Source organism: Vigna umbellata, chromosome 1 (genome assembly GCF_029865625.1).
Source record: "Vigna umbellata cultivar VRB3 chromosome 1, Vumbellata_1.0, whole genome shotgun sequence".
Lineage (NCBI taxonomy): Eukaryota > Viridiplantae > Streptophyta > Magnoliopsida > Fabales > Fabaceae > Vigna > Vigna umbellata.
In genome coordinates, this window is record NC_142165.1 from 89,554,137 (window position 1) to 89,612,594 (window position 58,458).

The 58,458-nt window shown below is 31.8% G+C and overlaps 3 protein-coding genes and 2 pseudogenes across 5 annotated transcripts; 3 read left to right on the forward strand and 2 right to left on the reverse strand.

The window, feature by feature from the left end:
* Positions 1–12,173: 12,173 nt before the first annotated feature.
* Positions 12,174–14,473, forward strand: LOC124826584 (myb family transcription factor EFM-like). Its single transcript, XM_047299435.2, has 5 exons — positions 12,174–12,598; positions 12,723–12,910; positions 13,191–13,554; positions 13,782–13,858; positions 13,992–14,473. Exons 1-5 carry the CDS (start codon positions 12,397–12,399, stop codon positions 14,247–14,249), a joined length of 1,089 nt encoding a protein of 362 aa, XP_047155391.2. The 5' UTR covers positions 12,174–12,396; the 3' UTR covers positions 14,250–14,473.
* Positions 14,474–19,884: 5,411 nt separating this feature from the next.
* LOC124826572 (LOB domain-containing protein 23 pseudogene) lies at positions 19,885–21,098 on the reverse strand (annotated as a pseudogene). The gene is made up of 2 exons (XR_015786379.1): positions 21,055–21,098; positions 19,885–20,755 (listed from the first exon to the last, which is right to left on the reverse strand). The product of XR_015786379.1 is annotated as an LOB domain-containing protein 23 pseudogene (transcript).
* Positions 21,099–27,911: 6,813 nt separating this feature from the next.
* On the reverse strand, positions 27,912–29,686 carry LOC124826583 (protein LATERAL ORGAN BOUNDARIES pseudogene; annotated as a pseudogene). The gene is made up of 2 exons (XR_015786383.1): positions 29,592–29,686; positions 27,912–29,017 (listed from the first exon to the last, which is right to left on the reverse strand). The product of XR_015786383.1 is annotated as a protein LATERAL ORGAN BOUNDARIES pseudogene (transcript).
* Positions 29,687–36,754: 7,068 nt separating this feature from the next.
* On the forward strand, positions 36,755–40,914 carry LOC124826581 (Ribosomal protein L25/Gln-tRNA synthetase, anti-codon-binding domain-containing protein). Its single transcript, XM_047299431.2, has 3 exons — positions 36,755–37,201; positions 37,278–37,407; positions 40,504–40,914. Exons 1-3 carry the CDS (start codon positions 36,821–36,823, stop codon positions 40,728–40,730), a joined length of 738 nt encoding a protein of 245 aa, XP_047155387.2. The 5' UTR covers positions 36,755–36,820; the 3' UTR covers positions 40,731–40,914.
* A 3,080-nt stretch (positions 40,915–43,994) lies between these two features.
* Positions 43,995–49,312, forward strand: LOC124826580 (mitogen-activated protein kinase kinase kinase 5-like). Its single transcript, XM_047299429.2, has 10 exons — positions 43,995–44,572; positions 45,107–45,766; positions 45,845–45,932; positions 46,572–46,634; positions 46,734–46,897; positions 47,062–47,137; positions 47,560–47,619; positions 47,694–47,819; positions 48,186–48,395; positions 48,472–49,312. Exons 1-10 carry the CDS (start codon positions 44,259–44,261, stop codon positions 48,619–48,621), a joined length of 1,911 nt encoding a protein of 636 aa, XP_047155385.2. The 5' UTR covers positions 43,995–44,258; the 3' UTR covers positions 48,622–49,312.
* Positions 49,313–58,458: the final 9,146 nt, after the last annotated feature.

Below are 58,458 nucleotides of genomic sequence, written 5' to 3' on the forward strand. Positions count from 1 at the left end.
AAAAAAGGTGGGACCACATTGAACTTTGGCCCCCTTTCTAGGGACCAAAAGAGGTATTAAACCTTGAAATTAATAGTCTCGTAAGACTTTATGGTAGTTGTTAGGTAGAAAATCGAGGTCATAAATCATATCCAAAAAGTTGTTAATTGAAAAGTCTAAAATTAACAATTTCGTACAACCCTTGTTAAAACAACTAATGTCATAAATCATGTTCTGACATTAAATTTGAAAAGTTATGTTAATATACATCTTTTAGGTTTTAGTTTCTTTCTAACCGATATGAAAAAGTAATTAATAACTTTGATTTTAAACCAAAATTATAAGTTCGCACAAATTGTAAAAATGTTAATTTATCTTTTTGTTTTAGTTTCTTAAAAATCGAAACGTAATAAGATATTTTTGACTAATGTGTTATTTTATAGTCGTAAATTCTCAAAGAAAAACAATGTTATAAGTTTCACTGATATTGTTTATCACCAGAAAAGTTTATATATGTTTTTTCTATTTATTTATATAAAAAAATTAATTTACTTTTCTCGAAATTTGGTACTTTGGTGTGTGTTTTGCGAATTACTATTTCGGTAAAAAAAACACTCTAGTATATAATTTTATTATAAAAATGATATGCTACAGATTTTAAAAAATAGATTAATATAGATATGGTTTTATAAGTAATACTTAAATATTTTATTATTAAAATTTCAAACTATAAATATTATTTAATTAAAACGAGTTTTATTTTATAATTTTTTTTATCTTTTTAAACTTTTTCTCTAAATCTTCTTCTTCTTTTTTACGATTTTGACCACGTTTTTTATTTTTTAAAGATCCAACTCTACTATAGTACTATTGGTGTAGAAGAGAACACAATCAACAAACAAAATTTGTAAATATAGTAGAATTACATGTGAAGATTGACTTGTGTGAAGTCTCTGTAGTGTTAACTATGCTTTTCAGATAAGCAAAACAAATTTGATTATAGAATTTGGCTTTTGTTTGATAAGAAATTGAATGCAAATTTTCTGAAGTATATGATGATATTTTGTATTGAAATGATGAAAATGAGTGTTTTAGTTGAACTGAAAATGGTTATCTGTGACACACATTAGTTATAATAAAATTGTTCATTTTGCTCCATTAGAAATATATTTTTAACTAAGGTGCTTTTGAATTAAAAAAAAAAAAAGAGTTGTCTAGATAAATAAATTGGATGATTGATAAGCTGTATCTCAGAACTGTGGAACATCAGTGATCCATGACACTATACTCCATTTGAAGTTATAAACGCTAATGAAAATTAAAAATCCAAAGAATATAAGAGGACTATATGACACATCTAAATAAGGAACTACAAGACACTTCTAAATATTATATATTATTGTAAACATTTTTTATTTTAGTATACAATAGATTTTATGTATCAAATTTAAATTGAAAACATTGTTAAAAATAAACAACATCATAATCTCATCATTAAATTTTATATAAAAATATAAAAAAGAATAACTAATAATTTTCTATTTAAAATTTGCACTCAACATTTTATCTTTAAATGTTGATAATGAAAATGACTAACCATTCATAAAAGAATAGGAATCAATCCACGGAAAATGTGAGAAATAGATACGGATTAAAAGTGTTTAATAAAAAGGAAATTGGAGATTTGATTGAAAATATTTGAATTATAGGATTCTCAGAGTATCTCGTCCTCTCATTGAATTGACTGTAAACATTAAATATTTTCTTAATATTTTCTGAACCAATTGAAAACTTTAAAATAATTGAGCTTTTACATATTTATTTTTATATTATAAATGGAATATATAAGATAAAGTGGAGATTCTTACTTATTTTGTCACTCATTTAGCTAGATATTTTTAATATTGTTTCCTTTTCGTTGAATGTTTCATACACTATTTTTCTTTTTGATAAAAAAAATTCAATTATTTAAGCTATTGTTTTTTATTATCTTTGTAATTTGTTCTCTTCTATTTATATTTCTATATTGTATTTCAATAAATTTTTGCTAATATTTATTTGTGATGAGCTTTATATTTCTATATTGTATTTCAATAAATTTTTGCTAATATTTATTTGTGACAAGATTTAAAGCTAATTTAATTCTACAAGGTTAAGATTTACACGAAGTTGAATTAGGCTTAAAACCACTTTTTAATAATATTTAAAATGAAACTTTATTGTAATTTAAATTATTAATTTCAAAATACAGTTTATATATTTAAATATATGTATTAACTTAGAGTTTTAATTATGATGTAATTCACATTTTAAAATATTACTTTGTTTCAAAAATTGTTATTATATAAAATAAATATATATTTTTCTGTAACTAATAACAAAATTAAAATACTAATTGGTAGTGAACATTATACATTTAATCAGTTCCTCCATCACAGTTTTTTAAATTGAACTACAATTGCTTATTATCAGAGTATGAAATGCTTTAAACATCAGTTATTTCATAACAAATAATTCACTATATTAAGATGTAAAAATATATCTTATTTATTTTTTAGTTTTAAAATTTCTTAATTTATTTTAAAATTTTAAAAATTACTTTACAAATGATTACTAAATCATATTTAATCAAATAAATTATTATTTTTTATATAATTAAACTAAAAATGGATAAGTACATAATATCATATATTCTCAATATTATCCATTGAACATATATTATAAAAAAGAAAAACTTATATTATATAATAGAAAATATACGAAAATTGATAAGACAATGTTTCTAGTTTATTTTATTTAACTAACATATATTGTTCAATCAAGATATATGCAAGTAAGAACTTAAATACTGTTAGATTTGATAGGTATTTAAAATAATGAGACCAAGTGTTTTAAAGTTAAAATAATTCAATAAAATAAATAAAAACTTTTAACTCGTCTCATTACTTAGAACACATAATCTCTTTAAACGTCTTTCTCCTAGTTTCCTTACACTTCTCTCTAAGATATCTAACTTCTCGATCATCTGTTTGATGATCAGTAATCCTAGGAGACCACGATTGAGTAATCTTTACTTCTATCCAATCAATTTCTGGTATAGAGGAAGTAAGTTTTGACTTCTTTTTCACTTTCGTTCTTAGTTTGAGATCACGTGAAGTGATTCTTCATCGCATGCATTTTATGACTTCATCTCCTAGTTCTTTGGTAATATAAGGTTTTAAGGACTCATTTCGTTTCCAATTCGGTGTTTCGTAGGTGTTTTCATAGTTTCTTATGCTTCAAGCAATATATGAGGCGTTTTTAGAGCTGTGGAAGATTTCTCTTAAGGTAAGGATCTCTAGAAGTCTAATTTTTAATTTATGTTTGTTAAGTAAGTTTCATGCTTGTATGATTGTTAAATTAATTGATTTATAATTTCACTAATTATGTTATGTTAATTCATGTAAGTGGGTATGTTTAGTTATATGATGATATATTTTTTTATGTGATTAAATGTGAATGTTATTGTTATCATGAATCATATATTATAAAGTTGTTGTGATGACTGAAATTGACTACAATATTAGTGGATTATTGAGTGCTCAAAAATATGGATTTTGTAGTTAAAAATGGAAGTTTTAATAGGCAAGTCAGTGAGATAAGGGTTGGTTTAAGCAATCTGATTTTCCAGGGTTGGTATGGTGTTATTTGAGACTTGTTAGAGTGGAAAGCTAACTAGAATCTAATATAGGAATAGGTGGTAGTCTTTTGGTCGTGCTGAGTGGTTTTAAGTGCAAATTGAGGGTTAGAGTAGTGAAAATTTTGAAGGGGTTAGGACTGAATTGGGGAGTTTGAGGTTTGTGTTTGAGTCATTTATGACTTGTTTTAACTTCTGGTTCACTGAAATTGGTGTTATAAGTAGTAGATTTGAGTTTAGGTAAATTTAAAGTGGTCAAGTTGGGTTTAAGGTAGCTATTTGGAGTTAAAAATGTGTTTTCAGATATCTCTTAGTGCCTAGAAGGTCTTAGGAGTTAGTTAAACTTGTATAGAGGGTAGCAAAGGTCAGATTAGAGGCATTTTAATTTTAGTGTGACGTTGAGCGCCCCCTCAACGCTTTTTATGCGCAAGGTTTGATGCTAAGCGCCCCCTGGGAGCCCCTTTCCAATAGCTTTTGGCGCTTGGGCACCCTTTTTCATGCTTTTGGGTTTTCTAGTTTTAGATGGTCCTGTGATTTTTGATGCACTATTTTGGATCTTTTAATGTACGTGTAATGGTTTCATATGGGTTCTATTGTGATACATTAAAGTTGTATGTGTATGTACATATATTGAATGGAAAGTTATGGAAATGAGTTCTAAGGAGGAACTTGTTGTTGGAGGTTTCGAGTATTGTTAGCATGAATGCAGGGAGCTTAATCTTGAGGGTTATCCTGATACCCTAATGATCATTCATTCTCAAATATAGAGGATTGATACATGTGGTGAGAGTAGCATGAGGTCTTAGTCTAGGTGCTTCCAGTATGGTCTAAGACGCAGTACAGACTAACCTTGTGAGCGTGGTAGGGTGAAACCCAATGACAATGGCTTTGCAAAGTAGTAGAGGCCACCACAAGTGCATAACCCGCCATAGCTCGACATTCATACTAAATTTGGATACTCTAATATAGGTCTTGTCATGTTTAGGATGTTTGGATTGTAATATGTGAATTATGTTTCATGCGTAAAATGTTAATGTATTATATGAAGTGTTTTTGTATCTCTAACTTACCCTTTTTGTTTGGTCATTGTCTATATGTTCTTTTGATTCTTTCTTGACTATGATCATCTAGTGGGTGTGATCAAAGGGTGATGAGGTGATTGTAGTACAGGCTTTGGAGAGAGGATCTGCAAACGTGTAGTTTTCTATAGACTATATATAGTTTTGTTTCTTTTAACCGGTATAAAATTACATTTTGTAATTATGTTTTATATAATTATAATGAAACTTTTACTCCTTGTCTTAACTCTTCTATTTTTTTAAACATGTGATAGCTCCTTTATAGTTTAATATTATATTTTTGGAATGTTACAGTTATTTTTTAATACTTTACTTAAAATAACACATCAAATTATATATATATATATATATAATTTTATTTCTAACATTTTAATAAAATTTTGTAACATGTATGAACATTACATTCTTTTCATAAATTTTATGTTAGTTTTCTTATCAATAATTATCCATGGTTAATATTTTGTTATTGAAAAGTTAAACTCATGTGTTTTTCATCTTCTTTTTCAATTTTTACCACTTACTTTTAACATTATTTTCTGTAAAAACACATGAAAGTTTAAAATTAAATTAAAACATAATTAATTATCATAACATATGTTACACTAACACAATTAATATATAAAATTACATAAGATGTATGTGATTATAATTTGATAATTTTAAAATAATTCATTACTAAAACAAAATTCAAACAAATGCATCTTCCAATAACTGGTAAAATCTGATGAGCATCGTATCTGTTTGTAAATGTTTTCCACCGTTAATAATCTGACATGCATTCACTAATCTGTCAGAAGGAGAAAGGAATCTTCCAATTACTTCCCAATGTAAGGTAAGCATTACATAACGAACAAAATATTATTCTTTTTAAAATTACTAATGTCCTAGTTTATATAAATGAATGAAAATAAAGAAAATTGTACGAAAATAAAATTGGTATTTAATTTAGTGATAAAAATAATAATAAATAAGGAATGAAATATATCCTTTTTGCATGTAGAAGGAAAAGTAAAGGCAGAAGCAAAGCAATGGCTGGTAATAGTTGTCCTTTTTGAAATGAATGTATGAAAAGAAGAAGCATCTTCTTATTGTATATAATATATTCATGGTATTTGTGATCGTACAAAAAATAAACAAAACCTGCCAAAAGTCTTATCCCTAAGGAATCCTTATCTCTAACTTCAAACACACCATGAAATACAAGTACTAGGCCCCACCTTTATATAATATCCCTGTTACCATATCATGGACTATTTCATTTATTTAAATAACATTCTAAAAAAAGGAATACAATTATTTTCATAATTAATATTATAAAAAATAAAACAGTTATTTTAAAAAATATAATAAATAAATAAATATATAATATTTTTTACAAATATACTACAAATGTGAACATTATTTTGATTATTTTAATATTAAAAATATATTATACATATTGTTAAGAAGTGAATTTTAAGCTTAGTTCAATTCCACAAATCGGTTTTAAGGTGATGTTTGTACCCACTAATATACTATAAATTGACATAATCTTTAGTTGATGTGAGACTTTCAACACATCCTTTCACGTCAAGGTATGTATATCTCAAGAGCGTGAGACTAGACATTAATATGTGGTCTGATAACAACCTGATAGCGGATGGAACAATATGTTCAACAAACAACAAATATCGCTAGTTAAGAAGTGAACTTTAAGTCTAACTCAACCCATGAAACCAACTTTTAAGGTGATATTTGTACCCACTAATATACTATAAATTGACTTTATCTCTAGTGGACGTGAGACTTTCAACCCATATAAAAATATTATATATATTTTTAATCTTTTAATTTTAAGTAAAAATCGAAATTAGTTGTTTAAAACTTTTGATTGATTTAGTCTTTCATTTTTAGAATTATGTATATTTAGTCCTTTTAATTAAATTTTATTAAGTTTATTTAATATTTTAAATGTGTTTTTCAATTAACATGAAAATGTGTTAAGCGGTAAATAAATCAAATATTATTATAAAATATGTTTGAAACATTAAATAAACTTAATATAATTTAGTTAAAAAGCTAAATTTATATTTTTTAAAATTAAGTGAATAAATTAGATTAAAATTTTGAGAAGAGAGTATTTTCAATTTTATAAGAGATTACAAATATATTTCATTTTATAAAAAAAACAACTAGAGTTAGAAGATAGTAGAGTACTTCCACCACTTATGATAGCATGTTTGATTTTAAAAATTGAAATAGAAAATAAGATAAGTTTGTAGGTTATTTGATAAAATATAAAAGACTAAGTTCGCGTAAAGTTGCATAACTATTTTTAATAAAAATGAAAAATATAAAATATTTTATCATTCAATACATATTGAACAATTTTTTATTTTATTTTAGAAAGAAGGCTAAATATGTCTATCTCACTATATCTTGATTAATATTCCTCCACCTTATGTGTAAAGAAAATATTTAAGATGAGTTTTAAATATGCAAATGTGAATATATTTTTTGTAGTTTTAATAGAAAAATAGTTATATAGCTGACAATGTAGAAACTTTTAAATTTTTATTTTATCATAAAAAATCTATTAACCTTTATAATAATAACTTTATAAATATTTCCAATAATTCTTGTAATTGACTGAATGAATACTTTTTTATATTACATTTCATGGAAGTTAAACTCATATTTTAACAACCCAAACTATGTTTCTAATTGTGCAACCTTTGAATTGAAAGTGTACAAGTTGTCTTCATGATAAATTATTATTAGATTATATAGCACCACTTATTGTAATAGGTTAAAGAGCCTCAGACGATTCATGTATGACTCTGGAACAATACAAATTTTCAGACAGTGAACATAATTAATGGTACATCATCCTCAAAGCTTGATATACATACATGACCAAACAACTTATATTTGAGCAAGACAAGAAGCTTATGTTATTCTGGTAACAAAAAAAAGTGCCGTAGGAATAACTTAGCTGATTAAACTATTCTGCTTTTTATTTTGAACCTCTCTCCAAAATTAAATGTAATATATATTTAAATTTGTTAATAATTCGAAATACTTTTATATTATAATATATTGTATCATTATTAAAAATAACCTTTCTTCTATTTCCAAATTTTATAACAATTACTCAAAATTTAATAATTATATTAAAAAATAAACTTTAAATCTAATTTAATTTCATAAAATTAATTTATAAAATCAAATTTATAATATATATATTCTAAATTAGACTTATTTCTAATTGATATTAAACTTTAATTTATTTTCTCACAATAAAATATATACATATTACACTTTTGAAACATAAATTTTAAATTTAATTCAAACATCTGACTTATAAGATAAGATTTATATATTTATATGTATATATTTTAAATTAGTTTTATTTTTAATTAATATTAACTTTCGACCAAATATAATAATTAAAATAATAATAATAAATATGATAAGTTATTTAATAACGAGGAGTAAAATTTAACTCTTAGACACGAAGGAATCTGTTGGTTTTATTTATTTATTTTTCTGCTTTAACAAACAAACTTTTGATCCACTATTTTTTGTGGAATGACAAACAACATAAAAAACAAAAGGAGGAATAGAATCCAACAAGTGGAGTGGTTTGCTAGTCGCGTTACAAAGAAAAGAGAGTGTTTCTTTGTGAAGTGTTTGGTTTCATCATTGAAACAGAGAAATAAATTCTGGAAGACGGGATTCGGTGGTAGCGGTAGCAACAAGGGACCCAGAAGCATAGAAGAATCCCACCGTTTACACGAGGTCTCACTAGCCACGTGTTGTTATGGCATTCAAGCGACAGGATTTTTCTTGGAGCAATTGCAGGAATCTTATATTTTATTTGAAAAAAAAAAACAAATACGCTGGTTGAAGAAGGACCACCAGAATGAATGGGTTATGGGTTCCCAACAGAACAAAATGTACAACGTCAAAAGAAGCTGGTCACGCTCTCGTTTTAACCTTATTGGAAAATTACTTTAGAATATGAGTCTAAGATAACCATACGGATCCCTCCATTTGTTGTTGCTTTACATATTCATATTCCATTCTAATATTTTAATATTCCATCCTTCTTATTACTTTCCACTTCGAATTTGAGGGACTAGGTTCTTCCATCGATGTAATATCTTTTGCAACTCATTTTTAATTACGCACCAATCAGTGATCAGCTCATTAATTCAAGATAAATCAAAATTATAAAGGCACGTAAGAGGAGTTAACCAACAACTGTTATAAATAACCAAATCACTTAATTTTTTATAATGTTTTAATTTATATATTCTCGAAACTTTCTTTAGAACAAATGTAACTTTTTTATCTATTACTCTAACACTTCTAAATTATTGACAAAAAGTATAAAAAGTTTAATATGCTTTATAAATTCATGATATAAAAAGTAAAATATTTTTTACAAAGAGTAGAAAGTGTTTTTTTTCATAAATAACAACAAATTAGGTGAAAATAAATATTGTTGGATTCTTTCCAAGAATATAATATATAGAAAGATTAAATATTAATTAGTATTTCATATAAGATATTAGTAGGGATGACAATGGGTCAGACACAGATAATGCCTACCCACAACCAGACCCATAAAAAAAATTGATTCGCAATCTGTCTGCTACCCACATGGGTATCCGTTTAGAAAATATCCGTCGGTATCCTCGTATACTCGCAAAAAATTAAAAATATATATTTTATACATTTTTAAATAAAATTTAAATAAAATTACAAAAAATATATATAATATAATATAAAATAAACTAAATATAAATTAAAATTTAATTTTAATTAAATTTAACATAATAAAATATAAATTAATTTTATTTTTAATTAAATTCAATTTAAAAAAATTAATATTTTTTTACGGGTAGTAGGTACCCCGGGATTGATAGTTTAATACCTGCACCTGACCTGTTTAGAAACGGGTGTTGAAATATTCGCTACCCGTTACCCGCGAGTAATAAATATACGTAGGTACTAATTATCCGTCGCGGATTTTATCCGCAAATACCGAGCAGATTTTTTTGTCATCCCTGAATATTTGTACAGTGTTTTTTATTTTAAAAATTAAAAAATGGATTTTTTTTGTAAGACTTTAAGGTAAGACTAAATTCATAGATCTAATTATATTATATGTCAATTATTATAAAAAAAATTAAATATAGATTTTATTTTTTAAATAAGGATGTGAAATTAAAATTTACTCATATTCAAAATTTTAATATATTTTAATTTTCAAACTTAAAGTTAAAATAATAATAATAGATATAATCTTTTTTAACTTAACTATACAACTTATTTTTTATATATTAAACAATCCTGGATTGCATTTGATCAAATAATTGATGAATTAAATATAAATAATTCAAATATTAATACGAAATATTGTTTAATACGTATTTTTATTATATAATTAAATTAAAAAATATATTTATTATTAAAGTTTGACGACCAAACTTGAATATAAAAATAAATTTTAATTTTATATTTAAATTTAAGAATTAAAAATATATTTAATTCTTATAAAATTATATAATGTCGATTAGGCGAAGATAGAATAATCATATCAGTGCAGAGAGAATAATCATATCATTAGGCATAGAGGTTCATTATTTATTTATTTATGAAGCATTTTTACATTTGGAATACTATCATATCTTACCCTTGAATGAGGGAAAGAAAATTCAAACCTTTGGGTTTAAGCAGATATCACTTAGTGAGGTGGGATAACATGATTTTTGCCATCATCCAATCATCTCAATGTTGTTATATAAGATTAATGAACTTTCAACATTTGTATAGATTTTCATAAGTTTAAGTGTCGATCATTAGCAGCAGGACTCCATCGCTATCAAATGCTAAAGGTTACATTTCTTTCATTGCTTAGCAAACTTAGAATCATCGGATGTTACATTCCAAGTTTGAATTTATTTTACCTCTCTTGTATTTACCCAATGTTACTAACTATTACATGATTTCTTAAATTATTTATGTATTGATGTATCTCATTTTGTTGAAAATCTAAATGAATTTAAGTCTCATATTAAATAAAAATAAAAAATAAAGTATCATATGACATATAAATTTATTATTTGAAAGTTTAAGTTAGGATAATATCCATTCTTTATGTGTAGATTACATTCATATCTTATTGACATGGCGTATTTCTAATCATTTTTCTTTGAAAAATCATCATTAGTGGTATGAAAATAAAATGTTATGAATGATTTAAATAAGTGTAAAAGAAAGTGAAAATTCTAATTATTTAAATTAATCAAAATCCTTGACTTGGTCTAACAAAATACATTTGCTTAGAAAAGGTCGTAATGTCAAATTAGACAGAGTAGACTACAAAATGTTTTATAGAAAACTTTTTCAAAATTGTCCTTCTTTTAATATGTGGATTTAATCGAAATTCAATTTGAGATTATAATATGATACTCAAAAGTGTGCACTTAACCTATAATACAATGTTGCAATGCAATCTTATTGAAAATATGAAATAAATTTGATAAACGAAAATTATGAGAATACCCGTAGTTGAAATCATAGGCAGATCTATCTACTTCAGTACTTCTTTCCGCACTCATCATTATTTTTTACCTACGACGATGGTTATGGTTCACCTTGCATTTTCTACAAGGATGGTTTCACCAAATATGTCGTTGAGGGCCTATCTTCCTTCTACAATTTTGCACAAGTAATAAATTCAATTAAAATTCACTATTTACATAAATATTGTTACACAGTCATTCTCATTAAATTTCATAATAATATTTTATAGGTATTATTATAAGATGAAGACAAAGTCATAATTAAAAATCCCTTGCTAACATTTCTCATCAAATACAAGACCGGGTGAAAGAAAAAAACCGTGGTCGGTTCTCGAAGTATTCCAAAAACATATAGTTAAAAGAACAGCGGGAAGGAAAATAACATGCCAAACACGAGAGAGAAAGTTGCGTGATGCGTTTTTCAAACACTTTCTCACGAAATTCAACTTGACGGTGATAATACAAAGTGTTATTATACTACTATATAAACAATACATGAAATTAGAGCTTTGAATTAAAGACACATAAATTATAAAAAATGTAAAAAGAAATATTTAAAAACTTTGGCTCGACTATTATTCAACGGCATTCTACATGTGGGTCAAACGTTTGCTCAACTTATACATATAGGTTACAAGCCTATAGTAAGTAAAGAATCTCCCAGAAACCACACCCATTCAAAACTATTTAATTTCATCCAACCAATTGATGTAACACAACCATATTGCATAAGCCGTGATATTGTGGAATCAAAAGATTCTCATCTCAACCACACCATTTGTTTTTCTTGTTATTCTTTTCCAAAAAGAAAAGAAAAAAATTATTGTTCGCAAATTATTAACAACCGTTGGGCTTTGTTTTGAGTCACATTACACATTTACACTAATGGGGTTACGCGACGACACGAATGCGATCACTGAATCTTTCTGTCCGGAATCACGATAATATAAATAAATGAATCTCTATCCCCTTCTCCCTCTCCCTTTGTAATAACAATGGTCTGGCACCTGAAGCTTCAGCACGCCACGCCACGCTGAAACTGTGAAATTAGTTAACATTTTTCTTTGTTTTCTACCTACTCCCCAAGATGGAACTGAGCTTGGATTTGAGCTTGGCCTTTGTCCCCGGAAGAACCGTTCGTCAGATTCTTGGCGAGGTTGCTCAGAACGAAGGTGGGTCTCGGAGAATGGCCACGCTTGAGGATTTTCTCCTAAAGTTGGAAGATGAGAAGAGAAAGATCGAGTCTTTCAAACGTGAACTTCCTCTTTGCATGGTCCTCGTGAACGATGGTGGGTTAAGAACTTGTCCTTTTATATAGAATTTTCCAAGTTAACATTTTTTATGTGATTATTGCGCATGTTTTGGTGTGTTGATGATTAATATATTCTTTGGGGGTCTGCAATCTGCGTGAAGCTGTTACTAAATTAAAAGAGGAGATAAACGGAGGTGTGAGAATGCAAGAAGCACCCGTGGTTGAAGAATATATGCCACTTTTGAAAACCAAATCTGAAGGAAGTGAGACTTTAAACATGGGTAAGGAACGCAGTAACATGAAGAATTGGATGAACTCTGTTCGGCTATGGAACGTTGAATCCAAACCGGTAAATTTTTATTTCAGAAATCATTATATATTTCACATGTTCATGGTCACAATCAATTACCGCATGATATACGATTAAGATTTTTTGTTTATAAAGGCATTCATAATATTCAATTACGTTTTGAAGATTGAGATGCTGTGTTATCCTATCCTATGCTATGATAGCTTTTAGACCGTAGTTATCCTATACTATAGTTTTTCAGGTAAAAGGATTGTATTTTATAGCAGTTTCTACAGAATTAAGAACAAAAGTTTAATTATTTTTATTTGGTAACGTACAGAGGACTGAAGAGGACGATCGATGTGTCCCCCACAATCCAAATCAACCACAGAATGAGACCAACAAGAGTAGAGGAGCAGCAGCAGCATTAAATGGAAACAATTGTGTCTTAAAAACAGTGATGAGTGAAGACAAGAGGGTGTCACAGGCTCCTAGCCATGGTTTGATGAGACCAGTGTTTGAATCGAATGATAGAAAAGCGGAAAGTAGTAATGAACATGGGTCGTCCTTGATGACAACAAGCTCATTAGAGATAAAGGGTCAAGCACAACCTCAGCAGAATCCGAGGAAACAAAGGCGATGCTGGTCACCAGAACTTCATAGGCGATTCGTCGATGCCCTTCAACAATTAGGGGGACCACAAGGTAGATTAAAGTTAGCATTTAAGCATAATTAAGAGGGAGAAGGTTTGTTAGAGTGAATGATTCCTTCTTTTGCAAATTAGGGTGGGCTCACAAATTCTTGACCTTATCTGCATAATCAATGGTGGATGATTTTTTTTTTCTTTTTTATTTCTCTATTGAATTCAGAATCTTCCATCAGGAATTGAGAAAAGTTAGTCTTATCTCTATGATTGGTTTGCTTACTGTAGTGGCCACTCCAAAGCAGATCAGAGAACTGATGCAGGTGGTAGGCCTCACAAATGATGAAGTGAAAAGCCATTTGCAGGTGAGTGTTTTATTTAGATTATGTCTGATAAACTTTTGTCAGTGTCAGTGTATGTTAATGAATCAAATTGTTTTCTCTAATTACTAACATGTTTTTGAGCCTAAGTTAATTTTGTGAATTGTGGTTGAATCAGAAGTACAGACTTCATTTTAGAAGACCTCAAGTTTGTTCGGTTGAGGTAGCTAATGGTGGGTTATGCCTTATGGTAAAGGATAAACATGGAGATAATAATAAATCAAAAGGGAACTTATCACAATCTGGCTCTCCACAAGGTCCTCTTTTCTTAGGAGGGTCTGGACGCAACAGCATGGACACAGAAGAAGATGAACAATCAGATTGCCATAATTGGAAAGGTGCTCTTCACCACCAACCAGAAGCTGAACTTCTATGAGCTTCTAAATGAAGAATCAAAGTTTGACAGCATGAAAATAACAGACCTAACACATACAAGGGACCCATCCAATCGATGTTAGAATTATGAGACTTGTAGAGTGAGAGTCAGAGATTTTACACTGTTTCAGAGTTCTCTGCCTTCTGCTTTATGAAGTTATTGTTATGACTACTATAAATTGTTATTAGGAGTAATTTTATTGAATAAATTTCCTCAGTTTACTACCTTCCAAACTTCCTGCATTAGGTGTAAAAACAAAACGCATACACAAACAACTCAGATTTACCTCTTTGTATTGAATCATGTCATATTTTACTTGATCTGTCAATTATGAAAAGATGGAATTGAAATTCTAATTTAAGAATAGTAATGAATAAAAGAATTTACCTGAATTTCAAGATATTTTGTTACGATTATCGAACAGAGAATTCATAGCATTTCCATTTATGCATTAACTACACATATGTGTAGAAAAGCCATTGGCTGAATCCTAATCCGGCAGTTGGGTGGCTCAGCCTTTTTTTTCTCCGCCTTTATTTGTAGGGTTTTCATTGTCGAATTTTACACAAATGTAATATAATAGTGTTATTTTTATTTCATATTTTTCACTCTTTTTTTTATTATAACATTTATTTATTCTCATTTCTCTTCTATTATAAAATTTGTCTGAAAAAGTGAAGTTACAAATATAATTGAATACCATTTGAAATATTCTTTTGAATTAGTATTATTATTATTTTCTCACGTGATAGTATGATATATAAAAAATGCTATAAACACGTGGTAAAAACTTAAATAAAAAATCATGTGACAAAAAAATATTTATATTAAAACTGTAAATAATTCAATATACATAATTTTAAGTAACTGTAAAAATATGTCTAGTTCTTTCGATGACAAAAATTCCAGGTGTTCAGACGTATTTGTTCCGTGTTTAATTTGTAGATGAGATTGGAGGGGAAGACTTTGTCTGTTTGACTAATCATAGAGATTTAACCGTATGTTTCTGTCGTCGTGTCGTGTATTGCGAAAAAAACGCGTCATTATCGACTCACAAACCTCAAAGTCATATGTAGACACGTGGTTTTCAGCACTTGGTTGTAGTTGGGCATTTTGTCACCACATCAGTTTTAACAGAATAATTTTAAATTTTCATATAATGTTGTTTCTCTAGATAAATTTTCTTGTTTTGTAAAGAAAACTATATTTTCTGATGAAATAAATTAACATCGGTGTAAATTTGTAGTTGATGTGATTGGAAAAAGAAATTTATGTAATTTAATTAATTATTAAAATATTTTTGTAATTATTTTGTTAAAGTTAAGTTCCAAAAAAGATTATTTACGGGAGATTTGAAATTTGAAATATTTGATTTAAGTTCAGTAAATATACCTTGAAAAATATTTTACAGTGCATCCTAAATTATCTTTTATTTTCTAATTGAGATGTTTGAAATACTTGTTTCTTCTAGTTAAAAGGAGAAATATATCTATAGAAGACAGAGTGAAGTTCAAGTTAATCAAATAACAATAAATGCGATAATAATAACTAATTAATTACTTCCTAAACAATTTTATTTATAGTAAATATTAGCTTTGTAGGTCTCTTACATGATTAAGTATGATCTATAGAGATAATTATTGTGATTAAATTACTTAATCATACTGGTAAAAATGGTTTAGCTTTCTTTAATTTTGTTCATGAAAGATAATTAAGTCGAGATGATCTCGACTAAGACGAGACTAACATGATATCGTTCTTTGTAAGCTAACATGATGTCAGCCTTTAGACCGTCATGTTAGGATCGAGATTATCTCAGAACACTTAGCCACCATGGTTTTAGAACACCATTGTATGGTTATATTGTTATTATGTGAAGGTTGATATGGTTTTAGATGCACCATTTTATATGAAAATCGAGATGATCTTAGATATAAATATTACACTAACCCCACACTATCGATATGATATGAATGAGAACCTTAGCAAGATGTGATGTTTGGGAAAGAAAATTTCATGTTTTTTGGATACCTCTAGGTATAATTATTTCAAAATCATAATAAATTATGTGAAAGAAAAATTAAATTTAGACTTTTTATCACTTTTTGTTAAATGGTTTAATACCCAATTTAGTCCCCACTTTGGTTGAAAAATCTCAATTTAGTCCCTCGTTATAAAAGTGTTTTACATTAGTCCTAACTTTTAAAATAATGGGTCAGATTGGTCCCTTTCGTTAAATATAAGTTAACGAAATTAATGGATGATGATGTGACACAGCTTAAAGCTGATGTGTTAGATTGGTCCCTCGTTAGCTTTAAGTTGTGTCACATCATCATCCATTAATTTTGTTAACTTATATTTAACAGAAAGGACCAATCTGACCCACTATTTTAAAAGTTAGGACTAATTCAAAACACTTTTATAACGAGGGACTAAATTGAGATTTTTCAACCAAAGTGAGGACTAAATTGGCTATTAAACCTTGTTAAATTTGTTGAATATTGTTCTAAACATAATCATTTCCTGGTAAATGCTCTCACGCACAGGTACATAAGTTTCAAGTTGTATATAGGAGTAATGGGATAAAATACTAATACTGTATTCCATATTTTCTTCACCTCTTTCTTTCACACGTCTCGTCACTTTTTTCTTTTCAATCCTTTTGTGTTAGAACAAAAAGTGAGGAAGAACAAAATTAAAAGGGGAAAATTGATTTCAAGTTTAAAGATTTAATTTTTAAAACTTTTTTGGCTTTTCAAAAAATAATTTTAATAAACCTTAACATTTATTTTAAGCCTTGATTGCAAATATTAGGATATTATAACTTTTTCAGTTAGTAGAAAAGATTAACTTGCAAACTATAACAAAATAAAGAGAATAAGAAATAGGAAAAGTAACATGAAATTTTTATAATGATTCAAACCAACAAAGGTCTTACATCTAGTTAATCATATCAAAGAAAATGATTACAAATTACTATCTTATAAATAATATTACAACTATAATTACAAAGTGAAACATGCAAAATCACAGTTAAAATAATAAACAAATACACTTCCTTTGCAAAAACCTATAAAGAATGTCAAAACATCTCTCTTAAGACCATAAGAGATGACAAACCACAATAAATAAAAAACACCTATATCTAAAACACAAGATAGGAGAAATATCTTTATTAAAACACAAGAAATGAAAAACACCTCTCTTGAAATCACAAAAGATGAAAAACGCATTTTTTAACAAATCTTAAGGGATGAAACAAGCTTACACTAGCAGCAACAACACCTTACCATACAATAATACTCTTAAAGAAACTTAAAAGTCATTACTTGAAAACTAGGTTAAACCAAAACTTATTCAAAATAATATCTAATTTGAACTCTTCGTGCACTTTGAAACTCAGACTTATGCTCAATTTATATAAGACACATGTTTTTGGCCCATTTGAGAAAAATCTCATTTCATAAAACATTCAAAATAATTTATTATATTATTTATGATAATCAATTATTTCAAAGAGATTTTGAAAAAATGACTTTAATTGGGATAATCGATTATCTTAGTTTAAAAAAATGCTTTTAATCAATTATTAAAAGTTCTTATCAATTATCACATAAAAAAAACTTTTTTATGAGAAGTTCAAAAGTCTCCAAGATGATAATGATGTTTTTGTACAACAAAAGTCTTCCACCTACCATTCAACCTTTTTCTTACTTTAGAAACATATAAATTTCATTCACATGACTTTAAAAGATTTTTCATAAGTGTTTAGTAAGATTTTTGGTTACAAGCTATTTTTATGACTCCATCTTTTTTTATAAACTATCATCATCAGAACTTTCTTTTCTTTTTTATTTAAACCAAGATATTCTTATTCTTAAATCAACTTTTTACTAAATACCCTACATCCAAGTGTGAACAGTGGATGACCTTTCTCATTCCCTGTTCTTTTTTCATATTACATTTGTGGAAATAATGTGAAAGCCTCTCACCCTTCTTTTCCATAACCATAGCTCCCTTGTTTCCTTTTTTGCACACATGACTAATGTTGCACTTTCCATCAATGGTTATCACTATTTCGCTCTCTAAATCACATTTCCATATTTCAATACCTAAAGACTCCTTCCTCCACAAGTTTGATAAGTTCATAGTGTAGCATGATTGTTTAGAAACCTTTCTTTGTATATAGCCTCAACTTTCTTAGCAAAGCATACAATTTTGCATGCACTGTGAATACAACCTTCATCTTGCAAATTAATTTTTTTGAGGTTGAGTTTGATTTAAATTTCACTTAAAATTTTCAAATTAGATAGTAAGAATCATAAGAGTTGTAAGTAGGAAGTTGAGATTTGAGATTAAGACTTTTTCTTTTTGTATAAAGGAGGACCAAATTCTTTTGTACCATAAATTTTATTTGACATTTTCTTTTTATTTGTTCTTATCTTTTTTTTTGTTAGATGGAGAGTAAGTGATTTTGGTTCCTTTTATTTTTTTATCCTAGTAACAAAAGATGGTTTGTGACGAGCAAGAATGAAAATTTAAAAGAGAAGATAACAAAATGATTCATTAAGAGAGGAGATGAGAACAAGATGTTTCGCAACAGAGAAGGACTTCACGAAAAGACCAACAATAGAGAGTGTTAGTTTTTGTAATTACAATGGAAACTACAACGGTACAATATTGCGACAAAAGAAATATTTTTTCTAGAAATTTAACTCTAGTAAAAGAATAAGCTTCAATTATTTTATATCCAAAGTCTATAATTATACGATTTTAAAATGAAATTTATTAAACCAACTTAAATCATGTTTTTGAATTAGTGTGCCAAATGACACCCTTTCCATATAGATAGCTAAATGTTGGCTAGATCTTCGAATTCATATCATATCTAGCATCTTAAAGCTTCCTTTCATTAATCAATTATATGCAAATATGGAAGTGCATACACAGTTTGTATTTGGCATCTCTACAACTTATTGTGATAGCCTAGTATACAAGTCTTCACATGGCATCTTCCTCTAGCAAGTCATTATTGTAAACAAGTCTTTCAACAACGATTTAAAAGGGATTTTAAAAATGGTTTTTTCTCGTTGTTGATAAAGACATTGTTATAAGTTATATAGTTCAACAATGGTTCACCGGATGTTGTCAAAAGAGGTTTCGAAGACAATTTTATCCACAACCGTGGTAACTTCATTTAATAACAATGTGATGGTGTGATGTCTTCGTCATGAAACAATCTTAATAACGGTGGTAGGAAGGCAGGAACAAGACGCAACGATGGTAGACGTGGTGGTGGGAGCGGCGGCAAGCACAAATGGGCGGTGGCAAGCATGACGAGGGGTAGTAGGTGGATTGACAAAGCAAGGGTTATAGCACAAGACGTGAGCAAAGACAACACAAACAGTGAGCATGACTATCAAACAGCGAGCTTAGAGTTATAGCCTCAATCCTTTTCAATTTTGCTACCATTCCACATTAAAGAAACATTTGTTTTAGGAACTGAGAGAATAACAAGACTAATTACGTTTTCAGGAAACTCAAGCATCCAGAGCGTTTTCTTAAGAAAATTCTACTCTACTCTGGCTTCACTTTGAATTCCCCTTCTTACTTTTCTATTTCTCCTGTAAATGTTTATGCATTCAATAGACCGATGAGCCAAATATCTAAAACTGTTTTATTCATCACCTTTGCATTCAGTTTCTCATCAAACATTCATGTTGCAAATGCCTTTTCCACTAACTTCTAAACCCCCAATATTCCAATACATTTTGAAGAAGAACTACAAATTAATCTTAAAAATATATTATAATGACAAAATAGACCGTTACTAATTATCTCTGTCTACTTCTTCTTCTTGGATCAATAACAACTGAAGAATGAAAAAGGAGGATGTTGCAGATCGAATAAAAACCTAAAATCCAGCCGAAACGACATAATGGCTTTGTTCAAGAAGGAGGAGCAATGGTCTTACCCTTAGCGTCAGCTTGAGATGGTGGCAGGCGGCGTGAGGAAGAAGATTCCCAAGCCGGAAAAGGATCCCATGAAGAAAGATCAAAATCAACGGGGGCAGAGAGAGGAGCCTTAAGGTCCACCGTCTTCGCATGCGGATCGGAGGAACACTGCCCAATCATCTTTTGCATAACATGGGGGCCCACGTATTGGGCCAGTTCCCTTTTCGCTTTCTCCAGCTTCTCTTTCAGGATTCCCAGAGTCTCCTCCTGCTCCCATATCAACCCCACGCACCCGTGCACCGGGTCTCTCACACGCGCCTCCGCTTGGTACGCCAGCGCCCTCGCCACCCACTTCCTCAAATCCGGCGACGTCGACCTCAAAATGTTACTGACGTTTCCCCCGCCGAACACATGGTGCACGTACGCGAACCGCTGAATGCTCTCAGCCGGGAAATACGACACCATCACGCAATCCGATCCGCACCTCCGCCGTTGGTACTTGCATGCGCCGCATGGGGTCATGCTTTGTTCTTCTTCTACAACAGCGCTGCTCTAAGAAGAAATAAACAAATCTCATATAAAATTATTAATTTACATTCATATATTTATTTTAGAAAAAGTAAATTATAAATTAAATGTATTTTAAAAACTTTATATTATAAGTTTTGAAGTTATTCTTCTTCTAAAAAGAACTGAAGGTAGCAAATGTCATAAAATAATCGATAACAGCTACAGATTGTATGTACTTTAACATCATTTTGTATATATTTTTTATAATCGGATAAACAGTAAAGGGTTGAAGAAAAAAGAAAAATGTAAAATAAAGACACGCTGTATGAGAGAGAACTTACTGTAGTGTGAAATGGAGGTTGGGCTAGAGCAAGAGGAAGAGGATTCTTACGTGATGTATATAGACTGTCAGTTTTGTCATTATTAGAATATACAAATATTGAATATGGAATTAAATAAGCAATTAATATTCAAAAGGTATAAATAAATATTTATTGCATTATTGAATTTAATAATTTTCATTCATTTTAAGTGTTGAGTTTTTAAACAGTCCATTAATTATAATTTATCTTATACATTTGAAAATAAATATTATAAATTCAACGTCTCAAAGGTAATTTAATAAGCTACAACGAATGAATGCTTACATAATTTAGATATTAAAATCAAATTCCACACAACATTTCTCCATATGGTGTACCTGACTTTAATTTGGAACCTATTAATAAATTATTTATTTAATATCCATGCAAGTATTTGTCATTAAATATTTAAAGAAAGGAAAAAAGAATTGATTAGTCTTAAATAAATTTTCAATACTTCCTTTATTTGATAACTGGTTATTAAAAATAAATTTAGCTTATGTAATATTTATTGTTATCTTATATATCAAGTTTTGAATAAATTAGACATTTTGATATTATGTAATCTTAATGTACTATTCCATTTATATTTTTGAAAAGAATACTAAATATTGAAATAAAAATAATTGGAAAATTATAAAATTTAAATATTATCAATTAGTTCATTGTAATTGTTATACATCCACTTTTTTATTCTTTTCAAATATCACTATTAAAAAAATATGGATTTTACCTCATAGATTTGACATCGATTCTGTTACAACCGAGACATAAAATGACGCGGTGACATTTTTACAATTATCGCAAACATATATGTCTCGGTTCATAGAAAACTGATGTTTAAAGGGTTTATGACCTTGGTTGTTTAGAGAATCGAGGTCATAAAGACATAAAATAACTGAAATATATTTTTTTTTAGTTTTTTTGAGAGGCTTTAGGCAGTGATTCCTAAAAGAACCAAGGCCGTAGAGCCTTATCGTCTCGGTTAATATTACAATCGAGGTAATAACATGTTTTTAGGGTTAAATTTCGCAAAGACGTCTCTTGCACATTTGTAATCTCCTTTGTGCTACTACTCTCTCTCAATGCCTTCCAGACCATCATCTTCCATTTCTTTCATTTTTTTTTCTTTCGTTTTTCGTTGATTAATTGTTTCTCTACCATTGTCTTTCATTTTTACCGATTAATTTTGTGCACAAGTGCTCTTTGGATGTTTATTTTGTTTTGTTTCAGCATAGAAGTCGCCTTCAACCTTTAATGTTAGTTTCATTTTAAGTTTTTGATGTTTTCGTTTTGAAAAGTTTGAAAAAATATAATTTTTTTTCATAAAAATAGAAAACAGCATTTTCTGGGAGATTTGGAAGGATTAGCTGGCTACGCTCGCTACCACGGTATCAAAAAAAGGTTAACCAGAGTGAAAGTTAGAGTCTTTTTAAGTTTTGCAATGCAAATATTTTTTAAACTTCAGATTACAGGTTGTTATGGAATGTTTGCATAACCAAGCAATTATTTTTTAAAAAAAATCATACTTTAGACAACAGTTATGGTAAGAACCGAGGCAAAAAATGGTATATTGCCTTGGTTCTGGACTCCAACCGAGGTCATAGACCCTTAAATTAATTGTTTTTAAGGGTTACGGCCTCGGTTCAAACTAGAACCAAGGCAATAGACCTATTTTTTTTTTTGCTTTACTACTTCGGATTTTTGAACCGAGGTCAAAAGTTCTTTTTACCTCGTTTGAATATACCTCGGTTTTGTAACCGCGGCATAAACCCAAAGCAACCGAAGCAATATCCCTTTGTTGCACTAGTGTATTGATTATAATAATGTAACAAGTTTGAGACCGTAATATTATGTCCTAAAATGAAGTATAATTAGCATATGCTCAATAGTGTCGTATTATTTATGAGTCAAGATTAAAGGTAATTTAAATGTTATAAACTAAAGTATTATTTAAAATCTAAGTATAAGTTAAAAGTCTTACATCAAGTAAAAATGAGATGGTATATAAGAAAAATATGACCCATAAAAATCAAGCCTTAAGATTTTAGATTTTATGTTGAAAGTATTGTCATAGTGTTTATATGAACAACTTATACCTCATAGATGGTTAATTTCCTTAGTCTATTCCATATAAAAAATTTGGTTTAAATTCTCGGATGATCCTTATATTCGTTGAGGAATCTCAAATGAGTTCTCTTGTTGAAAACTGTCTCAATTGGATTCTAAATTTTGTAAAATTGTAATAATTAAGTCATTTCCATTAAGTGGTCAGAAACGATGTCAAGAGATGCTGTGTTGCATAGTAAATATGCTGATATTAATGATTTTATTATGTGAAATTAATATTTAAATTAAGATGGTGTATTATTTTTTGACATGGCAAAATGTAATTTATCTTGGTATTCAACTCAAACATAAATAAATATCTCTTGTTGTGGTAAGACCCAACTAAAGTTAGGGTCAACGGAAGTGTATTGAGATAAATGGATGGACAAATATGTCCTATTGTGGTAGAGATTAATTATATAAACCCAAGTCACAAATGTGGGAGAGAATGTTAGGAATTTAAGTATGAGTTAATATTTTTAGTTTATTCTAGATTAAAAATTTCAACATTAATCTTGATGGAACTTTGAATTCCAAACTAAACAATACATTAAACGTAGTAATTAATCTTAATGGATTTGAAGTCAAATTATATTGACGAGATATTTGAGATGGAAAAGTGGTGCTAAAGACAATCCATCACTAGTACAATTTTAGTTTTTTGGATTACGTGATATGTTAAAACAAGAGGAGAATATATTAGCAAATCAACTAATAATATTCTATCTTGGTTGTTTTGTTATTTATAAAGAAAGTAGATATTTCATTTTTTGGGGACTAATATTTATTTTATACATAATTGTACTGATAGTTCTCCCGGCATAAGACACGCCCGCCCAGTAATCCGGACGTCCGCCAAATAGTCTGGACCGTCCGTCCTTAGAAACCGGACGACCGTCCAAGGACGTCCGCCCAGGAATCAGGACCGAGCGAGCGGCCAACCATCTGAGAGGTGGACGTCCGCCCAAGGTTGGCATGTCCGCCCAAGAAGAAGGACGTTCGCCAATGTGGAGCGTCCGTCCAATGTGGAGCGTCCGCCCAACGTGGAGCGTCCGCCCAATATGGAACGTCCGCCCAAGAAGGACGTTCGCCCAAGCAGTGGACGTCCGCCCAAGCACTGGACGTTCGCCCAAGGAGAGGACGTCCGCCCAAGAGCTGGACGTCCGCCCAAGGAGTGGACATCCGCCCAAAATAGGACGTTCGCCCAAGAATAGGACGTTCGCCCAAGGAGTGGACGTCCGCCCAAGAGCTGGACGTTCGCCCTAGAGCTAGACGTCCGCCCAAGGAGTGGACGTCCGCCCAAGAGCTGGACGCCCACCTAGGGTAACATCCCTAACCGACCATCATTCCCAACCGACGCACTTTGCTGATTACACGGTTAAATGCTAATGACGCGTTAAAGTCCTTAATGAAGATTAAGGTATTATTGGGCCGTTCCGAGGCCCCCAAAAGGTAAAAGCCCATTACAACTCACTATAAATAAAGGTCTCAGGTATGAACTCTGGACTAACTGGATAACGATGCATACACGCATCACAATCGCTCTGTCATATTACTGACTTGAGCGTCGGAGTGCCTTTAGCAGGTACCCGGCCCCTCCCCAACTGGGAGGCTGGAGCTGAAAGCAAGGATCATCCGCCAGGAGTGGAGGACGCCCGTCCAGCGTGGTGCAGAGAGCGAGCGTCCGGATTGGAGGACGTCCGCCCGGTTTGGAGCACAAAGTAATCGTCCATATTAATGCCGCCCGCCAGTGAAGCTTGCTTCGGTTCGTGGGATCCAGCTGAAAGTGTCCGCCCGTTTCCGACGTTCGTGATCGCTCGTCCGCCCGGCGTTCGAGACCATTCATCCGTTCGGCCTCAGTATTCGTCGTCCGCCTTCAACAGTAAGCTCGTGTGTTTTTGCAGGGTCCGCCCGGACACAGTCGAAACAATAATTAAAATAATAAATATACAAGGGCTTTTAATATTTGCAAACTTGTTACGGTATATATTCTTATCTCAATCTTTCTTAAAGGAATATCAATGAAGTAATTTCAAGTTTTTTAAATAGTGCATTACAGGAGACGAAGATAATAGAATGAATAAGAGGAAGCTAAGGTGAATAAACGAATTGGATGAACATCATAAAAGCTTAGCTAATAAAAAAAATCATAAAGCCTTAATTGAAAGCTATATATATAAATTCAGAGTTACAATTTTGTTTATGAAAAAAATAGATGGATAATATATACTATTGCTTCTAAAAGGGAGAAAAGAAATGAGCTTCCGAATATCTTTAAAATCATATTTTTATTTTTATTTTTTAAAATGGGCAGCTTAAAACCTTCGTGTAGACAAAAATTATACGAGGTACTATGAATCTTTCACATACGCTTTAGACATGCCAGAAACTGCAGCCAAAAACAAGAACAGCAGAAGATGGCCTAACACAATCTCATTGATTTCAATATAAAGAAATTAAAAGCCGCTGAAATTTGCGAAACCCTAATGTGATTCAGCAATTTCACCCATCTTTATTCTTTATATATTCTAATTGGATAGCCACTTACATAATTAATTCAACATTATTGACCTTGAACTAGATTATTATTTTTATTAATAATGACTCATGAGCCAACGTATAAAATAATTTAACATAATTTTTAGTCAGTAGATTTATAAAGTTATCACACACACACACACATATGTATGTATATATACATATTTTTTCAAACTTAATTATTTTTACACCATTAAACTCGATTTATACATTAGTATATTTTGAGTGCAACCCCATCCCAAAAAAATCTGTTACCAACAACGACAAAACCATCTTAATAAGGCAAAAAAAAAATTATTTAACAGTCTTACAAAAATACTTAACAATCATAATATAACTATTATTATTTTTGTCACCAATGAAAAACATATAGATGAGGTACCAGGGCACCTTTCCCTATACAAAAGTTCAAGAGGAAGATCAACAATACAGAGGAGAAGGTTATATCTTATTTGCAGTGTCACTAGTAAATAGTGAAAATTAAAAAACCTTCCTACTTAATCAGATAACAGCCCATAAAGTAGCTACAAAGGAAAAAAGTCACTGTATATATACATTCGTGTGTACCTGCCATCTATCTGAATTAATTATCTTGAAAATCATGTTATCTAATTAGATGTCCAGCATAAACCTGTTTTATTGAACATACAAAAGGAGTATACGTTGAGAGTCAAATCTATGGATGCCACAGAAGCAGACAAAACCTGTCGAACCGACATGGGTTTTTGCATTTTATTTCATCTTTCGGTTGGCAAGCCATTTTCTCATACTCTCTTTGATACAACTCAAAGCATATAGTAATTTGATTAGGTGAGGAGGACTATCATATCACCATTGACGCTGAAATATTGATAAAAATAAAACTTAAATTTTAGTTACCTCTCCTCTTTTATCATAGGAAAACATAGTATAAATGAAAAACCTTCATTGAAATGTTCACACTGCTTGGTAACACATTTAATTTTTATTTTTTGGGTAGGATGTTTGATATCTTTTGTTTTTCTTTCTGTCATAAATTCTTTACAAAAATTTGTTTCTTTTTATTTATTGAAGTTTAAGATAGACTTAATTATGTTTTGCCAATTCTGCAATAACTTTAATTTTTAAAATTTATTTATTTTTTATGAAAAGGTCTATATTTGATTTTTTTTTGCCACTAAAAAGTATTATTATAGAGGAAAGTTAATGAATTAACTATATTAAGGCGAACCAGTCAGTCATATATTGAGGACAGTGATGATATAGTATTAAATAAGGTAATTTTTTCTTATTAGCTAAATGTGGAGCTACAAACTACTCTCATCCCTTCTTGCAATGCACTTTATAACTAATAAATGATTTAAATTAATACACAATATAGATAAATAACATAATCGGTCGTGTACACACTTTTAATAAAATCAAGAGCATTTATTAAATATATTCCTTAATATTTTTTTAGCTGTCAATTAGTAGACGATCTCTTAACTCAACAATATTCATTATCTATATATTTTATATATAGTTGATCTAGCTTGTATTTCATTTTCTATATCTTTTTGTTAATGAAATTTGGTATAGTATCTTTAAATGAACTTCTCCTAAAGTTATTTTAAGGAAGAAGAAAATACTTAAATATCTTCACAAACTAAAATTAAGTTATACAAAATAAAAAATAAAAAATAAAAAATAATATCAATTACATAAGAGATTTCTGTATATTAGTTCATTTATAAATTACTGATAGCTTGTGAAAAACTTCAATCCTTCCTTTTCTCGAGGAAGTTCTCACAAGCATACCTACATTCATTAAGTGGAAACATATATCAAGACCATTAAAAGGATGTCTGTCACTTAATTTGCCTCTCAAAGAACATTCAATCCAATACCAGTGTTTTCTAAATGTATTTTAACTTATTATCGGTTATGGTATGAGTTATAAGTAAGACTCTCACTTCAAAAAATCCCACAAGTTATAATAACTTTTTAATTATAATAACAAACAATATATTAAAAATGGTATAGCTTTGGTAGCATTCTTCTTGGCGTGGAAGGAAGGGGAAGCCAAAGAAGACGTGAAAATAAAGAAAAATTAGGATTAAAACTTGGAAAGAAAGAAGAAGATTAAAAAACGATGTGTGATTAAGATGATTAATATGTAATGATGTATTGCGATACAAAGAGACAAACATTAAAAAGGGTTTAGATATGAGAGTTGCCATAGTACAAGAAATCTAAGGATTTTTTATTAAGTTAATTATTCTACCAATCATAAAAGAGAGGGAGGGAGAGAAAGAAATTTGTTAATGAAAACTCGTACTAACACATTTAAATTTGTGTTCATTCTGAGGTGAGAGATAAGTAAACCCAAAATCTAAGGAGAAAACCAAATACCTTGTTTGAACTTCGTTGAACCTTAAGAAAGTGAGAAATGGACACCATAACTACTTGACTGAAAAATCAAGCACATTCTTTGTATCCTCACTTTCACACTGTTGCTGCTGATGGGGCTGTCCCTGCTGTGGCGAGAGGAGCAACTGTGATTCAATGAGATGTTGTTCCCCTAGCTGCTGCATTTGGTAAGCGCCAACATTACCAAAATTTCCAAGAGCCAAAGGAGACAACAATTCTCCTTGAGTCCCAAATCCACCATTACTAGGTTCAAAACCACCGAACACTTTCTGCTCATAGTTTCTAAACATCTGTTGTTGCTGCTCCCTAGTTGCAAGGGCTATCTGCTGAGCTTCTTGAAAATCCTGCTGCTGAGGGTCGCGAACCATCGTCTGGCCACCGCCATGGCCAACCAAAATCTGCTGCGGCGCCATGTTGTTGCCAACATGATTGAACAGAGGTTGATGCGAGGGAGGCACGACAATATCAGCTGATGGCACCATCCCAGGATTGGCCAAGAGAATCTGCATAGTCTGAGGACTCACATAAGTGGACAATTCCTTCTTCGCGCTCTGAAGCTCCATCTGGATTTGGCGGAGCCGTTGCTGTAGTAACGAAATTATTCCCACACAGCCATACACGGGGTCACGCAATCGCGCCTCCGCCTCATACGCCAGCGACTTAACGGCGTCGTCGCGCTGCGCCACGCTGAGCTCGTTCAGCAGCTTCGACACGTTGCTGGCGCCGAACACGCGGTGCACGCACTCGAACCGTTGCGGGTTGTCCGGCGGAAAGTACGGCGCGAACACGCACTCCTGCGTGCACTTCCGGCGCAGAAGCTTGCACGCAGCGCACGGCGAATTCAGCGACGACATCTTCCCTAACCTCCCTTCCTAAATTCACCGTCTATTAGTGTTTCTGAGTCCTAATAAAAGAACCCATGGAAGAAAACACTGAAAAACTTTATTGATCAACTCAACTCGAAAGATCAAGATACAAATGTATATAAACAACAGAAATAGAGAAACCGAAAAGAAACTGCTTTAACAGAAACAGTTTTACACATAAACAAATATCTCCTAATACCGTCACCTGAATAAACCACGTCAATTCATGATTATGGTCATTGGTTTCATAATGGTAATAAGGACAATAGTTTCTGAGATTGTTCTTAATTATCACTCAAAATAGGAATCATTAACGATTATTCATTTCTTCATAATAGATTTCTCAAAGGAAAAGAGAAGATCAAAAAGCAAACGGTTATATAAATAGTTACCCTATAACAAGATTAGGTTATTAAAAAGATAGCGTGCAGGCAGTTAAATTGATGAACAGCACAATAAACGACGATGAATTGAGATTGATAGGTTTTTCATTTCAGATTCAAGAAATTATTAAAATAATCAGGTGATGAAAATAAAATATGATGACATTTGGGATTTAAAAATTTTCTTGATGAACGATAAAGGCGATGGAGAAAGGAGAATAGAACTTACGGAGCGTGGAAAGAGGATGAAAAGGAGGAATGTGAAGAAGATGAAAGAGGAAGAGATGATTGTAGTTTCTTTAATTTTCAGCGCTACTGCCACAAGCAATCCTTCTTCGACGATGCTATATCATTCCTCATCTCGTCGTTTTGTTGTTTATATATACAACATATACTTTCTTCACAAGATTTCCCTCTCTCTTTAGGGTACGTAACTATTTTCACAACTTTTCACTATTAATTATAAATTAATTTGTTGTAGATTAGAACGGAAAAGATTAATTTTCAGGTCCTTAAATAATATCTATAAAAATTTTCTATCAATTTCTCCCTATCACCTTAAACTCTCTCTCGCATTGTGAGTGAAATCGTTCAACAATATGCTATTTAATCGACTAAATTCATTATATAATCGACTAAGTCATCAACTATTGATTATATAATGTAAATAATCTATTAAGGAAATGTTTTAGGCGTTGAAGTTATTATCTAATCGATTCAAACTTTTGGTAATTTATTGAATTTCTTTTTTTAACAATTGGTAACTCTATAAATCTCTTAACCAATTTTTCAAATAATCAATTACTCATTTTTCTTTGGATCCTATATATACCTGTATAAAAACCCGAATGGTCCAAGAGACTCAACCAAAACTAAATTATCAAACTTTTTTGCAAGTCATGAAAACATTTTACAAACCCTCGTACGAATACTTTTCCGATACTTGGGCTCAAGGGTCAGTGTACATTCTACCCCTCGATTCGAGGATACAATCCAGAATTCCTAGACCTTAACACCACAAAAAAAAATATATATTATAAATAGTCAAAATTTATTAATTAAAAACGTAAAATAAATTGTCAAAAACGACATTTTTTACACAAATTTTTGATAGATCAAAATTTGTCAATAATACTGCACTAAGTAACATTTATCGACAAAATTTCATATTTTTCAATAAAAACGGAGAAAAAATTATGTCCATAAATTTATCAGTAATTATCAAAGAAAAAATTCGACGATAAATTTTTCGAAAAATGATATTGATTTGGTTAATCTTATTTCTCCTTTCTCCTTTTCCTGTCTTTTAGGGTTTCGTTTTTTTTATAATGAAAAATTCTATTTGACAGTGAACCATTCGGGTACTTTCTATCCATTTTTCTCCAAACACAACCTTACCTTACAAAAAGGTATTCAACCAAAAGTTCTTCATTAGTGGGGAACCCAAGGGGCAAACTCAATTGTTCGAGACGGTATTCTTCCCTCTTCTCACCTCTCGACAATGACAAACTAATATCACGAGTGCATCCTCCACCATCGCAGCAACAGTCGCACCATTGTAAACCAAATCACCTTTATAACACGTGAAAATATGAGTTCCTCGTGATCCATAAGAACGACGTCAAAAAACCAGTTAGAGTAGCACCTAAATGTCGTCATCACTAAAGGAAAAGAGAGAGATAGTTGTACAACACTGTCCCAAACCACCATTGGCATTGTCGAGAACCTCTACGACTCCTTTAGCAATGCACCATCACCACATGTTCCGCCTGAGCCACTATCGCAAATCCAACACTTGAGCCATCGTCACGGATCCAACATCATGAGTTGTGACACCTCACCATGGAAGAAATAGAAGTTGCGCACCTCCAACACAAACCACCATGAGCGGGGGAAAATTATTTGAGCAGGAAAATTATTGCTCCTTTTATCGACAAATGTATCCATCAGTAATAAACATTTTAAATTATCGATGAATTATAATATTTATAATTACTTACATATTTTGTCGACGAAAAATTCATCAATAAATGAAATATGCATTACTAGCGGATTTATCAATGAAAAAGTTCATTGGTAAATAAAATATGTATTATCGACGGAAAGGTTCGTTAATAGTCAATCTGTCGATGAAATCCATTGATCATTAAAAATTCAAAAAATGCCAAAATTAAAATTTATCAACAAATTTAATTTCGTTGATAAAATTTCATTGATAATTTCAAAAATTTTTGTAGTGCAAAAAGACAAAACATATTCTCACCAAATTAAAGATGTTATTGGTCTTAAACACAGTGTTCAAAAGTCAAAGAGAAAACAAGGTCAAAAATGTAACCCTTGAGTTATACTCGTAAACAAGATTACAATATCATTGAATTATGATTAGGCCTTCCAAAAAGTAAGAACTCATATAAATAGAAAAATGTAGGTAAAGTTTTTGCCCTTCCATTTATTAGATTAATTGAAACTAAACACTTACTTGAGTGAGAGAATATCTTTTGCAAGTAATCTAGAGGCCTGATCATTGTAAAGGAATCGAACGATCGGATAACAAAAGACAAAGACAGAGAAGAACTTCGAGAATCAAAGGATTAAGGTAGCTCTTAGTTTAACAATAACAACTGCACCAATTAGAGGGCAAAATAGTATAATTAAATAGTATCCTAAAATTTGCCATATGAAAAAGTTGTTGCATTGATATGAGTGAAATATAAATGGACATTAAGTAATCTATATAATTTGTACGTTATTATGAAATAACCAACATAGAAAGTGTTTCTTTTTTCATGAATTAATATATCAAAGTTTAAAAGACTTTTTTTTATCTTGGTAAAAATAGTGAAAATTTACAAATTTTTCATTATGATTAAATATGTTTTTAGTCTAAACTTGTACATGAAATTGAAATTTATCTATGTTTTCAATTTTGACACATTTTTTCTTTAAACTTTAAAAGTGAATGGATATAGTCCTCCTAATCCAACTGCATTAAATTTTTTTGACGTGTCAAATGCATTTTAGGATGATATTTGAATTGTTTGTACCATTTTGACACTTTTCTGCTCAAATGTCAACTTGAAACACAATTTAATAAATAAAAAAGTTTAACACTATTAGGTTAAAATGACTATATCCACTCATTTTTACTCTTTGAGGACCAAAACATATTAAAGTTTGAGAGAGAAATGAATTCCAATTTTTCATGTAAGTTCATGGACTAAAAACATACTTAACCATTTTCATCATATATTTGTTTCATCAATTTTTTACTAATCGACTTGAAAAGTATGATATAGTTATGTAACTTTTTAGGAGTGAAAGTTACCTAAACCATTTTTTATTTTTACAAGTAAATTTTGTTTATGCTAATAAAAATAAACAAAATTATCAACATTTGAAATGCTTCCACTTGTTTTATGATAGTGTTTTTCAAGGACTTAGTTTTAATCAATAGATTATTAGTATTACTTAAATTAAATCAACTCGATGTGAGTTTTTTTTTCATAGGATTAGCAAACACTTATTTTCAATCTAATTATGGTGTTTTTGTTTAAGCTTCTACAAGTAAGATTAATTTGATGTAAAAGTTATTTATGTTGTAAATTAGAGGAGGTCATGGTTGCGGTGGCTCGCGGTTTTGCGGTGGTTCTTGGAATTGCTAGAACAAACAGTCACTAGTGAAAAATATGTTTTTTATACCCATTTTTTAAACCTGTTAGAAATTTACTAGGTATAAAAATTAATACAGTGACAGTATCGTAAATAAAATAAATTTTTTTATACTTATTTTATTAAGAACAGGAATAAAAAATAATAAATAAGTATTTTGTACCGGTTATCCTCGAGATAGGTGTAAAAAATTACTTTTTCCATACCTATTAAACTTATATTAGGTATAAACGTTGTTAATTTCTACACCGGTCATATAATATAATCGGTGTAAAAATTTTGACATTCTATCCTAAATCCCTTTTCTCGATTCACTTTTCTCTTCTCCATCTTTTTCTCTACGATTCCTTTCTCTCTCTTCTATAGCAATTGTGGCTATGCTCATGGATGCATCAGGTTATGTTGGCGTTTGTTGCTTCGGTGGGTTGTGGTAGTGGTGGTGTAACATCCCGATTACGAGTTAAATTTAAAATTTTTAAAATTATAATACCATCTCGGAAATCCACTTATATAATACTGAAATTTGTAAAATAAAAACGAAATAAAATAAACCCGATTATATTATCTCTAACATTTATAGTACAAAAGCTTTAAATAACACATGTCTTTTTCCCACTCTCGCGTCTCAATCATGCATCTGGAGCATCTGCAACATCTACTCCCGTATAACCAAAAGTTATACGATCATCGCAAGACATATACAACTATAAACACAAACAAATATAGGTAAGCTACCATAGCAAAATCAATAATAATAAAATTTGTACATAGAAAACAAACACAACTTAATAACAAATCAATCATCTACAATGTTGTCCTACTAACATAATCATTTATACACCATGATCATCATCAACATCATCATTAACTATATCATGACTATGCCATCAACATCGTCCTTATCAACATCATTTCTAAACACAAAGTCTCCCAACATCATCATGAAAGACCTTGGTCTGTCTTCTTTACCTAACCATACCACCTGTAGCTTCCCCATACAGGCTCATAACCATACCACCTGTAGCTTCCCCATACAGGTTCATAATCATACCACCTGTAGCTTCCCATACATGTTCATAATCATACCACTTGTACCTTCTCCATACAGCCTCATAAACATACCACCTGTAGCTTCCCCATACAGGTTCATAATCATCCCACCTATAGCTTCCCCATATAGGCTCATAAACATACCACTTGTAACTTCTCCATACAGGTTCATAATCATATCACCTATAGCTTCCCCATACAGGCTCATAAGCATACCGATGATTTTTTACGGTAATTACTAACGAATAGTTTTGTACTTATCGACGATTTTTTTTGTTTTATCGATGAATTTTCCTGTCAGTAATTATTGACAAATTTAAGATTTTGTCGATAAATATTACTTACTGCATTATTACTGACAAATTTAGATTTATCGGTAATCTCTCAAAAAATCATTAGCAACTAATTTTTTAAATTTTCAATGAATTTTGACTGTTAGTGATACTTTTTTTTCCCTGTAGTGAAAAAAGAAACAAAGACTCTGTATGAAGTAAGATGATGAATCAATGAATGATGTGTACGAAGGTAACAAATGAGATACACTTATTGTAATGAAATGAAAATAGATCAAAATAAATTGCATAAACTGAATTATTGTGTCTCAATCTCTTTGATCCTTCGTACACATTATATGTGTAAGATTTCACTTTTCCTAGACTTTGATCAATTTTCTGAAATATTTTCTACTAACGCTTGATTCTACAAGGATATTTGGTGTTTTAAATAATTTCTTACTGTTTCTTGTTGTACTTAGCAAATAGTTATGAATTAAACAATAATAGTTGGAAATGTTTTGCACCATTTTAAAGCTTGATGTTAATCGCATATTATTGTAATAAATTTTCATCCAAATGTTAATGTATTTGTTGTCCTAGGTAGATCTTTTGCTTAGCAATTTTACATTTGCATTTGAGTTTCAAGTATAAGAATACGAGACATTCACACAGTTAATCATACTCTTTCTAATTTTAAAAGAAAAAATGTACTACTCAATAATATATTACAAATAACTTTTATTTAGTGAAGATTTGTGTTCTATTTTGCAAAGATTTTTATCTTCCGTAAATTAATTTTTGAGAGTTTTTCAAACTTTCAGTTTTAGCTATATAAGATATTTTGGACAATTATTTTTTAAGTATTTTTTTATGATAAGCTTCACTTGGAGTTTGATCCAAAAGATTTCAAGCAACTTTATCTCCTGTGAAAATATACGTATGGTTCTTTTTTATTTATTATATTAATGCACATGTTTTCCCAATTAAGAAACTAACATTAGTGTTAACCATAATTATTTTATGTAAATTGAAAAATAAAATATGATTTCAATATACTTCACCACATTTAAAAATGTTTGGTTTTTGAAAAAAAAAATCTTATATCAGTAAAATATACTTCCCGATCTATAATTATTTTCTCAAGATACTTTAAGATATTTTACCTAAATAAACCCATTTCTACTTTAATTATTAAATAAAATTCAATTGAGAATTCAATAACAGTATTACTAAGTTTTATTTTCCTTCTTTATTTTTTCAATTTTGTTAAAAATTTAGAAAAAAAGGATTATGATATTTCATATTGAGAATTTAGTTACCAGAAAATTACATTCTATACGTGAATAATTAATCGGTCCAGTTTTAGCTTTAAAGTAGAAATGAATTTATTTGGACATATTTAATTTAAAATTAGTTTATTTGGAGAAAAATAAATTTCTCAATACCTTAGAGATATTAAAATAAGTTGAAACTCGTAAAATTGTTTGATTCGTCACAAATTCAAGATAGATTGACTTAAAAAAAATTAAATATAGATTAAATTAAATTTGATTCACCTAATTATAGATTAAATTAAATTTGATTCACCTAATTAATAGATTTAATGAATTCAAGTCGAGTTAAAAATGAGTTAATATATAATTTATCAATAACCATTTATATTGTTTTTTATTATTTTTATATGTTTTTATTATAATTATTTATTATTTTTATTATATAAGTTAACATTGTGTTTTTTTAAATAATCAAATATTAGTGAAAAATATTTGATAATTTATATATTTAATTTATATATTTTTCAATTGATTAGGTAGTGATGTTTTAATTTTTAATTACTATCTTTATAATAATATTAAATGAAGATTATAATTATATTACTATAAAAGGAAAAAAGTATAGGCAATATATTTTGAATGTTTAACAATAAATATATAAAATGAATTAGAAAAATAAAACATGTTTATAAAATATTTTCCAAGTAAATGGACTCATTTTTAAATGAATATAATAAGTTAACAATTGAGATGATTCATTTTGACATTTTTATTTTTCTTATGTACATCATAAAATTAAAGATTCTCACTTTCTTCTTAATATATAAGTTTTTAATTTACAATATAAAAATTATTTTTTGGATGAAAAAAAACTTCCATATTATACCATTTAAAAATTATTTTTAACTTACAGATTACAATCAAAATATGTTTACATAAAAAAAAAATAACAACAATGACAAATTTTGCAATTAGGAACACGTTATAGAAGACTGAGTGGAGAACAAGGGGATAACATTGGTAATTTGGTCTTTTGATAATTTCAATAGGGTGCACATGAAAAGTATGGAGCGCAGAAAGAAATTATCATCCCCTCATTAAAAAAGTCCAAATAGACCCGAAACCCAAAACCCCTGTACGCTAAACCCCATTACGAGTCGTAGGGAGGGAGGGACACAGACAAAACAATCATGGCGCAATGGTGGCGTTCCGCCGCCGGCCACTACCGTACTATGGCAGCGAGCCGTTGTTCGTCATCTGCTTTCTGGTGCAGCCATTATCATACGATCCAAGCCATCCCAAGGGAGTGCACAGGCAGCAAAGTCTCAGCGAGAGACCGAGTGCAAGGTCGAATACCCGCCGTCCTTTTCTTCCAGAACCTTCTGGAGAAAAATCCCGACAATCGAACAGAATCGAAGAAGTACTTGCTAACCGTCGAGAAGAAGCAGATTAAGGCCATTCTTGACTCCGTCCACGCTCCTACCTTCTGCTCCACTCGCTTTCCGCTCCAGATCCGTGCGGGATCCGGGTCTTCTCATTTGGTCGAATCGGGAACCGTTTTACCTCTCAAGGTTTTCTTCTTTCTTATTTTCTCTTATGATATTTATATTTGGTTTGAGTTTTGAGTTGCAGTTTTTGGTTATGTAGATTCATAGGGACGAAGAGAGTGGGAAGATTCTGAATTTGGTGTTTGTTTGGGCTGAGGACGGAATGAAATTGAAAGTGGATGTGCCTGTTATTTTCAAAGGGGAAGATGTTTGTCCTGGTATTCAGAAAGGTAACTCTTTTTATTTTATTGCTGCAGAACTTGTAGTTTAGTAGTTTATTAGATGATCTTTTGGTTCATGAGTGATGAAATGTGCAATACATGACGAAATGGCCCTCGTGTGGAGCTCTCTAAGCTGAAGTAATCAATAATCCATACTAATAATCTTTTGTATGCATAATTTGGAGATTGCTTAGCAGAGAGACTACGGCTTAACCGAACTGTTTAGTTTTTTAGTTTAATTTTCATCTGAGTACAATTTTTTTTAATAATTTGAACTGATTAGAAGTTATTTTATGTGTGACTTTTGAAGTAGTTATTACAAAAACCATCAATCTTAGTATACATGGTGACGGATGATTGGATGATAGCGCATCCTTTACACTGTCTGTCCCTGTATTTGAATTAAACTATTTTTCCTTTCCTCAATAATTAAGGTAGAAAATATTGCCAAACATTAAACTGGATGTGATTGTGAATTTATATTGATACAACAACAAATTATTATCCAACTAGGTGATGTTGGCTACATGCGTGATGGGTCATTCAGTTTCATTTGTCACGGTTAAAATCCAAACCTTCTGGAATATTATTTAGCTTAAGCCTCCCTTGACAAATTTTTGCAATGTCTGTTTTGTCTCCCTCTCCCTTTTGTCTGCCTAAAATCATGTAATCTACTCTTATGATTGTTGCCTCTTTTTGCCCTTTTTTGTAAATCCCAAACCTCATAACTGATTTTTTTGTTATTATTTCCTTACTCGGTGCTTCACCAACTTTTTTTTGTATAAATTATTTTGTATTGTGGTCACAGATCAATCTTAGTGTTCTCAATTTTGTTACTCTCACCTTTCTCTAATGTCGTCCTTTAAAGCCTATCAATTGCTATAGTGTGGCACACTTGAATGCTTAGTCATATGGTAAAACTTACCTTTGAGTCGATAAGTACTTTATGATCATAAATAACCCTTGATGTCTTTCTTTGTTTGTCATTCCACCTGTTTCCTATGTGTATCGTCCTCATTAATTTTTTTCATCATTTTTTCATATGTCTAGTCATATTCCTCATCTCTTACAAGAAATTGCAAAGTATATATTTTGTTAAATTCCTACTTGATCGAAGACCTTATATTTCAAAGTTTGTCTCCAAAATTCAAGCTTAATGTTAATTTTTACCTTTGATTCCTTGATGATTATATCATTTGGAAAATACACGGGGATGATCTTTTGTATGTCCATGATAAACATACTCTACACCAGATTGAACAAAGAGAACACTCGGAAATCTTTTGGATTATCCTCACAAGCATTTCAAATGCTTGCCTCTAGGAATTAACCTCCCATGCTGTGAAAACTCGAGAGAGTTGAATACTTTTCTGTCAACGATCAATTACAAGTATCATTGTATAGATGACAAAGCATAGCTCACACCATCTGATACAGAGAGCTAATAACTACTAACTAACTGTTAAACTAACAGAGGAAAATAAAGCTAAGCAATATGTCTGTTAACACAAGCATTTCAAAGGACTTTGTGGCTTGCTTGCTTCCAAGTGTTAGATTATTTTAATGTAATATTGGCTCATGTAATTTATAGAATAAATTTAATGTAAAGTTTTCTAATGTGATGATTATTATATTATAAATGTATTAAAGTTATGGGAATTATGGTAATTTAATAAATATTTCAAAAGGACACGTAAAAGTTACATTACAGTTCTTCCATAAATAAGAGAAAAGTTTACGTTCTTGAACAATGAAAGGCAAGTAACTTGACAGAAGAAAACATCCTACGGGACACATTCTATGTCAAAGTTAGTAAGAGAAGTGAAAATATCCATCACCTTCAAAGAGACCATTTACAATGGATCCATGAAATTACTCTACTTCATAGGAATCTTAGAATCTATGATTCTCACAAAATTATATTGATAGAAGGGTTTTAAAAAATCTCTTAGACGGTGATGGATTTTAGCTTTTCTTATTTCCTTTAACGACTTTCTTGATGATATAGAATGTGTCTCATAGGATGTTTTTTCAAGTTACTTGCCTTTTATTGTTCAATAACCTTTTCTTTCATTCACAGAAGAACTGTAATGTAACTCCTAGGTGTCCTCTTGAAATATTTATTAAAATACCATAATATCCTTAATGAAGAGAGTGAATTGATTTTAATGACTCTAAAATAATTCCCATAACTTTAATACATTTATAATCATCACATTAGAAACCTTTGCATTAAAGTTATTCTATAAATTACATGAGCCAATATTAGATTAAAATAATTTAACACCAAGTAATGGGGGCGAAATAGACATAACTGGTTTGACATTGCTTAATTATTCTAACATCTATAACCAATGGTGATGATTTGTTATAACTTTTTATAATATATGGAATGTTTCTTGTCTGGGGGACTATCCTGTTGATAGATTCATTGCTTCTAGTCTCTTGCAGTTACAGGGAATATATATATATATATATATATATATATATATATATATATATATATTATTGCTTGTTGTTTTGGGCATTTCTTTCTTTGCGAACATTGTAGTTGAAAGTATGTGTATGTTTAAGTATTTTCTTTTGATCTCATGCTCTCCTGTTTTGCCTGTTGTGGACTGAGAAAAGTAAAAGGCCAGAAGTTACGTGATTGCTATTGCACTGTTTCATCTGCATTTACTGTTTCTTCTTTGAATGGTCATTATTTCCTGAAAATTAATTCCACTTTAGAAAACAAGGAACAAAGTGGAGGAAGAATAGGTGACTATAACATGTTATTAATTACATTACATCTTTTTGTGAGTATATATTGAAGATCAGTGTTCAGCCTTCCAGCTTTCAATAGTTGATGACTTTTGCTCGTTATGCCCTGGGAAGACTGCTGTTATGTTTGGTCAATTGACTTACATTCCATGTTTTGTTAAATACGCCGCTGTCTTACTTCTGACATGAACTTTCTTAGTTCAGGCCAAATGCTCTGTATATCATTATTTTTGGATGGTGGCAAGGGGCGGTTGCCAATTTTGTCCAATTTAATATCAGTACGAATTGTTGTGGTTCTAATGTCATAATGCTAACATGGTTGACACTTTTATGCTATTACAGGAGGAATTTTGAACAAAATCAGACCTAGTCTAAAATATCTTGGCCCATCTGAGCACATTCCTTCAAAAATTGTTGTGGATGTGAGCAATCTAGATATTGAAGATAGAATATTCATGCGTGACATTGAGGTCCATCCATCCTTGAAGCTTCTCAGTAAGAATGAAAACATGCCCATATGTAAAGTAGTTCCAACAAGCTTGGGAAACCGAGAACCTATTGTGGAGTGATCACTGAGGATGAGTACAAGCACGTTTCGAAAAATGGAGAAGACATGCGATTTCCAAATAAGCAGAGCTAACATATCAGTTTGGTGATGTTTTCTAGCATTAACGAGTACAAGCACCAGATATTAGAACTATTTTGTATGTTGGACGAAACTGACGTTTCAATATAGTGACTGTTTATTTCTAATGGATTGTTGGTTTCCTGGTCGTAAGAGTTTGATATTGAAGTTCTTGAACATGACCTGGGATATAGTAATTTAAGCACGCGTCTGTAAGCACCGTTTTGCAAGTGGCATGTCTCGGTGAATGGTATATCGGAAGCACAAGCATAGATTCTCTGAATTTCTCTTATTATTAATAATTGTGTTAATAATCTCAAAAGATAATATTCGGTCTGCATGAGAATTGGTCTCGTTAGATTCTGACGTTGTCTCTTTTTCTGTTGTTTGAGGATTCAACTTTCTTTTTCTTGACTTATTATAACTTTCGTTTAGTCTTTCCTTTTCACTTATAGTATGTAGTTGAAATTCTTCCGGTCAGTATGCAGCTGATGTCAAACTAGTCTTAGATAGGAACCAACAAAATAAATTTGACAAAGTCTTTGAAGATAGGTTCAGTTTATGAAAGAAAGAGAAAAGAACAACAATGAAATAGAAAGTAAGTCGGTAATAAAATATTTTTTTAAACTTTTTTAAGTAGTTTGCAGATTTTATATTTGCAGATGAAAATTATCATTTTCAATAATCACTATTATCATTATTCCTCTACTTTTTTTTTATTTCTATTTTTGTTCTCTGACTATTCCATTTTAGAGAATATTGATTCTTTACAGTATGACCAAAAAACAAACTGTTCATTGGAATAATATTTTTTAAGAAAAATCAAAGAAAAGAAAGCTAAAATTTTTCTTCTTTGGTTGTGTGAAAAAAAATATATACAATGTCAAATAAAAAAATTAAATAAATAAAAATGTTCTTTTTCTTGTATTAAAAACTTTCTTCTCTTTTTCATATAGGTTAATAGTAACATATAACCACTTTGAAAAGTTTTCTTCTAATGCACTCGTTCAAACAAAGAAAGGTATATTATGCATGTGTTCTATTTATCCTTCCCATAATAATTATGTTTTCTTTGGAAATCTGTTTAAAATCATATATAATATGAAGAAGAAAAAAATATACATAAAATGATAAAGATATCTTAATAAAAAGTTAAAATATAAAAAAAATTAAAAATAGTTTAGTCTGTTAATTTTTATAATCAACCTCTTCTCAGACATTGTTTACCGATACGGATAGAATGCAATTTTGTGGACTCAGTTCTAATCTGCTCTTCCCTTTTTAATTCATATATACCAAACGTGGAAAATGCTCTTTTCCCTTTTTCATCTGTCTGATCCTGTTCCTTTTACAATATTCTTTATAAAATGGAATTTTTTTTCAATATATCTTGATTGTGATCTATGATAAAGATTAGTATCTATTACTATTAAAACCATATTTTTTTAGCAGTGTCCTTTTCAATTTATGTTTCTCTGTTTGATTATTTTCCCTGAATGAATCGAAATACCGAAAGGCAGAAGCATGAAAAGGTGGAGATAAGGTTCGTGAAATTGAGGATAGAAGAAGGGTATTGGTCAAGTTGGGTGACCTTTGACCAATTCAGATCACTACTTCAACCAATCCTCTACTTTCTACTGCTTCAATTATCAAAATCTTTCAATAACTTTTGTGGAATGTTGTTCTTGTAGCAATCATGTTGTTTTGACCATTTTGGCTTACGTGGTGCCCCAATAATGCTTAAAAGCAATGCATTATAACTTTTAGTCAACAATGAAAGCATAGATAAATTTATTAAAAAAACACCTTCGATAAACTTGGGAAAAAAATACTTGAACTTATAATCAAATAATCACTTAAAATTAAGTATAATACTTAACGAACAACATATAAACTCTTTTTAATCATTCAAAAGGTTCTATTTTTTTTTCCTTTTCAATTACTATATCTACTTTGACGTATTTTGTTTAATGTTTCTTAACTTAAAAAAATTATAAAGGTTCTTATACATAACAATTATTATCATCCTCTATATTGGTATATCATTTTTACCATTCTAACTATCATCATTATGGCCATATCATCATCACCACCATTTTTATTATGATTAATTATATTACAATATATTATTATCTAATTTTTAGACATTGAATATCAATAGCTATTTTTATAACATATTTATGTTATCGTATTTTAACCACAAAATAAGTTCTTAAAGTATTTGAAGAAAAGAGAGTCATGTTTATTTAATTTAATGTTATGAATCGTGTATTAATATTGTCAAACACCGAAAAAAATGTAGATTATGCCCACTTTCCATCTTAATTATGGTCATGGAGTTGTGGTTAGAGGCTTTTTTTAATTTTTTTAATCACAATTAAAAGTTGTCAATACGACCAGTGAAAATATATCACAACAACATGTAATAATTAAACCTAAATAAAATAATTATTTTCCAAAGGATGGATCTGAACAAATCTAACATAGAACAGTGGAAACAGTTGGATAACAGATGCAATTAATGTGTGTATTAAATTAGAGTTTATGATTTGATTTATTAAACATTGTATGTTGAGTCAATTACTCAAAGCGAGTACAGAGAATATAAGAATTAATTATTAAATCAACTCTATATAATGTCAATCTATCTAGAAGCGAATTACTATAGAATCGAGAAACGCGCAATCATCGATCAAATAACCTCTCGAAATCAACGTCACTCCTTCTCTTACAATCCGATCCAACAATAATGGAATCAAAATACGGTTTTACTTTTTCATTTTATAAACAAAATATGGTTTTACTTGGCAATAGTCTTCTCAATTCTCACCAACGTCAAACTCCATAAATTCACGTAATTCCTCCTTCAAACATCCTCAAGTCAAGACCCAACCACATTAAAATAATAATAATATTGAAAATTAGTATAATAAAAAATTCAGTAAGTTTGGTGAAAGTTGTTAAGGTTATTTCTATTTAGAGAGTGATGAGAAAATAAGTATACACTAATAATGCAGAATGATTTGGTGAAAATGAAGATAGAAATGGAAGTGAAAAGATAGTTATGTTAATTAAGGGAGACGTTGAGTTGTGTTACCTGGCGCGAACATAACTACCGTATCTAAAATAGAACAGTCTTTCTGTTGGTAAAAAAATAAAAGTGTTTTTTGGGAAAAGAATTATTTATATTGTGTCGTGTTCTCTGTTGTGTTGTGGCAACAGAGAGAGAGAAAGAGATTGGAGAGAGACCTTGACTTAGTTAGAGGGAAGGAAGAAAGAAAAAAAGAAAAGGTGGAACGTATTGACTTTGTGTGGAAGGCCTATGGTTGTCGTTTCTTTCTGGAACCGCTATGGTGCTAAAGCGAACGATGACTGTTGTTAAAGCTTTACATTGCGCTTCCAATAGGATCTCCTCTCTTCGATCCGCATTGTGAGGTCATAGGTTTCTTTGATTCTGTAGATTCACGCAGCCATGCGCTGGTTACCCACGCTTTCCTTCACGCCTTCCGCTTCCTCCTCGTCTTCCTCAGCCGCCTCCGCCGACCACCGCCGGAAGGTGTGGCTGTTCGGTAGTTCATCCAAGAAACGCGCCTGTCATGGCGAGAACGACGCCAGGTGGCACGATGACGATTCACCACCCTTCCCTTCCCCCGGCACACCTCAGCCCTTGCCCCTGCCGGAGCTCGCCGCTTCCTCAGCCGTTCTCCGCAGAGACGGTGAATGTCGTCTTCCCTCGCCCAAGGATGCTGCTACAGTCACCACCTCCACCGGCTGTCGGATGCGGAGGTCGATTTTTTAACTTGTCCTTTCTTTCCTTCAACTAGTTTTATCAGTGGCTTTTCAATTTTTGTTAGGTAATTAATTGCTTAATGAATTCGATTATTACTGCTTGAGATCGTTCCGTGATTTTTTATGTTGCACGTTTGTTGTTGTTTCGGACTGAATCTATGAGATGCGTATATTTTGTACTTGTGAAATGAAACTTTATGACACTGCCTGTGTAAGGTTCTCCTTAAACGCTTACGAGAAAAAAAATTAAATGAATCTGAGTTTATTTGACAAGTTAAAATCTATTTATGCACCTCGATTTTAAAGCAGTTGGATCAGGTACGTTCTGTAAAAGTTAAGTGCATAACTTGATTTAAATTTATGAAAATGATCAATTCATTTTACATTTGTTATTTTTGTTTTTGGAGAAATTATTCAAGCTGAATTGATTATGCATTTGCAGTTTTGTACTGCAACTTCTCCATGCGTTTGTGGAAGAGTTCTCAGTGGTGAGTTTGCTGACCTATTTGACCGAATTTTGTATTGTAACAGTGTTTTTGCTGGCCAAGACACGAGAAAGAATATGGAACAGGCTGAAACTAGGTCATCGAGAATGGTGCATCAAGATTCGTGTGGTTGTTGTGAATGTGCTCGAGAGAATAGTAATACTAATAATAGTAACTTCGCGAGCATCCCTCGTAGGAGCAGTTTTTCAAGTATTCCCTTTGCAAGTCCTTCAATAATGAGTCCACAGAAAACAAAAAATGGTGAATCAGTGCCATATTATTATGCGAGTCCCAAAGGAAATCAGTTCTGGTCTGCACCAGAAATGTCTACCTGTGAAACAGGGTTGCTACCTCCTGCCTTCTTTGATTTATCCGTGTTGGGCACAGAAACTTCTCCCTCTCCCACCTCCCATCAAAGTCCACAGAGGAGAAGTCCCGGGCAACACACCAGAACCTTGAGTGGACCTCTATCTCCTTTACATTCCAAGTTATCACTCGAAATCTCAATGGTGCGCCGTGAAAGTACTGCCCCTCCTGTCAGTGTTCACCCCTTGCCCCTGCCTCCTGGGGCTCCCCTGCCCTCTCCATCGTCAGCTAGTACATTTTCCAATGCTAGATCAGAATCATTGCCAATGAAAAACCAATGGCAGAAAGGGAAACTTATTGGGCGTGGGACATTTGGAAGTGTTTATGTTGCAACCAATAGGTATATAATGTTTCATGTGCATTTTAAGATCTTTTATCTATTTTCTGAATCTCTTAAAGAGATGTTGTTTCTTGACAGGGAAACCGGTGCATTATGTGCAATGAAGGAAGTGGAAATGTTTCCTGATGATCCAAAATCTGCTGAGTCTATAAAACAGTTAGAGCAGGTTGGTTGTCGTTACTTGTTTGTTACCACTGCCTATTTGTGATCTGTGTAAAATGTACAAACCGCATAGAGTGATGTTTTGTCTCCTTTATTGTGTTATGGTTCATATCTCTTATTAGAACTTTGGAATTTTAGTAAAGAAGTCAGTGCGGTAAATGTCAGTCAGTTTCTTGGGAATAGTAGTTCTCTTTCCAATCCTGAATAAGAACACATTTTAGTCACTTTGGATCTCTTATTACACGAGTACTGGGAACTGTGGCTGCATTATTAATAACATCTTGCAATTCTGCTTTAGCAAATTTACTTCTGAAATGTATTATCTTGAAACTTTTAATAACTAAGGCAACTACTTTGTAATGGTAATTGAAATTAATTTTTTCTCATTGAACAGTACAGATGTCCAGCTCAGATTAACTGGTCTATTATTTTACCTGTGTTTTCTCCTAGCCTTGGCCAATATACATTTTGCAGTGACGACTCCTAAATTTCGTTGTAGTGTCCATTATGCTTAATTACTTTGTGAGGTTGCTTTGTTGTTTTTATGGTTTGGCTATACATTTTACCCTCCCCTCATTAAGTATGAAGATATTTTATTCTCTATCCTCCCTATTCTTCTAACTAGTTTATTCTCTTTCTCCAGGAAATTAAAGTTCTTAGCCAGCTAAAGCATTCGAACATCGTGCAGTATTTTGGCAGTGAAATAGTAAACAATCTCTTACTTCATAATTAGCCGCTCAAGATTATTCATTTTTTTTGTTACAGCCTTAAAACCTTATAACATCTTTGGAGTATGCGTTTGCAGGTTGAGGGCCGGTTTTATATTTATCTGGAATATGTTCATCCTGGTTCAATTAATAAATACGTCCGTGAACATTGTGGTGCCATAACAGAATCTGTCATTCGGAATTTCACTCGACATATTCTATCTGGATTGGCTTATTTACATAGCAAAAAAACAATTCATAGGTACATTCACAACTCATACCAACTTGAATTCAAAACCTTTATTGATCCACATGCAATTGCTTTGTTCTAGTTGGAAAACGACTTTTCCTTGAATTTTTAATTTATCTTATATTTGAACCTTTGTCACTTTTGTATTTGCTTATATTTTTCTTGTATGCATATAGGGACATCAAAGGGGCTAACTTGCTTGTTGACTCCGCTGGAGTTGTTAAACTTGCTGATTTTGGGATGGCTAAGCATGTGAGTTAGAAGCCTTCCCCTTTAATTCACATTTTCTAGTTTCAGTTCTTTTTCATATGCTGAGAGTGGTTCGGTAATTCTGTAGAATCTTTGTATTTCTTCTATTTAATAAGATTATATGTTTATTGTTGAAAAATCCCAAGAGATTGGCATCAGAAACACAGGCCTTATGTTAAAAAGTTCAAAGTTATTGCTTTTAAAATTCCTTTCTCTCGCTTGAGATGAGCAATCTTGTCTCCCCTTAAAGCAGATTCAGATTTTTCTGAATTTGATTGTATAATAATCAGGTGCTTCATGTATTGTTTTTCAATTTCATTGGTTGAATATGTATCTTCAGGCGCTCTGGTGCTTATTTTGTGCTGTTGAATCTGTTCATGGGGTGTTTCATTAAGTTTATAACTCGGGATCCCTTTATGTCACAGCTAACTGGGTTCGAAGCTAATCTATCTTTGAGGGGAAGTCCGTACTGGATGGCTCCAGAGGTATATTATATATTATTACACTGCACTATCCTGTAATGTCTCGTGCAATTCTTATTAACACTTTTCTCATTCAGCTTTTGCAGGCTGTGATGCAAAAGGATAACAGCCCTGATCTTGCTTTTGCTATTGATATTTGGAGTCTGGGTTGTACCATCATTGAAATGTTCACAGGGAAGCCTCCTTGGAGTGAATATGAAGGAGTAAGCACCTGAAGAAAATTTTACTTTGCCTCTTTCCAACTTTGTGATTCTCAGGCTACTTCAATTCCATACTGATATAGTATTAGTATAAGATTTCTCATTGGTAACAGAATCCCAATGGTTTCCAAAACTACTTATTCAAAGATGGATGGTTTTATATCGCTTTATATGAGAATATGGGATTCTGAAGTTTGGTAACGGATGATATGCACCAACTTTTTACTTATTTTGGCAAACCTCAATATGAGCTAAGGCATGAGCCAACTTTTTTCTGTTTTCAGCTTGTGGATTTGGCAGAGATGATGTATGTATACGGGTACTTTATTTTTTAGCTTGTTAAATAATTTTTTTTTTCTAATTATACAGGCTGCAGCTCTGTTTAAGGTTATGAAGGAAACCCCTCCTATTCCTGAAACATTGTCGCCAGAGGGTAAAGATTTCTTGAGGTGCTGCTTTATAAGGAATCCAGCAGAGCGGCCAGCAGCTGCAGTTTTACTAGAACATCGATTTTTGAAAAACTCTCAACAGCCTGATGTTTCATCTCCCACTCAGTTGTATAATGGAACAGGCTTCATGGTGAATACAGTTGTGCCATTTTATATTTGCCGAGTCATTTTATTTGTTTGTTATTAAAATTTTCTTTTGTTGGCAGGACAAACCACGTAGTCCCATCAAACAATTTGAATATAAACATGATCAGTTGTCAATCTCCTGTGCCAAAATTGCCAAGGTTAAAGCAGCTGACAGGCGTGGATTTCTCATTTCTTCGTTGGAAATTCTTCCTGCATCCTTGAACCAATAACGTAATCCTGTTTTTAACACGCGATGACCATTGCCCAATTTCTCTGCGCCATGCTTTTTCTTTGCTGAAGTGGGAATCATCTCACAATAACCACATAGCAGTGGTACCACGGAACTTTTTTCTTCCCTCCACAGCACACCTGGTCGACTTCAAAAGGAAAAAAATGGTCTTTTCAATTGGCTGAGCTGGAGGAAGTTTTGATTATTTATGCCAATGACAGGGGCCCACATTGTAGTACTATAGTTTAAGAGACGCTCATGCAGTGACTTGCAGCGGTTGCCGTCATAGGTTCTCTTTTGCTTAGTTTATCAATGCTAAAAGTCAAGAGCTTCTTCTGTCTGTAAATTATGCCGCTCGAGAATACGGTAGCAGTTTTAGAAAATAATAATATCATTATACTAACTTAGAGTGACGAAGCAATTAACCTCAAAGGTTCATATTTCTTCCTCTCTCTATATTAGGATGAAGTCAAATTTATGTAGACTTAGTGTTCATCCCTCTCTGTTTCATGAGGATTCTAATTTGGTTGCTTATCGTAGATATGTCAATCCACTCCAGAAATGTTGTAATTACGATAAAGACTCTCAAAATCTTCAGTTTGGGATTGTAAAAATTGTACTTTCACAGGAGCTGCTACATGTTAATGTCCATAGGACTTAAGAATAAATATTGTTGACCTTCTAGAGTTGTATCTGATGCTCTCTTTCCTGCTACCTCTGCTGAAGAAGATTATCCATAATAGAGGTGGATATAGATTGGATTAAATCGAATGTTTAAAAAAAAAACTAATTTAGATTTTTATAAATCCAATTTTAATAATTAGATTGAATTTTAAATTCAAATTTATATTTTCTAAAACAAAAATAATTTAAATGTTTATAAATAAGTTTGATATCAATTTAAAATTACTATTTTTTTTTCAAGATCAGTGTTAAATCCAAAATAATGTAAACCTATTATATATTTTCCAAGAATATCTGTAAATTAAATATCTATTAGAACTATATTCCATTTTTGTGTAATTAATCAATAATTTGAAAAACAAACCATTTTTTAACATTTAGTACATATTTTGTGTAGGATTAGATGGAATATTTGTTATGTTTTTAATAGGCTTAATAGCTTATTTCGTTCCTAAGAGATGAATTTTCCTTTAGCATCAGTTTTAAAAATGAAGAAATTGAATTTGTTTTTCTCTCCTCTACTCTTTCTGCCAGCATTTTTTTTCTCTCTCATATGTTCTTCTTGCCAACAGAGTTCATCTTTTCCAAATTCAGAAACCCATACACAAAAAACCCAAAACCCTTCTTCAATCGTCATTCATCAATCTTCATTCATTTGTATTCACGAACACGGTCCAGTTTAATCTTACTCCCCATTCTCTTGTACTCATCCTCTACGGCAGTGCGACTCTGCCGCTTCTTCAACTCCTCCACCTTCCTCTCAGCCCCCGCCTGCTCCTCTTCCCGCCGTCACCAAATCTCGACTTCATCGCAAATCCAAGCCAAAGACGGTCTCTTCCATCAAGTTTGTCATTAATCCCCCGATTGATTTCAACTTTGCACCTCATTCTTCCCTTAGTTCTTCTTTCCTTCATCTCTGCCCGATTAGAATCTCATTTACATTCCATTTCACCGATTGAAATCGGATTCTAGCCACTTCCACCGTTTAAATCTTCCTTTGCTCCGTTTAAAAGGTTTTCCTCCGATCAATCTCTCCTTCCCATCGTTTAATCGGTCCATCTTATGGTCTCTGCTTTATTTAGGGTTTTGCACCGATTAAAACATCCCAAATCCTCAACCCTAGAAATTACACCGAATAAACCTTTAATCTAGGGTTCACCGTCGCGATTTGCCTTACGGATTCTGAATGTAGCTCAGATTTGGGCGAATTGATTTATCTGGTTGCAGGTTTTTGAGCGCGATTTGGATGAAGAAGTCGCTATTACGTTCTGTGGTGGAAGAGATTGGCATCGCGGCGGGGTAGTTGCGGCTGTTGGTGGCGCTATTGTGCTGGTTTTATAGCGGAGAAGATGATGGCTCGCGCTCTGAACTCGCGGCGATTTGAGGGTTGCTTTCGCGATTTAATGATGGAGGTTGTGGATTTTGCTTTGGGTGATTCTCTGCGGTGAGTTGATGGCAGTGATGTGTGGTGGTGAAATGAACTCATGGTGTTCCGACGATGGTGAGTTTTGCGGTAGCAACGTTGACGATTGTGGATGGTGGTCGTGGTGTGTACGACAGCGGCTGCAAGCTCCCTAATGTAATTTTTTCATAACACGTAATTTTTTCATTTTCCTGCCACGTCAACTACCCCAACTCATTGCCACGATCACATTTTTTGCACACCTCACATCCACACTCAGGTCTACGTTTTCAATTTTAACGCTGTTAAACGATGATGACTTTAAGATACACAATTTTCGTAAAATGGGGATCAAATGTCTTCTAACGAATTGGTATACTACAAAAACACGACTTCAAAAGTTCAGGGACTTGAGAATGCAACAAAAGACGGGGAGATTCCATAGTTTTCCAAAAAAAGATGCCGCTCTATTGAAGAGACAATTAGCTCAATTGGAAACATATCTTGGCGGCATTAAATATATGAAGGGTTTACCTGATATTGTAATAATCGTCGATCAACAAGAAGAATATACGGCTCTTCGAGAATGTATAACTTTGGAAATTCCAACAATTTGTTTAATTGATACAAATAGTGACCCGGACCTTCAATTCCAGCTAATGATGATGCTATAGCCTCAATTCGATTAATTCTTAACAAATTAATTTTTGTAATTTATATTTTTAAAACCGGATACTAAACGAAAATTCAACTCTTAACTTAGAGACGAGTGCATCCTATGAAAACAAATTATGTGTTTTATAAAAGTATATCATTTCAAGATTAAAAAAAGATAACAATTATTATGTTTATTATATTTTAGTAAAAATACTAAAAATAGGGATAACTATTTTTTTCCACGATTTTGATTTTAATCTTTTTTTTTAACATTTGGTCTAGTTAACTTCATGTCCTTTTAAACGTGATGGAATCAGTCATTAACGCTAATCCACATTATCTTTCGGTTCTTCGTTTTGAGACACCTGACAAATTAATTAATTAAAAAATTTAAAATAAATTTTCAATTCTTTTTCTTCTCTCTCCATTTTCAGCTCTCCATTCAGATCTCCCTTTTCTCTTCTTCTCTTTCATTTCCAAGCCCTGGACTAGGAACACCACAGCAATCGCAGGACTCGGCGTCGGTGGCTCCGCCGCCGAGGAGGCGGGACCGTAGGGAGAGGGTGGAGAGAGGCACGATTCTCGAGAGAAGGGTTTCGTCGAGTAGGGGCTTGCCATTGAGGATGAAGTAGCAGGATTGGTGTGATTGGCGGAAAAGGCGGTGCTTGACATCGGAAAGGGTTCTATGATTGGTCGTGGATTGCACCAGGTTTTGGAGTGATTTTGGATGCATTTGGAATGATTTTCTAGGATTTGTGATGTGGAATTGAGAATTTAAAAAGTGATCGATTGGGGTTTTCCAATTCGCCATCGCCATCCACCGCAGCGCCGCCACCACCACTTCGTCGCGTTCCCAATTGGAGTCAGTGCTCGCATCGCTGTTCAGAATGGGCGACTCGCATGACTGTTCTGTGTTTTTTGTTTTTTGTGCATGAATGGTTGTGTTTCGATATTAGTGGGTGATTGATATGAAGGCTGGAGTGGAGTTGTTATGCGTGAGGGTCGTGAGTTGGAGGAATAAGGCGAATGGAGGTTGGTTTGGAGCGTGATTGTTCTGTTTGGTGTGTGTGTGGAGAAGAAAGACTATGAGCTCGTTGAGAAAGAAGATAAATATGCTTGTTTTGTAATGGATATTTTCGTTAAAATAAACCAAATTTGTGGATGAGAGAAATGGAAGGGAGGAGACGAAAGTTTTATGTGTTGGTCATGAATGGAGGGTGGCTATGCTAGAAATGGAGATCGTGATGGGTGGCTAGCTTGAGAAAGAAGAAGAAGAATTGGAAATTTAATTTAAGTTTTAAATTAATTAATTTGTTACTTGTCTCAAACGATGTAGATTATCGTTTTCCATATTAGTTGTGAGAATTGATTCTATGAATTTTGAAAAGATACACACTTAAGTACAACAAATTTTGAAATAGAGATTAAAATTAAAATCAAAAGACTAAAAATATAATTAACCTAAAAATATAAAAATAAAAGTTTATATGCATTCAAACTCATCAAATATCATCTAATTCAATAGAAATATTAGTCATTGTAACATCCCAAAAATACAGCAATAAACCATATAATCGAATAATTACATTTAATAATATTTCAGTTCAGTCTTACACTAAGAACGTACGCTCACGGTCGAACGACCTTACAGAGAGAGTGACAATAATTATTTAATACATAAGTACGAGTCTGACCGAACGGTTTACAAAAGTTCCTACCGAACGGTCAGATAAAATCAAAAGAGAGGAGGTGATCGAACGATCACCTCACAATAAGACTACTATCTACTAACCGAACATTCCTACTGCTCGGTCTTCACTTCTATTTCTACCAAATTTTCCTCTTCCAGCACTTCTTCAAGTAGTTCGCCTCCTTCTGCTTACATCCACACGGATGATCATTGCAACGACAAGAACGGACGTACAAAACAGACAATACAGGAAATTGCAGGGTAAACTTATGTAATTTAATTCAAGTATAAACATACACCGCAAACAATCAAACGCACAAGGCAAATTCAACATACGTAACATATAATTCCTAATACTAGACTAACTGTCCGGACTGTATGAAATCTGTGTAGCTACGACGTTCGTGCACCGGGTGATGTAGTAACTGGAATACTCTCATCAGCTGCCACCCGAGGTTAGTCCTATCTGTCCAAAGTACCCTAAGGACTAGGACCTCCTGCCGTTCCCACACATGACCTACCCTCCTCTACGTGAGGACGAGTACTCACGAAACATCAGGATGAACCGCCAGCTAAGCATTACCACATTCATACTTTACAATTTCAATATTCATACAAGAGTCGTTCCTCCCTGGAACGCTCGTTCAAAATCCACAACCTTACTTTCATCTCATATACTCTTCATCTTTTAAAATTCTTCACTTTAGTGTCATCTCTATCACAATTTCTAAGACCTTCAAATATCGAACGTTCAGCCCTCTTCGGAACGAGGACGTACGATAGGAACGAGACAGAGAATTTTCCCGTTCCATAATAGAATAAGACCGAAAGGAGTTACTGTTAGATTTAGTAAATAAATCGGGTACAATGCTACAATATATGACGAACGTTACTTACAACAAGAATCGGTTAAATGAACGGACTCTCGTAACTACAACCTACACTCAAGGAATACATTAAGTACAGGAAATCTGGATCGGAAACAATGAATGTAGATGTGTCAAAACGCTAAGGAACCATACGTAGAATAATTCATATACAGAACCTAATGCCGGTAAATGACCGATCACGGTACAGGAGATTCTACTGGAATTGGACGAACGTTGTTTCATCAAGATTGATCAATTAAACGAGTACAAGCGCTTGGTATAAGACAGAGCGCCACTCATTACGAGAGCTTGGGTGGAGACCTATCACTAATTTAAACTTATAATAGGAACATTAATAATAATAAATATGATAAGATACGATGGAGACAGTGTTTAAGAATACTAAATATACAAATACAGGTTTACAAGATTTTCAGTTCCTCACGTAACACTCAGGTGCATCTACATTTGGCCGAACGCTCAAACATAACACTATTACAAGAAGGCGCTCGTCCTCAACTAGAATTCTTCCCAAATGAAAGAATTCAATTTCAAAGAAGTTTACTAGAAACACCGAACGGTCGAGGACCGTTCAATGACGAACGCACATTATCATTGTGAGAATTTCATATTCAGATTTTCATTTATCGTCAACTCATTTTTCAATACATCATTTCATAACCTTATAACTTCACATAAAACATCAATTTACGTACTTCATAAAATCTATATCATGTTAATAAATCATACTCCAAACAAATACTCATATTCACATTCATACAATCCAAATATATCAACCATCACATATAATATTCATTCAGTCAAATAACGGACGTTCATACAGTACAACAACATATAAATTAAATTAAATAAGCTTCCCTTACCTGGATACGTGATTGAACGTCCTAAGGGTAGGTTTTGGTTCGTCCGACTACAATCTTTCTACTCTCAACGATCAACAACTCTTCAAACTAAACCAAACAACATGAAACCAAAAATAACTTAGACTACAAGCACGCATGCAACCAGAGCTTGGTTTGCATGTAGCGGAAGACGAATGACTAAAGACAGATACACTTACCCGTTCAAACTTGAAACTTATTCGGTTCAAAATGAAGCTTGGGACGCCGGAAGTGCTTCCACGGTGCCTAAACAGAGATCGGAGTAGAGAAATGGTGAGTTTTGGTAGAGAGAAGGGCGAGATTCTAGAGAGAAGGAGGAGAAATTGAAAGATCAGGTTCTGGGGAAGAAGGTGCATGCAGAAAGAGTGGGACGGGTTTTCAGAAAATCAGTTTTGCTTCCCACGTCTAAACGAACGTCCGTTCGTCTGCCGACACCTGCATTCCACTATCTGATTTTCGAGTCCTCGTTGATTGACACCTGGCGTTCGCGTAGAGGGGTTTTGTGTGCGTTTTTAATGATTCTGACATGAGAGGTTTGGGTGCATTTTTCCGAGGTCTGACAGTCATAATTTAATGATTGTTTATTAATTAAATCAAAACAGTAAAAATTATTTTTTTACCATTAAACTTCAAAAATTATGTTTTTATATTCGAATTAAAGATAATCAAATTGACAAGGCAATAAAAAAAATCAACTTAATTGTGTAACTCAAAAAAAATATTATACACAAAATAATGGTTAAAGTTGTTAATAATCTTATTTATATGAATCTTATCCAAAAAAAAAAATACTCAAATTATAGACTTACAATTATATATATATATATATATATATATATATATATATATATATGACTTGTTGTTAAAATATCAACTTCATCTGAAAGTTAATGATGCAAAAGTATTGATTTTATCCTGTGTGTTAAATTCTCATGTTGATCCAACCGTTAATTAAGTGAAAAAATATATTTTACCGAGACAATACCATTCAATTATTTTTAGACATTGTGAAATTAATTTTTTTAAAACAAACATGTAATTAATGATCCTTACGTGAAGACATATATTTTAGGGACTATATACTAAGACTAACCTAATTGTTAATAAAGTAAGAATTAAAGATTTACATATATAACGCAAAATTAGATATATGTTAGTGTTTAACTCGCTCAAAATAACTAATTTATCTATATATAGACATTTAATTAAAAATTCTTACGTTTATAACGAAGACATGTGTGTTAAGAACTATATATAAAACATATATAAAACATTTTAACTTGACCTAACGATTGATGAAATGAAAATTGAGATTTAATCAAAACACCTTAAAAAACATAAAAATTATAAATAAATAAAAACCACAATCAAACAAATTCACAGCTCCTATGTAAAAACAACATATTTATCCAATAATCACATAATCAAAGTCAACTTATCACTTAAAGTAAGATAGGTACTTATTATAATTCAAATAGCTTCCCTAACCTCAACACAACTTGTTTAAATTTAAACTTACCATACAATAAATCAGTTACTTTGAACTAGAAATTCTTTTCGAACTATTAATCGGTGAAAAAGACTTTTTTTCCTTCCAACTACTCAATGATGTTCTTAATTTCTGAAATGGATGAAAATAGATGAAGAAATTTAGAAAAAGAAGGGAGTATACGAGGCTTGCATACGGAAATGTGGACGAATGAAAGATAGTAACATGAAGATGTGAATTTTCTCCTCAAACCATCTACTCTCTTTAAATTTCATTATAACATTTTCCTTTATTTTTTTTTCTAGTCCATTTTCTTTCTTTATTTTTTTTCATCCTTGACCAAAATAAAACACTAAAACAAAAAATTTAAAAATAAGTTACGAAGTACGTCATGACTAATTATATTATATACTCTTTACCTAAAATAATCTAAAATGAAATATGATCAATTGTACCGTATGATCGTCTGGTCCATGGAATGGACCGAATGTTTTACTTCTCCACATGAGCTCCCTTCATTATCGTACGACTGAAAGATGAGACCGAATGGACAGGAAAAAGGAGAGCGGGTGTTAATTATGACCAGTTTAAGACAAAGTACAATTATCACCAATTGGGTCATAATTAGGTCGTGACTATAAATATAGGTAGGAGGTAAGCAAGAGTGCATTTAATACAACATTAATACTTGAAATGTCTAATCTTTACTGACTTTGGCATCAGAGAATCCTTTGCAGATAACCTCCCAATTTATCGAACGAATTTAACAAATTGCGATTGGATATCTTGGAGTTGGACATTATTCCCAAATCGTTAACATCGACCCCACATTCGAAACATTTTGGCGCCCATCATGGGCTGAAGAATTCAACACAATGATCCTATGGTGACCACTAGGAACATGAGCAACATCACACCCGAGAAATTAGGCGATCATAATGGAGATTATCATAGCAATGCATAGGAAAATGCATGAGATGAAAAATGAGGCAGGAGGAGGAGTTGACAACTTTGAGGCCCGATAATGCGGTCGTCCATCAGGAGCAGATCGATCAATAGTTGATGCTTAATGCATCGAGTTAACATGTCCTTACCAGGCCGATGAGGACTCGTGCAAGACTGCATAAAAGGTAGTACTTGGGCAAGCAAAGGCAACCTCTCAATCCACACGGTCAACACGACCGACTTGTTACCGTTCACCTCGACCATCATGGAGACACCTATGCCCAAACAGTGGATCTCACCTACTTTTGAGGGTCAACTAATCCTGGCAACCATTTGAGGATGTTCGTGAGCTAAATGGCCTTATACATTGTGAGTGATCTATGTAACACCCCAATTCTGGTTATCACGAATCATAATAAAAATTGAACTATTATAAATTGTATAAAAATTGAACTATTCTGGAGCAAAAGTAGAAGTCAGGACTGCCTGCTACACGATCATTTCAATATGATATCGGGAGCATTCACAAGCGGTGAATCTTCATCGTCGGCTTGAAAGCACCACATTTTGGCCTTGAAAATCTGTTCACCCAATAGACGAAAAGCTCAAGTTTATGCCACCCATAACGTTCACGAACGAATACTTATTAGCTCCCGACCTCGAGTAGGATGATCCTATGGTAATAACGATGAAGATAACGTGTTACAAGATTAGTAAAGTGTTGATCGGTGAAGGAAGCTCGATCAACATCTTATATTGAAAGACATTATTTAAAATCGACTTGTCATAAGACCTCATTGTACCTTACAATAAGCAAATTGTAGGCTTTGCGGGTGAGAGGATAAATACCCGTAGGTATGTAGACCTGAGGACCGGGTTCAGAGGTGGGCGAGAGGGTAAGTAGGGTTGGGTGAAATACCTCTTAGTAGAGACTAACATTTTCTATAACGTGTTGATCAGACGACCATGCCTAAACGCGTTTGGTGCAATAGTCTCCACGTCACATTTAGCAATAAAGTTTCCCTTGATAGTAGGGCGATTTGCATGATCCATCTACTTTTCTTTAAATTTCATTGTAACATTTTCATTTCTTTGTTTTTTTTCCTAGTCCATTTTCCTTTCTTTATTTGTGTTTTCATCCCTGATCAAAATGAAAACTAGAAATTTAAAAACAAGTTACAAAGTATGTCCTGATTAATT

What these genes read in the sequence shown, in the direction of transcription:
- LOC124826580 (XM_047299429.2), top strand. Translation starts at nt 44,259, where the DNA reads ATGCGCTGGTTACCCACGCTTTCCTTCACGCCTTCCGCTTCCTCCTCG. An exon ending in ATTTTGGGATGGCTAAGCAT is followed by an intron (nt 47,138 to 47,559) that starts GTGAGTTAGAAG and finishes TTTATGTCACAG; the next exon opens with CTAACTGGGTTCGAAGCTAA. An exon ending in CGTACTGGATGGCTCCAGAG is followed by an intron (nt 47,620 to 47,693) that starts GTATATTATATA and finishes TTTCTCATTCAG; the next exon opens with CTTTTGCAGGCTGTGATGCA.
- LOC124826584 (XM_047299435.2), top strand. Translation starts at nt 12,397, where the DNA reads ATGGAACTGAGCTTGGATTTGAGCTTGGCCTTTGTCCCCGGAAGAACC. An exon ending in GGAACGTTGAATCCAAACCG is followed by an intron (nt 12,911 to 13,190) that starts GTAAATTTTTAT and finishes GGTAACGTACAG; the next exon opens with AGGACTGAAGAGGACGATCG. An exon ending in AAGTGAAAAGCCATTTGCAG is followed by an intron (nt 13,859 to 13,991) that starts GTGAGTGTTTTA and finishes TGGTTGAATCAG; the next exon opens with AAGTACAGACTTCATTTTAG.
- LOC124826581 (XM_047299431.2), top strand. Translation starts at nt 36,821, where the DNA reads ATGGCGCAATGGTGGCGTTCCGCCGCCGGCCACTACCGTACTATGGCA. An exon ending in GAACCGTTTTACCTCTCAAG is followed by an intron (nt 37,202 to 37,277) that starts GTTTTCTTCTTT and finishes TTGGTTATGTAG; the next exon opens with ATTCATAGGGACGAAGAGAG. An exon ending in TTGTCCTGGTATTCAGAAAG is followed by an intron (nt 37,408 to 40,503) that starts GTAACTCTTTTT and finishes ATGCTATTACAG; the next exon opens with GAGGAATTTTGAACAAAATC.